The following is a 72,089-nucleotide window of genomic DNA, read 5'->3' on the forward strand; positions in this document are numbered from 1 at the left end:
ACGCGGGAAAGAATCTCGAAGGTTGATTTATATTCATATAGCTATGAAATCAATTTTTATTTTTTACATAAGATAAATTAACAAAAGATAAGCAAGAAATCTAGCAAATATTCAAACGTACTATTAAGTTTATTTAAATTTTTTATTTTTTTTTTTTTGGTTGAGGCTTTGACAACTGAAGTCATTAGCCTGTGGAACTGTGGGAAGGGTACTGTAGGTTTTGAACACGTGAGTGTTTGTTTTGACAGAATTTTTAAATTGGCACCTGTAGGTATCTGCCATACCCGAGTGGGGAATGGCGGCCTCTCTCTCCGGACACCATGACTGCTCGAAGAAAAATGCCGCCTGTAATAATTTTAAATTTTGAACTTAAAATGCTTATAAAAAATTTGGATCTATGAATTTTTAATATTTTTCAACTGTTATAGTAACAATATATCAGGAGTATTATATTACATTTTCACACCTTTTTGACCCAATAAATAACATTTTATTGACAATTACTTATAGGAAAAAAAACGAAAATTTTTTTAATTATTATAATATGTCCGTAAATAGCTAAAAATAAGTCAAATATTTTGAAAATGTTATCAAGTATAGGAATTGATAAAATAAAAATATGGTGTAAATCTCAGGTATTTACAGTTTTTTGTTTTTGAATTACAACAAAATAAGAAAATAGCTACATGAGAAATCGAGTGAATATCCAATGTTGTAAAATTATGAAATTCAAACGCTCATAAAAATTTAAATTGACTTTCTTGTAGACATTTTTTTTTTTTATAAAGGTAGTAAAACTTATAAGGAATCTTGTATTACATTTTCAAATCTTAGATTTAACAAGAAAATTTTTTATTAATTTCTAACTTAAAATAATTTGCACATTTTCTTGATGTTTACGTATTTTGTCAAGATTTGAACCTAAATTCTTATAACCCTCAAAGAGTCACTAGTGGGTGACTTTTTAATCACGTCTACCATGTTATTTTTTTAAGTTTCTTATCACATATACTTATTAACATATACTTATTATGTTAAGTACCTAGTATAGATCGTATATTTCTTATAATAATAAAAAAAAATTCTTATAAAAAAAATTGTGTCTGGATTTTTAATATTTTTCCATTGTGCTGTAACAATATATTAGGAGCATTGTACTAATTTTCCAAGCTTATTTACGACAAAAAATAAAATCGATTTTGTCGAAAACCGATTTTGCGTAAAAATTCCCGTTTTAAGTTTTTCCTTAATTTTTATGTTATTTTTCCCGGCGCTTTTGAAAATTATTTGGAATTTCAACCTCCTGAATGCATCAACTAGATTCATTTTCCCATCGAACAAGATACTGTTGAAGAAAATCGAAGCAGTTTTACTGTCCCGAACGGAGATGATAGACACAAAAAAAAAACACACCTTTGTCAAATTAATAGCTCCACTCAGAATCTAAATAATAATAATAATTAATTGATTACTTTATATTTTTTCTTCACAGTTACTTTGCTTACAAGTTACAGTGGCTTAAATTTTAATACCAAATTAGGTGGCTAATGATATTCGATTGACGATTACTATTACAATAAAATTAGAAATCTGTAATTAACTCAGATTAAAGAACAAGTTTATGTATGTGCCTTGTGCCTAACGCCAATATTGATATAAATTATATTGACTATTCAATTACAACATTTTTAATTATTCTTATACAGCTATGCACGTCGGGTAATTTAGAATTAATTAACTTCCAAATTAAGATGATTCACATGATAAGTTGATAAGTTTAACAATGAGGTAGGTATATATTCATTATTCACAATATAATATACTGCTGTGTATATTGGACCTACCTACCTGTAAAATATATATATCTACTTCGTATAATCGTATATAACTATATTAAGGAAATAATATGTGCATTTTAAAAAACAAGGCAATTTCATAACAGTTGATGTATTACATTAAAGTACCTATTATAATTTATTGCAATAAACATTTTAATATATCTTCGTATACATTTATATTTGTTAATAAATAGTTATGAAATTGAAAAATAAAACAATTTTCAATAGGGAAGTGTATACAATATACATATATTATGTTATATGTATAATATTATGTGTATATAATAATATATTAGTTATTGTACAGCATAAATAATCAAGAAATTTAAATAAAATAATAAAATACAACTGTTCAATGTTCAAAAAAACCCTTTTGTTGTAACTTGTAAGTTGCAACACATTTTAAAGACAAATTAATTTGAGAATAAGACGACAGAGTATCGTAGACAAACAGACAAAATAATAATAAAATAGATCTACTTGATCAAAAACCAATTCAATTTTATAAGCACTTATATTATTAAGTTACTAGTTATTAAAGGTAGGTACTAAAGGTAGGTAGGTACTAAATACTTGTACTTAGGTATTAGATAGCTGTTAATAATAAATTAATAACATTTACCTATAGAAAGCAGATCATAAACATAATTCGTTTACAATTAATTGTATTAATATGTTTTTATTTTGCCAATATTGAATATTATATTCGTACAAATGTACAATATTGCATAAACTATTAAGTAAAACACTTTTAAAATTATTTTATAATTTATGCATTGTTTTTAATACTCAAAATAGTCAAAAGTACAATCATACAATATAATATTTATTTTATAAATATGAATTTTCTACAATAGTATAATTCTTTATTATTAAGTAGGTACCTGTAAATGTTCATTTAGTAAATAAGTTTTTGTTGTTTCAATAACTTGTTAAAATCAAAATATTTAATTAAGTACTTAGTAGGTAAATATATATTATATACTATATTCAATATTTATATATATGTATATTTTTTAACTTTATTAAAGAAACTATATTCTAATTTCTAATATTACGTTTAATATATCAATATAGTTTAAAATGATAATTAAGATTATAATTTCTATACAAAGACACAAAATACAAAATGACATTCATATTTAAACTTTATTATTATTATTATTATTATTATTATTATTATTAAAAAAATTAAATATTACTATCAATAAAAGACACATAAATAATTTAAATAAAGATTAGGCAACACATATATATATATATATAATCCATAAATTATTTGTTAGTTTAAATATATATAAATACAATTTGGCACAAATCATGTAGTATAAAATAAATCCTTTAAGTTATAATTTTGTAAATGTGGGAAACATATAGTTATGATAACCACAGGCCAATGAAATTAAAATTAACTAAGTTTTTTTATTCATTAGATTCTATTATGAAATTATATGAATTTGAGTACCTATAATAAAGGGTGTTAATTCTTGTAACAGTAAACACTTATTATCTTTAAATGTATGAACGTTTTTAAAAAATATTTTTTTTACATAATTTGAAGTCTACATTACAAAATGTCTGAAAGACGGGCCTTTTTTTTTGTAATAATTTTTTTAATTTTAATTTTTTTTAATTTTCTATTCTGAACAAAAATATCTTTCTGAGAATACTAAATTCATGAAAATTGAATTTTAAAGTAGTTAATTAGTTGTCAGTTGGTATTTGAAGTTTTGATTAGTGAAATATGACTTATAAGTAGTGAACCAAAATTTTTTGTAATAACCCTGCAATGCTACCCTACCAGTAACAGATCCTAAAGTCACTCCAGGGAAGGCGGGGAGAGTTTTCAAAAATTAAACTACTTTTTTTAGCCGAATATTATAATAAAGAATACCATTAAAAAGACAGCCCAAGGGGGCAAACGCCCTTTGGCCCTGCCTTTTATCAGCCACTGTACTCCACTGCTTAACTATAAACATTAAATAATAGATACCTATAAGACAATATAAGTTATGAAACTTTAATAACTGGTTAAAAATTAAATTATTAAACAAAGAAAGAATTTCACTCAGAAAAAAAAATGTTTAGGTAGGTATCCTCACCTAACCCATATGTGAATTAAAACAGTATTTAAAATCGTAGCAATTAAATTGTTTAGTAAACCTTTTGTTTAATAGTTATATCAAGTTATGTAAAAAAAATATTTTTGCAAAGTTAATATTTGTTGAGGTAATGAGTAATTTTACTGTTAAAAGCATAATCCTGTATATTTATATTTAAATACCTACGTCGAGTTTTATAATTATTTGTGTGTACTTCAATAACATAATATATTAATTTTATAAATGCTATAAGCTATAAATTGCATTAAATAGAATTAACAAACATGATTATCTAGTATCTTTAAGCTGAAATTGGAACCAAATATTTGAATACCTATTTTATTAGGTACTCATTAGTATTAAATTGTGGGTGACTAAATTATTTTATAGTAAATTTTCAAACTGTGCATGATCAATATAATAGTGTTTAAAAAATTTAGGAGCAGAAAAAAATTGAATTTGAATAAAAATATTATAATAATTTAAAGATACCTAATAAATACCTAATAGGTACAATAATGTATCATGTATATTAAATAATTCAAATAATTAAACATCTCATTGGTTACCTATGGTGATTATTTGAATTTTAATAATTAGATTGGCGTCAATTTAAATAGAACTTTATACGGATCTCAAGTTAATTCATTTTTGTTAAAATGCTTTTATTTTTGAGCATAGGCGTGCGCGGATAGGATTTGAAATGTATATTAAAAATTATATTATGCTCACATTATTGTTAAAGGTAACTTTAGATTATAATTGGTCCTTAATAATAATAATTGTATATATAATAATATGATATTGTTGTTTTCAAGTAAAATTCATTTTAGTAACCATCACAGTCTTTTTATTAGAATAAATCTGATTGTTTAATGTCAATAAGAATTTAATAATAATTATAATTTATAATTAATTAGACGCAATATCCAATCAATAACAAAATGGAAGTTTTTGTTTAAAATAAAACCAAGGTTAAGGCTAATGCGCACGCCTATGAACTTGGAGTTCTCTCGGATCAAGTTTTGTCAGAACCAACTAGATCGCTAGATCCAATGGAGCTAATAGTCGAGCTGGAACCATGATGTGTGCCTGAACTCTGCACCGACATGGTTCTTTCAGCCGTTACGGTGCCAATTGTACTACTGATGCCCATCAGTCCATGATAATTACCCATTCTCAAGGCCCTCTTCAATTTGTCGGGATCGACACAGGAGGGGTCTGCCTAGAACAATAACATCATGAGCACTTATTCATGAACCAATAGAACTTGAGGAGGTACTAAAATAACCAAATTTTAATGAAATTTGTTGCGCACCTGATATGCTAATGATGTCATGATCACTTCGTATGGAACCAGTTTTAAAGGTTCCACTTCATTCATCAGTACATTAGCCGGTATTTTGTGGTATTGAATGGACGACATAAAATTTTCGACAAAAACTTCTTTCCAGTCAACATTTGAATTTGTATCACCATATTTCATTGTCCACATAAGTGCGGCCTTAATAATACAATTATACTGGGGTTATTGATAATCTTGAACAAAAATTACTAATGCTTCTATTATATAAGGTACCTGAAATTTAGTGAATTCGTCTGCCTTTAGTTCATCTCTGCTTAATATCAACCGGACCACGTGTAGTGGTAGTAGAGCGAATGATCCAAGGTTTAACACTTCGTTTCCATGTTCGTCAACAAACTCCAAAACCTATTCAACGTACGTGTTAAAAATTGTGTGAACCAAAAATCGTGAATCATATTTTATAACAGAAAATATAATGAGTATAAGTTACCTTCTGAACGAGACTTTTAGTACATTTGTATTGAATATACCGCTCTGCTGATGACAATAGTGCGCAGACCGTGTCCACATTTATGCAGCACTGAACGAAGCCCGTGCATGCCTTCCGCAGATCTTCCAGGCCATAATAATCCGCTGCATTCAGTACTCCTATAAGCATATAGGATATCATCAAAAATACAATTTATTTTAGTAGTATTTTTAAAATACACTCATATGCTATAGCAGTAATAAAGTCTATACAACAATATAAAACCATAAACATATAAATAAATATATATATGTCAATGTATAAAACGCTCCTGTGAAATATAAAATTGTAAATCTTTAAAATTTAAATGAATGTATATTTTAAATAGATGAAAAATACTTAAAGGTGTTAAAATAGTACCTACGTACATAGGTTATGACTATGCATATTTAACTCAACTCACCCAATAATGTTCTGGGTTGCAAAGTTACACAACCAGTATGTATATATTCAATAAGTTGGCGAAATACGTCTGGTTCGAATTCATCAACTACGACTGTTTGATGTTGATTGGATTGAGTCTAAATAATACATATTATAATAATATAAAAAGAAAACACTAGGTAGTAGGTACCTATACAACATTGCAAAAAAAAGGGTGTAACAGAAATATACCTAATTTAATATTTACTCATTTTTAGTAGGTACCTTACTTTAATGTTAAATCTAACTACAAATTATAATCATACTTGTGTATTGGCATTTTTTACATTGAGAAGCGGTTCACTGCTTCGTTTTAGAAATGTAGGCCGTCTTAGTTTTGTAGTCTCTTTGGGTAAAACTTCTTTTTTTCTTTGAGGGCTCGGTGGCTGATATAACATTTTATGGAATACTCTAAAATTACAATATTTGAAAAACAATATATAATTAAAAAAAAAATGTTTTCAGAAAACTTTTATATTTTATTATATTAAATTATATATAATATCACATGCCACATGGTCTATACAACATATTAATCATTTATAAATTAATAATTATATAGATGTAGGTATATATATTGTATATATTTTATACATCTTTTAGCCACAACGGTGACGGTAGTAGTACATATTAGTCAGTTAAGCTCGCCAATTTAACTAGATTTAACACCCCCGTAGTCCATCTCATACAAAAATTAACTTAACTGCACCTAAGTATGACTTATGTGAGCCCAGACCATTGATTAGATTATATACATAATTATTATAGAATATATTTAATCGATGGCCTGAGTCCTGCAGACATAATATAAAATAGTTTTTTTTTTACTACGATCTTAATTAATTTTAACTCTTAACTAGAAACCCTGAAGTCTAATTATTTACTATATGATAATTATTAATTACATTGCAAATTTAATTTATTTCTCTACTGCGAATTACTTAAATAGTTGAAAAAATTGTGAAACTAAAGGCTTATTTGAACAAATAGAAGATAATATGATTGTATTGCTCAAGCATGTTACCAATCGGCAATCACCATTTTCATCTTTGGGCTTTAGGTCACGTATACAAGTAAAATATAAATATTGTAATATTTTCAGTATTTAAAATATCACACACAAAATACTGAAAAGTAATTATAAGTAGGTAATGATGAACAGTATGATACAATAATATAAATTACAAAATACACATTTATCATCATTTTTTACAGGAAGTTTATTAAATTCGTTTAAAAATCTATGTGTTTTGTTGTACACGTGTTCTTATATTATAGTATAATACCTAGAAAAAAAATGATGTGTTCTTATAATTCTGACCATCACTGTCAAAGACGCCTCTGAGTTATATTATAAACAAGATAATAATAATTCTTAGAATTGTATTATATAATTGTGTTGACATGTCGTAAAATAATTAAAAAACTATTATTAAAGTATTAAACATGGTGTATTTTTTTTCATTTTTATAGTACCACACTACCACGTTGTTGTTTTGATCTCTGTTTTACAGGGTGTAGCACAATAAATGTGTTGAACTTCTAGAGGGGTTTCTACACCTCAAATGGAACAAAAAAGTCCTTATGACTCTTGCCTTAAAAATAATTGTTGTTAGATAAAACTGAAATTTTTTAACATTTTAAAGTTATAAAAAATGTGTGTTATTCTTTTTACCCAAAAAATCAGGTGAGAACCTTGTAAGATATGTTTTCCTAATTCCAATTTTATGAGCTTTTCATCAATGTATTCAAATTAATTGAAGTGCCTACGGCTTAGCAGATATGAACATTATTATGAATCAAACTTGCATTTAACCAAAAAAACACAAACATGGAAATTATCACTCTTATTATTGATAGTTCGATTATGGTCATAAGGACTTTTTTGTTCTATTTGAGGTGTAAAAACACTTCTAGAAGTTTGACACATTTATCGTGCAACACCTAACCCTGTATTGGAATATTTAATTTTAAAATGTATAGTTTCAAAAAGATCATAACTTACTTAAAAATAATAATATCAATAAAAGCCTAAGTGAGGTCCTAGTTGGAATATAGGAAAAAAAGCCACGGGGAAAAAAATCAAATAAAATTTTATTAATAGGTACCTATATAAAAAAAAAAATTAAAGTATTAAATAAATTATTATTTTTAATTTTGAACATGGTTGGTCATAAAATTGACAGAGAAAAAAGCAAAGGGAAAAACCAAGTTAAAGGTATAGGTCAGTAAGTCAACAATAAGAGTTTAAAAAAAATAAGTATAAAATAAAATATAATTAATAATTAATAAAAATGGCTGAAAATTCCAACATATAAAAATAATATACTCGTATTTTGTAAAAAACATTTGATTTCTGATTCTTTTGTTATATCTTAAATTATATTTTTTAGCCTTTGTTCATATTTATTTATTTATTTTTTTGTTACAACAGTACTATAGTTTAGATATTTAACAATTTAATTATTGTTTGTGAATTTGATTCAAGTAGTTCAGTTGATCATTGATCAAAACTTTACATCCTATACTTTATTATATTTATGAAAATATTTGAAAATATTAGACAATAAGCAAAAAATGAATTTCATTTTAAATAATAATATTATAATTTATATTATTAGATAGTAAACTTTGAAAAAAAATTAAGGAAAAATGTCCGCATCAAAAATATATCGGGGGGAGGAATGCCCTACGCCACTACTACACCGAAAACAGTCGGGGGGAGGGAAATGTCCGGGGGAATATGTCCGCTATTTGATAACATAAATCAATTGATTTCAATATAATATGTAGGTAAGTTTATTCACAAAGTAATGGATTTTTGTTTAATTTATGGCATTTGTTGGTATTTTATTGAAGGAAATTCCCTGTCTTTGGTTAAGATAGAACTGTTTTATAAACTTCTTTCAGTCTCACACATTTATCTCACTAGAGTTAATACACTAACTATGTATCATATTTTACATTTTTACAGACAATGGAAATCATTAATTCCAATAAAAATAACCCTGAATTATGTTTTGAGGGTAAATGTACATTCTAAGACATATCGGGAAAAGTTATTTTATATGGCGTTGTAATAAACCAATTTTGCTTAAAAATTCCCGATTTTTAAAAAAAATTTTCGTTTTTCTCTGCGCTTTTGAAAATTACTGGGCATTTTTACCTCCCCAAGCACCAACTACATTCACTTTCCCATCGAACAAGATATTTCGACTACTTATCGTGTACACCCACAACAAAAAAAAAAATTATAAAAAACACATCATTTTAATAAAATCAATACATTCATTGCTCCGCTCAGAATCCAAAATTATAATTGTATAGGTACTTTAATTTTTTTTTCTTTTTATATTCATTAATTTTTATTTGACTTATTAATGTTTAATTAATTAAAGTCTTATAATGTATCTTATTGATTTAAAATTAGATCCACAAATTTGCCATAAAAAGAAAACGAGCTGCACCATCGAATACCATATAATGTTCAATCCAATCATGGACAGACTATTGCAAATTTTACCATCATTACATTATTATTTTTTATATAATTTATTATTGTCAACCGTGACGGTCTTTCGTCAAAACACATACCTATTAAACAAATCTTATATAGGTACATTAAAAACAAAAACGTATCCACCAATGATCATTAACAGTAAATTACTTTGTGGTGAAAGTGTGGATAAAATTGACACTTTACTTGTACGTGTGGATTAGGCCTTAACAGGGATACCACAATAAAAAAACGCGCCATGTGTAATTACTCATAGCTCATGCATTTAAACAGACTTCATTATTCCAATGTTGTAGTTTTTGAGCAAAGGTGGTGTAGAAATTTGAACACAACTACCTGTTAAATAAAGAAATTACGATGTATAATGTTATACCTACCTACGTTTACCTAAATGTCTTTTCTTCGAAGCACTCTTTAAGCATTAAGCTATAATAGGTTTTGTTATGATTATAAATAATTTGAGAACTTATCGTGTATACTTATTGCATGCTCACTCAATTTGAAGAATGCTAATTAAGGATTTTTTGAAATTCTGGTTTTTGGAATTTCTAAGTATATTATATGTATCAAAGACTTTTACTTATCTTTTAGTTATCTTTATTGATAAGAGTACCTATAAGACTATATTACTACTGTGTATTTAACGTGACGTTTAAAAACTATATTGCGGCTATATTAATAGTTATTTTTTTTTAATAATAAAGTATAGGTATAATTATATGTCCACTAATGAAATAAAATAAAAATTTCACTAAGTTTCAGAGTTATTATACTTTATATCTTACTAAGGAAATAAACGTGTACAGGCTTTTGGCGCAGAGGGTGCAACCTAGTGCGTACCCAGAGGGCTAAGGCCGCTAAGGGGCTTTTGCGCCCTTTTTAAATAATTTTTATTACTCTCAAATTCGTCATTATTAATATGAATGTCAGTAGGTAAACAATTAAAATAAAATCATACGCCGAACATATCCATAGATAATAAATCGTAGGTAATTTACACATCTTGTTCTTGTCCTAATTATATAATCATTAATTATTTTTTTAAAACAAATTGAAAAATGTAGAAACATAAGTAGATAATAATAATGGTTATAATAATTACACTAGTCATTATAATTCTTTCTTTCTGCTACCTACTCACTGTCTCACTGTATGGTAACGTTATAATACACACGTCACAATTCATATTGCTACATGAATCAAACTGAAACAATTAAATTGAATTGTCACTGATGTATGACATTTTTTTTGTGTTTCTGTTCATCTACGTGACTCATGTTAAACTTCAAATGCCTCGATGTGTCTGTCCACGAATACAATTTCGTTAATATTTACGTGTTGTACAGTCACGCAAATACGCAATACACCGATAGTAGATAAACTCATCTATTTTTAGAATTCAGTGAATTCGGTATGTCTTCGTCTTGGTTTAAATACAAAATATAGGTACACACAAATATTTGTTGAAAATTATTAAAATACTGATAATGCCAAATTTCCGAAAACTTTGACTAAGTGTCAAATTTGCCGACTAAATATTAAAAAATCATGAGTGGCCCGCGTGCCCCCCTCAAAGGATAGTCCTGTCTATGTGACCATTTATATTGTCTATCGGATGGGTATATTAAAATACCTGCACACAACTGTCAGCTAAATTTCACTTATATTTCTTAAATTTCTTTATTACTTTTATTTATATGACTAAATTGTTTAATTCAAATAATTATATATTTTTAAACTGATGGGGCCATATTAATTAATTTACTGTGTAGTAAAATATGTATTGGCCTTATTTTAATTACTAATAGGTACAAAAATTCCACAAACTTATTACCATTATTATGAGATTTATTATGTATCGAATGTGTTATTCGAAAATAATATACGTAATATTGTATTTATTCGTTTATTATGTCTTGAAGCATATATCCTATAATTATAGGTAGTAGGTACTTTATAATTCCACAAATTTTGCACAGTACAGTGCATACTATAGGAGTAGATAACATATCGTTAATTGTTGTTGGTAAGCGTAAAGCTGGTTAGTATAATGGTTACTATATAACAAGCCCGGGTTAAGGCGGGGGTCTAGGGGGGCCTCAATAGTTAGAATTTGTTTAGGGGCCATAACTTTTAGATTCTGAGTGGAACGATGAATGTATTGATTTTACAATGATGTGTGTTTTTTTATTTTTTTATTTTTTTTTTATTTTTTAATTTTTAATTTTTTTAATTTTTTAATTTTTGTGTCTGTCATCACGGTTTGGGGCAGTAAAACTGCTTCGATTTTCTTCAACAGTATCTTGTTTGATGGGAAAGTGAATCTAGTTGGTGCATTCGGGGGGTCAAAATTTGAAATTTCCAATAGTTTTCAAAAGCGCCGTGAAAAACAAAAGAAAAATTAAGGAAAAACGGGAATTTTTACGCAAAAGCTGTTTTCGAGAAAATTGATTTTGGTTTTTGGTGTAACTTTAAAACGCATGACTGTAGATACATGAAATTTTCACTGGTTGTTTATATTTCCATTTTCTATACATCATAAAATTTTCAAAATATTTTGATTTGTTTTGAGCTGTTTACGGACAATTTCAGTTTCCAATTTAATTAGTTTTTTTTTCTATGAATGTCAATAAAACTTTATTTGTTGGGTAAAAATACTTGAAAATTTAATACAAGGCTCCTACTATATTGTTACAATGACATTTGAAAAATATTAAAAATCCTTAGTCACAGTTTTTTTTTATTAGCATTTAAAGTTCAAAAATTGACAAAATATGGAAAAATCACGAAAATTACCTAATTATTTTGAGTTTATAATTCGTAAAAATTTTTTTTTTTTGTAGAAATTTTGACAAAATTTATCAAATTTAAAATTGAATAATTATTTTGTAGTTAAAAATTTATAAAATGTTCAACTTTTATATCTAAGGATTGAAAATTTAAAACAAGATTTCACGTAAATATTTAATTCTGTTACCAAAAATTCTAAGAAAATACATAAGCACAGTTTATTTTTATAGTAATTTTAAGTTCAAATTTGGGACGAAATTACATATTAAAAAACCTGGAATAACTTTTTTAGTTATTTTGTTGTGATTGTAATGATTGTATAATATTATTTGTGGGTACTTGAAACTTAACTAAAATATACTATTATATATCTATGATAGTACCACGGTTTGTTGTTGATGTATAACGCGTTACCTGATGGATATTGTGATATGATTAATTTGATATTTATTATTAATACCTAGATTTTAGGTCAATTTTTTTTTAATACTATAGATAAATATACCTATAATAGATATGTCTAATACCTAGACTGACATACCGTCTCCGCTCAGAATCGTTTTTCTTATACAGTGATATTATATCATTGAATTCAAATTTAATACTATCCATTAAACAGTGACCCACTTGTAACCTACTGTACAAAAGAGCAACATCCACTTACCCAGCTTTTTTATTATTGGCTATAACACTGCATAATTTTTTAACTATTAATTTTAAATACCTATTTAAATTCCAATATTATATTAAAATAAGTATACACAAACTATATAAAATACATGACAAAGACATTTCTGATTTATCATAGCGGTAATTACTAATTTATACTATTTTTGCTATGCGGTGTAAGTAAAAGAATGACAATAAATTATTATTTTAAGCTGTACGTATATGATTTTATATTTGTCTTTCCTTCAAATATGGCTATCACCACATCATAAATAATTTATGTGAAATAAAAATAGTATTTTAACTATAAGACTATAACATAGGCCCATACAAATATTACACCCACGAAAATTGTACGCCCGCGGGGCACGGATCGATCCCCGTCTTCACCCTCCTAGTTCCGCCTTTGATGACATAAAGACTTGCTAAATAATGTCTCAAAACAATTTAAACATCATTTAAATTTACAAACATTTAAATTTTATTGCAGCCACCAAGAAGTGGATTGTCTGAATGTACGATTATGGATATCATCTGTTTAAAATTATATCATACTTGGTTTTTATTAATTAAATCTAACAAATAGGTATACTTCCATAAAATATTTAATGTATGTAGGTATTGTATAATATGTAAATATAATGAATTTTTAAAATCAATATCATATTATATTCAAAAGCTTATGAAATTAGATTCTCTTAGTTCTGCTTGAACAACCATAGTTTAAATATTACCTATATGGCTATATATTGATATAAATTATAAATATATTTAGATTGAAATAGTAGCTACATGTAATATTTATTTTACATAGGTACTATAGGACAAAAATAATTAAAATTGTAAATATCTTACCGACTCCTTGCAGCTAAGACTGCTTTTACAGCACACACTGGTTCTCTCGTATCGCCGACCAAAAAAGTTACATCACATAATTCGGGCATACTGGCCAGAAACGCCATATCGTCAGCTAGGCCATTTTTGTTTTCGAACACACTCTGGTCAAGCTCGTCATCGGTTGATTCCATGTCTCCTTGTAGTCTCATTATTTACCACATATCTATAAGAAATTAAAAAACCAATTTTTAACCAATTAAGTTAAACAACTTATAATAGCAACAAACTACAATAATTTTGAGCTTGTTTTAACCCACTTTGCCACTTCCCACCCAAATGCATCGAATATCTATAATTATTTATAGTACATTAAGCGATTACAGCTGATTATTATAAATTAATCAGTCGACTTTTTCTGTTTTCGTCACCTTAAAATCAGTATGCATCTACGAATCAATACTTACCCACTATACGATTATACGAATAGTTCCACACTATTCAAAAATTGATGTGGCTCACACTAAATTTAAATAGTAGGTAGGTAACTACATTTTTAACTCCTGTACTTAAGTGTGGAAAAAATAAGTAGGTAGGTCATAGGTTTAGTAGGTACCTTTTACCTATATTATATATACGTGTATAATATAGTAAATAGTTTGTTTTAACTTTTACTATATTTAATTAATGTATAGTATAGGCAGTATAGCTAATATTTCATAAAATGTTCATTCTTTATTAACTAATAACCAATTATGTATTATAGCATGATAATTATTAGAAAAAATAGCAATTATATAGTAAACACATTTTTAACCAATATAAGTATAGGCGCTTAGGTAGGTTATGGTTAAAAAAAATGCATGATAAATGTAAGTTGGTTTTTTTTTTTTAAAGTACCTGCCTTGAGGATTATAAGGCAATCATAATATTTTGGTTTTAGGTGAGTTAATTTTTGTACATTCGTTTTCTCAATTATACATGTATAATAAGTCGTAATTAAAAGTTTTAAAAATAATAAAATATAATATACAAGTTAATAATAGCATTAATTGCTGGTACCCACTACCCAGTACCCACCTATATGTAAAATATTGTAAAAGACCAACGTAAACAAACACAGATATTGTTCTTGCCTGATGTTTGATAATATAGCCTATAGGTCAATTCACTGTTATATAAAAGCTAACAACATGAAATTGAGATTCTATTCTACGAAAATTTAATATGTCGTTATTATTTTTTACAAACAATAAAATATAATACATTGATCATTTCTTTTTTAGGAAAAACTGGAATTTTGACGCTGACGCATATCAGTTTTCGACAAAATCTTTATTATTTAATAAACGAATAACCGTAGATACTTAAAATGTTCATCAATTGTTTGTGGCATAATTTACAAAAAATGTTTTGCTCTATCAAAAAGCCTGATAACTAAATAGGTACCAATAAAGTTTTTTTTCATGAGCATTTTAAGTTTAAATTTTGACAAAATTCATCAAAATCAGGAAAATGCACAAATTATTTTTTATACTTAAAAATATATAAAATGTTAAATACAAGATACCTCATTAGGTACCTACTCATTAGTCACTAGTATATACAGAAACAAAAAAAAATGTATAAAAGCACAATTTTTTTTATAGACATTTAATGTTCAAATTTTGATTAAATTAGATATTTAAACGAAGAATTACGATTTTAGTTAAGTATTTTGTTGTAACTCAAAAATATTATTCATATTATTTGTGGGGACTTGAAACTTTTATAGTGAGTTTTTCGTATACTATTGGAATATCATATTATATTAATATATTAGGCAGTGACATTTATGTTTAGATTAATATTAAGCGTATTTATATTATCGTAAGACACATAAACCGTTCTTTAATACTAATAGTAAAATAAATTAAGTACTACCTATAATAGGATTACCGAATATTAATACCTAGGCATATCATTATAAAATATACTTAGTAATATAAATGCTGACAATCACCAGACCATATTCGCTCAGAGTTGTTTTTCGTAAATTCAACGAATGATAGTTATATTATTAAATTCAAATTTAACAGGTACAAACTATAGTGACTGATCAATGATGTGTTATACACTTACAATCGACACCTACAACTGTACTGCAGTACCTACTACGCAGTGCATAGGCGCAACTTGGGCGATTTGTCCGGGAAGGGCTAAAATTGTATCAGCAGTACAAACTCTGATAATAAAAATCTCAAACTAAAATATGATTAAAAACTGGTTGAGCTACCGATAAAACTGGGGGGCTTATCCCCCCTAATTGTATCTATTCTACAGTAGTAGTTGGAAAAAAATCCACAGTATAAAAGTGATAGGCACGCTAAATTGAATACAAATATAAATAATGTAAAAATGTAAAAAGTAATAAGTATTAAAGGAAAAAATGAGGACGAGTATGTTAAAACCACTATATATATATTAAAATTGAAATGTAAATAGGTAGGGGATATTCAATAGGTCCACAGGAATTTGTCAAGGGGTGGGGTGGGAAATAATTTAATTTTCAATTTTTCTTTCCACAATAAAGCACTCCCTGATTTCCGCCTACGACTTGCTAATTGTTATACTATAATATATGAAATAAAATTAATTAATTGTAGCAGAAAACTTATTATTTATTATTTATATTTTATACGCACATATTTCAAAATTATCATATGGCCAGACTGATTGTTTATAAACAAGTGATAGTATATTTTTATTTACCATAATAAACACCCATTGTGTTTTTTACTTGATAGTTGATAATATTAATTATGAATCATAATAATATGGTCATTGATCAACATTCAACACTGAAAAGTGAACACAATCACAATTTACAACCACGAATAAAAAAAAAACAATCATTATTTAGATATTGATCAGTTCTCGTACCCTAAAGTGGCCAGTCTTTAATCTTTTTCATGATTTTTAGTGTAGTGCTTATATTATAATAAATTGTGTCACTCAATTTTTTTCAGGACTTGGGATGTAAAATATTGCTGCTCAAATATTTTAATACTATGAGGATTTATAGATACCATATTTATATTGGACACTAGTCTAGACAAGATGTAAGTATTGATCTTATAATAATATAATACATAATATATTATATATCAATATCTTTAGTACACCGAAATTTAGGTCAATTAAGTATGGTTAATGTACTTGTAATTTGCAAATTACACATGTTTTTATCGTAGTCGGAATATTTATAAGGTTGGGCTTAAGTAGTTAGTATGTACACATACATTTAAACAATAGCATTTTGAGATTTACCTATTTACCATTAAGTAATCTTCTTAGGTATAACTTGTATTTAAGACTAAATGGAATAACCAATCTATGTCTTGGTAAAGTAATAAATTGCAGTACATGTTTTATTGGTTACTATCTAATTTTTATAATTTTAAGTTTTTGTTTTTTTTTTAACCATGTGCAAGTATTATTTATTTAGTGGGAAATCTTTGTTTAACAATTAATATTTCAAACTAATGGGCTTATATAAAAAATATGTTTAGTACATATGATTCAAACTTAAGTTAAGGTGGGATCAGTGGCGTATCCAGGGGAGGGGCTGAGGGGGCTGCAGCCCCCCCCCCCGAAATGTTAAAAATTATTTTAATGGTCTACGATAGTAGCTCAAAAAGTCTTAAATTGTATTTAAAATATTTAAAAATGTACAATATGTATTAACACTTTTCAGCTATCTATTTGTGCTAGTACGTATTTAATGTGTAAAAGTGTAAAAGTTGATCAGCACCTCCCGAAAAAAAATCCTGGCTACGCCACTGGGTGGGATATATTATTATTATAAAGTTTGACGTTTAATAATTATGTGTAATAAATAAATAGTTATAAGTGACTAAGTGGTTACAAATTACAGTAGCTGGGTTCATATTAGTGGTATACAGGGCTTGTAAGTTAATCAAGACCTTAAAAATTCCTAAACTAGCAGGCACTTATGTACTAACTGGAAAAATATGCCTTAAAAGGTTCAGAAATGTGCATTTATACGCACTAAAAATATACGGATTAAATAATGAATAAATCATAACCAATTTTTGAAATTTCAAGAAATATCCATTCATAATTTTAAGTTTTATTTTAAATCATTTTACAATATGACAATTCCCATACATTTTATACCGTGAAAAAATATAAATTATTGCATTTTTCATAAAAAATGTTGGTTTTGTTATAGTATTTTAGTAAAAAAAAATGTATATAGGAATAATAAGATACTAAGCACAAATTAAAGATATTCCTATGTTTTAATTTGTGATAGTTTATAAAAATATTATAGATTGCATCAGTGGCATGGCGAACTAAAAATTTTCCAGAGACAAGTTACAAATATCCCAAGTCCTAATGCATAATAATGTATTAATATTATATAGCTAATTAAATTTCAAATCGTTATTGACTACCTATTGAGTATATCATATTATATTTATACTAGGGGACCCACCGGCTACCACCCACCCCTATATTTAAGAAAAATCTCAGAAGCAATTGCCTCTGAAATAACCGTTCACCATGCCACTGGATTGTATAGGTATTAATATATTTGGATCAAACAATTTTTGGTAGACATCATATATTGGACAATTACCCCAACTACTTGTTTCCATTTTATTTCATGTTAATTACTAAGTATGACCTACTTGTTTATTACTTTTTTCAAAAATTTCATAAATATTTTTTTTTTTTTAAATATGTGTTGAAAATTTAAAATATATTGTTGGGCTGTTTGAATTATTGTAACAATAATGTTTTTAACAGGGATATTAGGGAGGGAGCAAAATCTTACTTCACAATATGAACCAAAGCCCTAAGAATAATATTAAAAGAAAAATTATTATTTTAATTTTGGGGATGCCAATCTATTTATGACACGCCTTTTTAGAGTATATGAATAAATTTATCACAATTGGATTGCTTAAAAACCAATACAATTCTCTACTCATAACATCAAATTAAGGTAATAACATTTATTTTAAACAGCGTGGTATGTGTGTTTAATTATTTTTATTGTTTTTTAAATTATAAATTGCAAACCTCTTAGTATTTTTCATTGTATTACTTCTGGGATTCCAATTTTGTACTAATAATTTCTATACAGCATTTTAAAATCAGTTTTTAATTTATAACTCAACTTAATTTAGTTTCTTCAAATATTGTTTTAACATAATTCTTTTCTTTTCAGCAGTTATCAAACAAATAAATAAGATGGCCCAATCGACTACAGTTGAAACTATTACTATCACTAGACCTTTAAAAGTAAGCTATTTTATATTATTGTTACGTAATGAATTCTGTGCTGGGTAAATACATATTTTTTTAACAATTATATATCTTTAACAAACTGAGGTCTGAGATTATTAACTAATGTGAATGTAAAAGTTTAGTATTTACTATTAGAAGAGGATATTATTGTAGTTTTTGCAATAGGACTAATTACTTTTATGCACAGAGGATGTGCCTGCCGCCTGGTCACCTTATGATATTTTATAATTAGGGCCCTAAAAGTTAAGCCTCTAAACCATGGCCCCATAGGCCATATTTTACCTATTGTAACTACATAAAATGTAATTTTTCTATTATATGTGATAAATTATTATTATTGTGATTATTATATATTATTATATACAAAATTAAAAATTAATTAAATTATTAATATCAAAACATTAATAATAATATTTACTTGCCTTTTTAGAAGGGAGACCAAAAATATTGCAATTGGCATCACCTGAAATTCAGGTGTGCGCATTCCTATGAATATCTGTATTGCTTGTGTTACTTGATTAAATAGATATGAATATGATTTAAAATGTCAGTCAACAATATGGCATAAAATCTATTAAACGTACCATAAGTCATAAGGCTCATAAACAGATAATTATTTTGTACATAAAAATAACTTCAGATTGCTCATAATTAAAAAAATCTAAAAAAAATGGGCTTATATATTTCTTCTAGACAATTTCAAAAACTAAAAACATTATTGAGTAGGTAAAACTTTTACTTAAAGCAATCAATCGTCCACTTTGAATTACAATCAATGCATACAGTTAAAATATAATGAATATAAGACAATGACCATATTGATATTATGCTGCTATAGTGTAATATGTGATTACTTCATTCAACTGGTATTTGGGCTGATTTACGATTTAGCACATTTTTACAAGTATCAAGTGATTGGTAGAATATGGTGTACCCTTAAATAGATATAATTATAGATTATAATTGAGAGCCGTGGTTTTCGGGACGGCATCATAAATAAAATTACTGTGCATAATATGTATAATTATAATATAATAATATAGATAGATATCTACTACTACTGCTACTACTACTATAAAAAAAATATTTATAATAATAATAATAATAAATTGTATGTATCAATTATAATAGTGATAATACTGACTTTGGACCAATTTATTTCCGTCTATAATATATCGTTGCTGCTGCAGTCGTCGATAATGTACAAATTATCGTAAATAGTTCCGGTTATGATGCTGCAGAAGTCTATAAATAAGTGTATGAATACGCGTTATGCGTCCGTTTTAGTTCGACCCGTCAGTCGTGTATGGATGTTGTGCGACGGGTGTAGCGAATACAATATATATAGATATGGTATGGGCAAGCAAAAAAAAATCACAAATTTACGTTAAACTTTGTGCAGTTGCTATAGATAGGCGTGGGAGGCGTGGTTGAAATGAATATTATTCAGAGACTGGAAGAGATATGCGAGTGAAAATATTATTATGTTTATCTTGGACTTTGCTGATGGAAATATAGGGCACGGTAACGGTGCAACGCGCGTAGGCTGTAAAGTTTTTATAAATATATATAATAATAAAGTACATATAATACGTGTATTACGATCACCTATATAGGTATATATAGATATATATTTAAGGTAATAACCAGTAACCACCCTTAGCGGCCGTGTAGTCAGTCATCGCGGCGGCGCGTTCGGTCGCCCCGTCTCATCGATCGAGCCCATCCGCGTCGGCGTTCGTCGAAATGGCTTCTTATACGCGCGAATCGCCGCTAAATGCAATCTGGGGGTTGCGGGTGGGGTAAACTCTCGAGCTTGCGCGTGCCAATCGCCTAGATCCGCACAGGGTGGGACGATATTATACTGTGTGTTATTGTACGTACGTATGTGTGTGCGCGTCTACGTATATTCTCGCGAGTGTTTTTATTGACGTTCCGGATATAGGTAGAGTCCCATAGAGAAATCGAACGTTCATAGACATTATTATACACGGAAACCGAACGCGAGCTCAAGGAAGTCAATTTTTTCTCGGAATAGCCACAAATACGTATTGTTGCTACGTATTATCCTGCTCGTTGCTTTTGTACACGTGCTCGCGGAATAATATTGACACGCTTATCCTATAATATTATACCTACCTACTATAATAGTTGTAACTCTTTGTCTCTTTGCACCAGAAGTTCGGTATATTATTAAATAATATAATCCTCTCTATCTGAATACGCACGTCATATTAAACACGCTCGCGTGTGTGTACAATACATCTTACAATCGATAAAATCGCTCTGGGCATTTTGCCCAGAAACGCGTATACAAGACGGGCCCGCAATACGGCGGCAAGCTGATCCTGTCACGGACGGCCGTGGATACTACGTGGCAACGGCGCCAGGAACTGTCGCTCCATCCGGCGACGGCGACGGCTGCAGAAACGGAAGACTGGCACGGCAGGTCGATGCAGTCCGACAAGGGTTACAGTGCTCAGGTTAGGACGAAGTATAAAGGGAAGGAAGATCATTTTATATTTACACTTACAATGTTGATTGGTATAAATAAAAGGCATATAACTATTGCAGGGGCCTCTAATTATGTCTGGGACCCAGGCTGCAGGGGGGCGCCTTGAGTTGTGCTCTCATAGGACCAAAAGCGTATGAAAGTTATTGTCTGTAGGACCACAAGTATGATGGTTATTGTTTTTAGGATCAGTTTATGATTTAAAAACCCACACATGAAAAATATAATTTTTGATTCAATTATTTCAATAAGTCATTTGATTTTTCACTTGGTATTTATTCTATTGAAATAGATCCTTACTGTCAGTACTGCTGTGAAATAACATAGTAGTCTTATCATTCTTATTTGATTTTAAAAGGAAACTAAATTTATTAATGAATATAGGTAGGTACATATTTTGTTCCTCATAATAATTGATATTAAATTTGTTTGTTAATTATTTTATGTTTTAAATATATTTTTTTTAATTTAGGTACTTGTTGATTGTAGTTAACAATAACAAATTAAAAACCAAAATAGTAAAGTGTTAAGTGAATAATAGTATATGTAATATGTATTTATCCAAAAAACATGTTTTGACGTTAAAAATAATATTCATTAAATATTGTTATATTTCATTACAGAAACAACTCATGATATTATATTATCTTATTTGTTCAATTTTTAGGGCTTATATAATTAATAATATGTTTTGTTTTCATAGGTGATCGCTTTGATTTGTGGTCTAATTGTAATTGTTCTGATGCTACTAACATTGACGTCCACTGATTGGTTATTGTCAGCCGGTTGGCGTCAAGGTTTGTTTTCTCATTGCATTGCAGTCAATGCTCCGACACCGTTACCATTTAATGTACCTGATAACGGTCCAGATTGTTATCCAACACGTGAAGTTGGTATGTATCAGGTTTAGTTTTGTTCACCTGTTCAATTTTAACTAATTGTTTGTAACAACTTAGGATACATAAGAGTAGCTGCAGCTTTGTGTATAGTTACGTTGGTCACAGACATAGTGGCTACTCTTTTAACGGGGCTTGGGTTGAGAAGCAAAGATCAACGAACCAAATACAAATTCTACAGAGTAGCTGTTTACGTTATGTTACTTGCATGTATGTATACCTCAATAAGCTTTATAATTGTATCTTACAAACCATTGTAATTAACTAATATGTTTTATTTTCAGTATTATCATTATTGATAGCGTTGATTGTGTATCCCGTATGTTTTGCAGCTGAATTAAATTTAGGTAAATTTTCGACTTATAACTACTGTTGATTTAACTTTAATTAATTCAATTTGTGTATTAATAAAACATTTTAGGGAACCGCACTGTGTGGGAGTTTGGATGGGCCTACGGCGTTGGATGGGGTGCTGGAATATTTTTGTTTGGTGCTGTTGTATTGCTGTTATGCAACAAAGAATCCGAAGAAATCTACTATAAAGAACGTAAAGTGACATCGACCGCCTAGTGTGCGGCGCCCCTGCCTGACGTAGTACTTTAGTGACCTTCCGCCGTTGGTCGGACGACGGGCAGGGTGATCTTATTGTTTTTATGATAAGACAGTCATTACCATGATTTACTAACTAACACGTCACACATGTCAAAAATCATCCTACATCATTGGTTTTTGACAGTAAATAACTATTCTGGTGGGGGAATATTTGCTTTACGCACATTATACTAAATAAAATTGTAAAAGATTCTTTCAGTAATCATAATCAAATTAGCATTAGGTTATTTTTTTTATAGATAGTTGAATGATGTATTTTTTTTTCATATTTTAACCATAATAACTTGAGATTTTTGTGTATCAAGTGAAGAGTTAAGATAGAATTTTATATTAACTTAATAATTATTAACATGTGATTATGGTAGTCTGTATTTTATTCAAATTATTAAAATTATTGTTTATGACTTACACTTATGAGTATCACAAATTAAATTTACTTAAAACATTTCTCATTGTTCCAAATTGGAAATGAGTTATAATTTCTATTATTAATTCAAGTTTATAAATTGTATTATAGTTATTACTTATTAGTAAACATACCGATGACACCATGTAAAAATAATACTAATTTTGTGTAACACGAGTTCTTTTATAATGTACTATCTGATCAAGTGTAATAAGTAATAACATGTTCATATCTAATATTATCTATTGTTAAAATATTTAAATTTAGTAGTAACAAAAACAAATGTAAATATTATAATATTTTGTATATCATACTATGTTTCGGCTTGTGTCTTACACAAGCAGTAGCCAAAGAGAGTTGACCCTGCCAAAGACCAAAAAAAAAAAAAAAACTAAAGAAAAACTTCCTGTATTATTGACATTCCTATATACGTATAATTTCTATATTTTGTTGATTGTATATAGTATGTTGTCACCCTAACCTTGTTAAAGACTATCCCGTTATATATTTATCAGTGTTTATTTTCCCGTTGATTTTTTTTATACAAAGCATTTTATTAATATATTATTGTATTCTTGCCTATTATTATAATTTTAATTAAATATAACTTAGTGACACACAATAGATTTTATATTAGTGTATGTATAACAATTATTTCATATTCATGAGAAATGATTATCTCCAACATAACATGCTATTATTTTAAGTTTTTTTTTATATTTTTTAACTATATATATTAAGGACGTTTGTTAAAACTACATATCTTTAAAATGAGCTGTTTTTATAGTGCTCCTAATTTATTTTACCCTTAAGATTTACAGATCAGCCGTCCATCCTAACATAACTCTCCCTTTAAAAATGTATTTTTATGTTATTTGCACATTTTGTTACAATTTATCTGCTACAGTTCTATTATGAATAATTATAGGATAATTTATGTTGGTTTTCATTTACTAAATTAGCTGTGTCAAATAATTTATTAAATAATATTTTTAGCCATTTAGGACATATTATATTCTTTCTTATAATGTACACAATTGCATTTTTCTTCCAAATGATTGTTGTAAGTATTAAAATAAATATAACATTAACTGCAATTTATTTTTTATTTAAAAATGTATATTCATATCTATTATTTAAAGTTAAAATGTCTTAATGCAATTTTGTTAGTAAGTACCTACTTAGTCTTAGTGTATTGTAAAAAGAAATATAAGGGTTATTTGTCACATAGGCATATCACCAGCAATTAGGGTGCACTCGGGGTAGTAGAGGGTATGCTAACCACCCATGACCAACCTGGTTAAATTTGATTAAACCGATCAGGACACAGGCAGGCAGCCGGCCTGCCCTGATAATTGTGTCATTAATAGTTTACTTTTCATCCGGGTAGGACTGGATACCATAAGCCTTACGGGCTTATTGACTTACTAAGGGTTTTAGTGATGGCCATATTATTCACTTAAATAGTACCTAAATACTAAATACTGAAACCCAAAAATCTAATAAATATAAAAGGGCAATTTTTTTTAGACATTGAATTTAAGATGTTGACTAAATTGAATATGTAAGTAAATATTAACGAATTTAGTTCAAAAATATATATAAACATGCTACTTAAAATGTTTTCGTAAATTATTACTATATTTTACTATACACAATGAAATTTTCAAAATATTCAGATTAATTTTAAGGTGTTGCAGTGGCGAATCCAGTATTTTTCTTTTTTTGGGGGGATATGGACTTATTAAGTGTTTACGCCGTGAACTAAGGTAATATTATGGACTGGAAACGATACTAGAATCAGTGGCCCAGTTTGCGGTACGGACACTTCGTATGACGAGAAATTGGGAAACTATATGGTTTCATCTAGGCAACCTGTCCTATCCTGGCGCCTATTCCCATAGTCCTATACATATATTTAATTTTTTATCCATTGTCCTGTATACAAACGTTTATAGATTTATGCAAAATCCAAATCCCTACCTATAATAAAATTATAATATTGTAATAATTCACCACCAGATTCTGGGAGCTCCGTGAATTCCCCTTTCCAAACAAAATCCGTACGAAAACCGGACTGGATCCCCCACACCCGCCAACTACATCGTTTCCAGTACATATTATCTTAGTTCATGGTTTGCACAGAGTTGATGGAACTAGGTCACGGTTCCTGTCAGGCACGGATCCAGAGCAAAGATCTGGGGGGGGGGGGCCCAAAAATTTTTTACAACACATACAATTATAATAAATTAATATCCTTTATTCTTAATAAATAGTAGATATTACGTATAATAATATATTATATTATCAGACATATATTATGTGATTTGAAATATAGTAATATAGTACGTTTTAGGATCTGTAGAATTATAAAAAAATATGTCTGAGGGGGGCTTTTTTTCATAAGCATCAAGTCATCATTACATTCGCTTATTGTTCAATTATCTATATATTATGAACAGATTGTAAAATAAATGTTTGATTAAAACAAAATGGGGAAGTAACTGGTAAACCACTCGGCGGGAGTTATGTGTTTCCGCCAATAAAAGTAAGGAAACCAATGCTTTTAATTTTTAAGCAATATATTTACATATATACTCGTTTGTTGTGGTAATGTGGTGTACTGGTATGTAAAAAATATAGTAATGTAACATGTATAATAGCAATGACATTTGTAAGTAATTGCGAAGACCATAGGTACAACAATATATCATAATAAAGCAATATAGTAGGTACCTAGTACCTACATAATATTATTACATTTAGTATATTATTCTATTTTTTTTTATGTACAATATATTTATATATACAGCGAAAATCCTCGAAAAATTATTGTTAATAATCATCAATGACGGAAGCATATTAAACTGTATAATAGTTTATTTATAATTCGCACATAACAATTATCTGACAAATGTTAAATTCTTGTTATTTTTGTTAGTGACTGAATAAATGATGACATTTCTAATATAATATTTTCCTGCAATACCAATTAAAAAATGTATGGAAATCCGAAATAATTTATGTCAATTACGCATTTTTATATTGTCCTTCATTATTTACCCAATTATTTACAATACATAGGTTAGTTAATGCATATTATATACCATTAGTTTTTTATTTAGTGTTGTACGATTGAAAACGTTTACCTTTTTTGAGTTTTTAGTAACACGATTGAGAATGATTCTTCGGCAGATCAAAGAAACAATATTTTATACACCTCAATTATACCATATATATTTATTTAGACTTTAGAACATAATATAATTATGTAATATAAAATAATATAATTTAATTATAAAATTTGACTTCTAATAAAGATCATTAGATATTAAAAAAATGGAATGAACATACCTAACATTTTATTTTCGGAACTCAAATTACCTATTATCTTTTTTTTCCGAGTACTCAATTTCCGAGATAAGGTCATTTGGGACGCAATTTACCAAACCCGATAATTTCTACTCGAAAAAATATACAGGTAAAAAAATTGATTTGTAAATTCCATAGACATAATATAAATATAATAATATAATTTATATTATGTCCATGGTAAATTCTGTCAGGAAACAATGAATACCTATTTTTAAACCAAGCGTTCTGTGGCTATACGAGTATACGACGCAAAATACAATTAGAAAACAAAAATAATGAAATATCTATGGATGATTAATATTGATTATGTAGAAAACGTGGCTCATTAATTTGGGGATTTTGATAAAAAAAAAATAATATAGAAGTGATTTGATTTGATTGATTTTAAATTTTTATTTTAGATTATTGGATGATTATATTTTGTTTTGTCTTTATCATTATAATCATTACTATTTTTACGATTTTTATTAATTATATATGACTTATAATTATGTGGTAATTGTTGACTTATTATGTGAAATGTACATTTATATTAATTATAGTTATAACTTATTCACAAATTTGTATATTCACAATAAGTAAATACCTAGTAATAAATGTATTCTATAGTATAATTCTACTTAAACCTATTATATTTTATTTGTTACATAATGTCAATATGTTACATTATGACTGTCCGTTCTATCAAATAGGTCTGCGCCCATAATGGGTACAACCGTTTAAATTTACAAATAAATAAATATTAAAAACTACTTCGTAAAAATACACAGTTTTGGTTGAAAAATACAAAAAATCTAACTTTAAACTTTTAAACTTAATTAAGTAATAAGAACTTTTTACTTATAGGTAAGATGTGTTTATTAATTATAATATTTTTTGGGCGGAATTTACATGTATCTTTTTTCACCTGTAGTTTTTTCGGGTGAAATTTGTACTATGTGGGTACCTACCTTATTTTACCTGTAGTTCATTTCGGATGCAATTTACCATTTTCTGGTGGAATTTACATGCGCTAAAATGAATAAGGCGAGACACTTTTCGACCAAAAACGTACCCTTCCCTTTTCGGCCGATTCACTTTTCGACCAAAAAATTATTATTAAATAATAATTATAAGCCTTTATGTAGAAAAAAATTATTTTTGTTAGTTATTTTTAAATATATTAGTAGGCTACAAATAAATAATGATAATAATTTCATATAAGTCTTTATATTATACATATAAAATAATATTAAAAAATATATAAGTTGTATAAAATACGAAAATATATAAATGATCACGTAATAATATTTATAAAAATTATTTTTTGTCAATAAAATATAGAAAACTATGATAATAATTACAATTCCTGTCATAATTAATTTTTTTTTACTCACTTTTGTTAGCACTGTTTAAGTTAGGTTGCTGGTTCACTACTTTTTAAAGTAGTTGTTTGAAACCAACTTAACAAAATCATTGTGTAGTATATTAAACTTCTTTTGGTCGAAAAGTGAATCGGCCGAAAAGGGAAGGGTACGTTTTTGGTCGAAAACGGCCATGCCCAATTAATAATAATAAATACATTCATCACTCAGCTCAGAATCTAGAGACACTATAACGTTACCTAATTTTAAATGTGAAATTTTAATTGATTCTTATTTTTATTAATAGTAATAATTTATTTTTTATTTACTATATGGGCGTATAATTATTTAGTTTACATAATTTTTAATACCTATACAACTTTATAAACTAAATTATTGAACAATATAGGAACTTTTTTGGTGTGTATGTGTATGTTAGTGTAAGAGTTTGGTACTGTAGTAAGACCCTCTCTTAAAATCCTTTGTTCATTACCTACTCTTTTTTTTGTTTGGATTAAATATAATTTATTCCAATTTAGAAAATATCTTATATAATAAAACATCTAAAATCTAAATCATTGTTATGTATGTAATATATCAATAAATAATAATTATTTAATAAATTATTATAATAATATGCAGGTAACGTAACTAATATACAAATCGCGAAGTAAATATATGCACAATAGTCAATAAGTAATAATTTATAATATAATAGCAATTTAATTTTTTCAGTGTTCCTGATTAATATATGACTAGTGAAATTATTATTAATTATAAAAGTACATATTAATTATGTTTAATAATTATTATAAATATTCTCCTATACTATACTAATATACTATTAAAATGCATTAAGGTTTATTAATAAAATGTAAATTATACATGCTACTAGCTAACATGACATTATTTATAAATAGTGTAGGCACCTATGTGTGACTATACTTTTGGAACTAACATGGAATAGCATTTAAAAAAAAAAACTCAATTCTAATCAAAATAATAATTGTGGTCAAAAGCATAAATTAATGATACATTTTTAAGTTTAATATAGTTGTTGATAAAAAAATGAAAAATAATTATAGCTATTTTATTTTCATTACACAATCATTAAACTTTAAAATCTTGTAATTGATTATTAGTTGAAGTTTTTCCGAAATTAGTGGACATTTCAACTGCATCTTTATTTTTGGCATTGGAACTATTTGCAGAGGTGGTGCTATTAGTTGTTCTAGTAGATGCAGTAGATGTCTTAAAAAGTTGAAATTGCGGACAAAGTTTTTTGTTTAATAAATTTAAAAACACGTTTTTTACAAACAAAAATTAAAAAAATCAACACTCCTTGCAATGAGTTCCCGATGTCTGTAACGTACCAATATTTTTCAGAACCATTCGAACCTGATGCCCATGATATAATTTCCGCTAACCAAGTGACACCCATGACGATGAATAATTTCAAATACAGCATAAATCTGAAATACAATATATTTCTAATTTCAAACATAATTTTTAAAATTATATTTGTATCAAATTCATTAAGTAAGTAAATATCATAATTTCTATTGCTATTAATATGACCATAAGTTATTGTATAGATACCTAATGTAACTATCAATAGACAATAGAACAATTTTATCTGTACAACTTTCAGTACTTACCGTTGTTTTTCATGGTCCACATTCCTACGGCTTTCAGATCCATTGAGTACTCTAGCATCCTTCATGTGTTTCACAATCATTATTGCCGTATGTATAAACATCAATAGATTACTAAATAATAGAATACCAATAGGACCATAAAAATATAACAACGTGGCTGTAAATGCTAAAATATAAATTTATAAATAATTAAATAACAACATGCCTAAATGTTTTTTTCAATTAAAATGATAACTCTACCTATATGTATATAATTTAAATATATTCTAGTAATTCAATAAAGGGAATAACTGATTTTATTTTATTTTAATACCTATGTGTTAAAAGTGCGTATGCATCTTTTCAATAAGAATAAATAAAAATATTTTCTATTTAGGCTTATATCGTATTTTGTTTTGAAATCCAAAGAAAAAAATGCTGATAGAATTTATGATAGAATATATTTATAGAAACGTGAGTTTGAAAATGATAAATTTAAAGTCAAAAAATTGAATTAGTCCTTTTTGAGTATACCCATCACAGTCATCATAATATAAGTTACAAACTTGAACCAGTTTTTCTTTTTAGTATCAACCATATTTTATGTACTTTCTAACAGTATAGGCATACCTAATATGGTTAATAATATAATATAATATAATATAATAGCTATTAAAACAACTACCTATAGTTTTTAAAACAATTTATTTGTAATTAATAATAAATATAAGATTTTGATTTTGATTACAAAGCAATTTTTTTAAAAAAAAATATTAATATACATAGCATGTTGTAATAGTGATAAATATATTTCTCAAATGATATTATGACTTCAATTATATTCGTTTGTACAGAACTCAGCATGATTTAAATATAAATAACTGTCATCAAAAGTACTTACATGCAAACCAACAACTCCTAATTCCGAAGTCTGGACGAATTGCACTAGCTGGTAAGTATTCCTCCGTGCCATATGTAATTATTGTTATTAAAGCGGTACCTCCCCAAGCATAAATGGAATAGATTATAAACTTTTTTGCTTCATGTTCTTGTATATTTCCTCTTAATGGTCTAAATCCACTAAAAAATGTAATACATAAAAAATTTAATTATTTAAACATTTTGATGCTTATTTATTTTATTATTTTTAATCCAAACGTAATTTCTTGTATAGTCAATTTAGATGTCTATAGTCTATGCTTCATTAATATTTATTTTAGTACCTACATAATAATTTTTTTTTCAAGTTTGAAGTATTTATCAAATTTTTAAAAAAAAAGTTTAAAACAATAAAATATGCAGTTGTTTCTATTTACCTGAAAATGTAATGCAATATCGAATATAATAAATTCGGTACTTATCGGCTATCGCGACTACCATATAACCACAGAACAATACAGAATAGACACTAGATCCGCTGATCGGGCCTCTATTGGCTCTATATCTCTACAGCCTACGGTATGAAGTATGCGACTCTAAAAATATTATAATGTTGTTATTTGACATTTTTCAAATAGTTTATAATAGGGAAGGACCAAATATTCGGTAGTTATTCGGTATTCGGCCTATTCGGTCAATATTTTGGGATTAATTTATATTCGGCTATTCGGCGTATTTTATTAATATTCGGTCAAGAATACAATTTAAGTACTTGATATTTAAATTTTTAAATTAAATAATAAAATCATTAATCACTAAAACCTTGTATAATATTATGATCTAAGACAAAAGAAACAGATTATTACCCAGAAATGCAGAAAAATTGCTTTTTTTACATAATAATCTTTTGAACACCAACGTAAAATTTAAATTTTGATATAATATATATTGTATAATTCAGTTATAGGTTTATTATTTATTTTGTACCTTTGAACATTTGAAAATTGAAAGTTCATCAATCATATCATTAAGTTCATAAAACGTTAATTTGATTATGAAAAGTTATCATATAATGATTAATAATTCAGTTAGTAATATGAAAGAATCTCATACTATATTATTATCTGGTCATTGTATTTTATAATTAAATTACATATATAGGTTTATTTTGTACTTATTAGTTATTACAATTTACAAGTTTGTACTTTGTAACCAATACATTTTATAAAGTGTTGTTATTTGTTCAACTTTTTTTTTAGATATTGTATTTATAGTTTATAAATGGTTTAAAATTTTTGGAATAGTCCAAAAATACATTTTATAAAATATTATTAAGTGAAATCGATTAAGAAAAGCTCTCATATAGTCATATTATAATTTATAATTAATTAGTAAATACTAAATACTAAATAGTAATATGAAAGGATCTCATACTATCTTGTCAAAAATTAAAATTATAATTTATAATAAATACATTTTATAAGTTGTTATGAAATAAAATTGTTTTTGAAAAGTATATTGTTGTACGTCTTTAATCAGTTTAATCTTTAATCTTTACAGCTTATACGTATGTACTATGTAGTTATGTTACTAGTTACTATGTTTGATATCAATATTCTTTTTAATATTCTGCACCGAATAACGCCGAATATTCTGTGCCGGACCCCGAATAATATTAATTTATATAACATTCGGTATTTTTAGGTGTAGAAAACAAAATATTCGGTTTTCGGTTTTTCCAATATTCCTAGTTCAGCACATCACTAGTTTATAGTTAATATATAATATTAACATGAAATATTTAGTTGATAACGTGTACCCCTGAGACTGTGTTCAAGGCCACAATCACCCAATTTTGCCATAGCCCATAGCACACTGGGCCGGCTTAATTTATGGGACGGGCCACCGTTGGAATAACTGAACATTTGAAGATATTGTCTACTACCATATAAGTAGCCTGTGACGTTAAACGCCTAAAACGAATTTTTATGACAGTGTAATGATTATCTGTGATTATTTATCTTTGGTCTTCTGAAATATTGAATTTTAATTTTTTTAAATATTTTTTTTTATGAATCAAAAATCTCAAAATACAGTTTTGATATTTAAGTATTAAGATTTATACTAGTACTAGCTATACAACCCGATTACACTAAATAAATCTTGGTTTTAGTGTACAAAAGCAAATCGCACGGACGTTGGCGTACTTCGCTTTGTAAAATGTTTTGACATATACGGGCTACCACAAGTTGCTGATTAGATTTAACACTCGGTAGGTATATTTTTATTGTGATTCAAACTAATCTCAAAACGTTTATGATATTATGTGTAAGAACAATATCTGAAATTTTTGTAAAAATCACTCCAGTAGCTTTTTAATATATAAGCTACAAACATACGCATTTGTTAAAAGATATGGTTTCTTTAATCGATGTCATTTAAAAGTGACGATTTGATGCATTATTTTACCTCGTCTGCCTGAGTAACCGATGACAACCATTTTAAACACACACAAATATAAATTTCTTCTAATTTCTTCTATTACTATTACTATTTGTAACCAACGGTAAGCATTAATAAACAAAAGAAAATGTTTGATATCCATCGTGAATCTCAAAATCCTAGAGTGAGCACATTTTCAAAATGAGAAGTTTGGAAATGGAAAATCATTACTTAGTGCACCCTTACATGGTGATACGAAGATGCCTTGAAAATGTCATGTGTCTAACTTAGCTATTATATACATATATTATAAATAGAAAATTAACACGTTCACGTCCGCGTATATTTCAGAGGTTGCGCCTACCCAGCCGCGTAAATATTGATAACATGTTTATCTGCTATACACTATTCATATTGATAATTAACGAATTTATAAGCATAAAAATGCCGGGAAACCGAAACCAGCTGTTTTTTGTTGTTCTAATACTTATACTGAATGGCCGTACTAAATATAATAATCGTTCGCCAACAGCCGACTATTTTATATAACATACCTACAAAAATAATTATTGTGATATGACGACTACGGGTCGTCATTTGCTGGGCGCGCCCGACATCGGATGACCACTATGCGTCGTTATCGGCGTTCAATGAATAATTTTTCTATAATATTGTATATAAATGTATGCAAACATGATCAGTGTGTCAAATCAAAATATTTGTGAACACTGACCAGTGACTATGATTGAAATCGATACAATAATAAATTGAATTGTTTAATGAAATAATATATTTGTAGTTTGTGAGTGAAGCGAGCGGTATTGTGAGGGTGGGGGGTTGAGCTTTGGTTAGAATTGAACCACCTTATTTTACTAAACTCGGTGTAACTGGGTTTAGGCCGTTTAGTTTTGTAGAATACTGGGCCGTTTACGTCCCAGTCCGCCCCTGGGCCTGACATCCTCCTAATAAGAATTGTTTACAATACATTGTGTTAATTAATTCTTTTTTTTTTTAAATTTTTTAGGTGTATAATAATGTAGACATGTAGTTATGTAGTTTAAATATTCAAGGGCGTTGGGGGGACGGGGTATGTTCCATTGTTCCCTGCCGATATTATTTATCATACTACATGGTATGATATGGCGGGAGTTCTAATATACCTACACGTTATATTACCTTGTAATGTCATAATATAATATACTTTCTGTATATTATTTTATTTAACATGTTAACAATTTACAACTTTTGAGTTTTGAGTTTAGATAGCATCTCCAATTACATAGCCAACAATACTAATTATATTAAATACATAATAATAACGAATTCTATATTTCTATAGAATTTATAATGAATAATGTAAGTTAACTACTTACCATATACATCATATCAAACTATACATAAAACTAGAAATAATTGTGAATAATGCATATCAAATTAAAAATGTATTAACTGTTAATAGTTAATTATGTTAATATCATTAATTTATTTCAATACTAAAAATAAAATATTTTAATATTATAGTTACTCCACACACAGTAGTACCTACTGATATTGTAATTTGTCCAAATATTATTGTAGGTATTACTTTAAAACGATTCACTATATAGTATATAGTATATAGTATAACCCCGCACCACTCCACTCCGCTCATCTAAACTTTGAATATTTATAACTCATAAACTACTCGCCCCAAATTCGATTTTCATGTATCAAAATACTAAGAAAAATATTCTGCTTTGGAATATAAAATTAAAACCCTATGTTATCATTCAAAAAAGTAAAAAACTTAAAAAATTATAAGGACGAAAAATATTTATAAATATATAGTTTTTTAAGAAAAACGTTATTTTATAAGTGACTTGAAACTATGTAAAAAAATATTTTCAAAAAAATTTACACTTTTTGAAATAATGAGTGTTCAATGATAAAAAAAATCATCCGGTATATTGTGTGAGACAATATCAGAGTTACCGAGTTCTACGACGTTTGAATCTCTTCGAACCAAACAAAAGTTAAAAGAGGTCACTTTTACGGTACAAAAAAAATATTTATTGATAACAAGACAATATTAGTGATGAACGAGGAACGGATTAAGATATATCCGTGGACAGCCAGTATAGACAGGCCCAATTCACGTTTCCACCAGGTCAAGATAGGTGGCACTATAAAGGCTATATATAAATTCTATATATAAAAGCTCTCTAGGTGACACTTTTTGGTTACTGAGTTACTCTGATACGTTACAAAATACGCATCTATATATTACTACTTAACGGGCTGCATCACTGCGCCATGTCGACTCACGAATTTATATTAATGCTTTTGGTATAGGATGGGCCGGTCTATAAGTAAAAGGTCTACGGTGGATAGAGGCAAAAACTTTTATCATATTCAGTATTTAGGTTACCAGTGTTGTTAACAACCACAAAATTATGATGATAGTCGCATGTCTTATCACAGCATACAGAAGTATTTAAAATTTCAACGGTGGGCTAAAGCTACCTCGATGGCTGATTTACGGTACCTATATTGAAAATTTAAAAATTATAGAAGGTAATTATTATAATATAAATGCAAATTTATAGATAAGGCTATAAAATGTACCCAAGTAGTATATTACATTGTTGTTCCCACCGCCAAGGTTCTATAATTTTGGCCACTTGCCGACATTACATGAATAAAATAATAAATAATGTGTATATAGGTATTCATATAGTTACATTCTTAATTGTTTACGATAAAGAAAGTAAACATTTTACTTCCTTAACAATTAATAAAAATATAGAAATTATTAAACTGAAAATTCTGTATTTCACATTATACACTCAATTATATGAGTTAATTTAAAATAAATAAGGATATTCAACTGGTCTAGAATCCACCCCCCCCTCGCGAAATCTTCCATTTGTAATTTATTTTAATTAATGTATTATTTAGATTTTATTCATGGATAATTAAAAACACGTACGAATGTACATCTGTGCAAATTGTTATTATGGAATACAGAAAACCGCCGACTAAATAAAATGTATCATTGCATATTTTATCATAAATTAAAAACAAATTAATTTACAGTCTTAACGATATGTGTATAATATTACCTTTTATTTCACAGAAATACAATATAAACTATTACCATTTACCTATATCTTAATCTGTTAATCATCATGCCTTGTGGACTGTGGTTGTACATTTTTTAAGATTCATTTTTGTTTAAAATAAGTTACACTAATACTAAGACATTTGTTAACAGTGACAACTACAATAATCGAAGTTAGGTTTTCGATTGTTTCAATTTTTTAGTAAAGTAAAGTATTATAAATTTACCACAATCAAGAGGAGATAAATAGCACCAGAAAATGATAGCAACGTAATTCTTAAATAGATGATAATATATTTAGTAAAAGGGTATTATATAATATAGCCGACTAATTCGTAAATGTATGAGATCTGATTTATTTATCTATCTAACATATATATAGGTACCTACCTATAAAATCTAAATAACGTACAAATACAAACTGAGCGAATCTTTTTTCCCCGGATATTGTCTGCAAGATTCTAGACCAGTCCGACAGAACCTACACCCCTCATTAAACAATATTTTATTACCTGAAAGTCCACCATAAGTCGAAACACATAACATTAAGCCAGAAAAAACTTGCCAAAAAAGAGAATTGAACAGCATACGCTGAAACAAAGAAAACCCACAAAATTATGTCATTAATATTATATACAAAGTTATCATCACTCACATATTATCTATTAATACCTATTGAATTTATTCAAAATCTGACTTTTGAAATTTTTAAATAAAGGTACTTTAAGACCATACCATTTTAAATTCTTGGATTTTTTTGTAAGGACTACTATTAAGGCGTATTGTGGTAATACAACTTCTGTTTTTATATGAGACCCCCCCCCCCCTTAACTGTGTAAATTATTTAGTGGATCATTTTTTTTAAGATTTTGATGTACCTACCTAATTGAAATTTCGAACGAGTTGGTTCTTAGGTATTAAAATGTTTATTGTAAGGATAATTAATAGTCTTTAAAAATATAAAATATGTAAAATTGGATACTTGGACCATTTTTACAATTTATATTTATTGATAGATTAATAACTATAAGTTACTAAAATGTTCAAAATTCAATTCATCATAGCCAATTATCATGGACCTATTGTCCTTAGTTCAAAAAGTTAAATAAATCAAAAACTATTCGTTCTAATTTTGATTTTGATACGTCAACATTTTTCGAAAAATAATCTGCTAAATAGTTTACTGTAGTATAGGGGTTTTCGTTTGACAAATAGAACTCCATAGGACACTACTCCTTTTAAGTACCTAGTACAAACGATATCAAGAATTTGAAATAATGATTATTGATTATAATAATAATGTTTATTTAAAAGTTCAAAAATTAATGATTATTAATTATAATGTTTATTTAAGAGTTCCAAAAATCAGACTCTCAATGCTTTATTGAAGAAAAAAGAGTTGAGCATGGTGGAGAATCATATTAAAATTGTATGTAATTAAATTAAATATTGTTGGTACAACTTAAATAATAATTATTGTTTATTTCATTCATTTCTGAAAATTACCTAATTCTGAATGTTTTTATTTAAAAAAAGTCTATTCTATAGACGTATAATTATTATTATCAATTAAAGCAGCAACGATCACTACTATACGCGTGCTGCGTGTAGGAAGTGTACCAAAACATAGTTGAAAAAATATGTACCGATTAGCGACTCTCCAAACGCCAAAGATTGACTGGGCCCATAGGTCTTATCATTAAATTTGGGTACATTTTTTTATATGCATATCAGTGTAGACTGCGAGGATAAAACAAGATAAACAAACAAAAACATGTATAAATTTAAACCAAAATATTGGTACCTAAATTCAAAAAATATATTTTTTTTTATTGAATAGATTATACAATTTAAATATTGAATTGTGCATTTATCACTTAAATTAGATTTCAGACCGACAACTGCACCGAGGCACTGTGCCAAGATTCGGGAAGTCTTGGTTTTATCCATAAGCGTGCGCACAAGGGGGGCCAGGTTGGCCGTGGCCCACCCTGCGAGACGTACCGAAATTTGTACAAATAGTAGTACATGATCTAAACATTACGATTTTTGATTTTTTAAATCATAAAACATTAAATATAGGTAGGTGAACAATTTATACTCAATGATAATAAATAATAATTAATTAAATGTCTTTAAAAATAAAATTGATATCATATTACCATTGCAGATTGCAATGTATAAGTATGTAATAAGTATTTATTTAAAATTTAAAACTGTGTTGACAATTAAAATATTTCTAATTTAAATTTTAAAAAATATGTTTCTGTTTTTTATCATAATATGAATGATTTGTGCCTTAAATAGTGGGTGATTATGAGTAAGCAAATTAAAGTATGTAATATTTTAATTATTTCTTCCATCAGAGTTCAGGTTTCTTAATTTTTATTGACTTGGCCCACCCTGCCACAAATGTCTGCGCACGCCCATGGTTTTATCACGAAGGTTAATTTAACTGAGGTACGAATTCGATAAGGTAACAACATACTTTGTATAAAACAACTTCGCTTTACAAAAATCACCAGTCATTGACCATTGGTGTCAATACAACTACTATACCCACACCTCGTAGTAAATATTTTGAATAAGCATATGTGTATAACATTGTGTACATGAATTATTTGATTTTAAGAAACTACCCAACAGTAGTATCTACTTATGACGCGAATGATCGTAAATGTTAGATTTAATTCTCAAACACAGTTTTGGCACGATCATTTATTGTTAATAAAAACCATTTGGATTTTTATTTGATTATTTTATTTTATTTCATTGTTTGGATTACTCAGTCCTAAAATAAAATACTAAAAAATGCCTACTTAAATATTTATAAAAACATACATTACACATTATGAGAATATTTTGTTGTCTGTTTTTATCGATATAGGTAATGAACGCATATTTGGCCTATTTTAATTCAAGAACTAAAAAATATATTTAGCTCTATATGCTTTAGTGATTTTGTAATAACTCTATTTAAAACTAAAATTGATAATAGTTATTTTAACAGCTTAAAAAATCCATTTATTATATAATATAATATATTCGTTGAAATAAAATAAAAAAATTATGTGAATTTTTAAAATAAACTGGAAATCATCTAATTGTTGTCAAACAGTTAATTATTATGATGTGTACCGTGAATAAGACCTTGGTGTACATGGAGCTTTAAACTATTGTTTTCACACTAAAAGCTATAATAGCCTTACCATTTTCACACCTTAATAGTTAATTTCCTGGAAAGCTACTATTTTCTGCCTGATTGGTATTAACAAATTAATTTTTGAACTTATTTGTTATTTGTTTTCAATAATATATTTTTCATCAAGATAATGTTAAAATAATGAGTTGTGTTAAAGTTTTATCGATCGATAATTAATATGTTACCTAGACTTAAGATTTAAAGCATTTAAACTGTACAGTTTTTGTGTATATATGTGATAACTGATAATATAGAACTATATAGTAATAGAAGTTAATTTCGTGTACATTATTTTATAGGTATTTATTGTAATTTAATGATTTTTTTAAGGATTCAAATGTTATTAGTTGTTATTTTCACATAATATCCTTTTGAATCATATACCTAGATACATATTATTGAAGTAAATCGTATCTATAATGTTTAAATATATGTATATTAGCTTGGGTAGCTCATTGCTCATAGCTTTGTAGGTACATTCATTTTCTAAAAATAATAATATTAAAAACAAACACAAAGTACCAGTGAATTTTACCTAATTAATACATTTTATAAGTGGATTTTTAGCCATTAAAAACCATCCAGCTCTACGTATGTACATGTTTGTCTGAATATTATTTTATGTCCATATGTAGATAACAGTTATTATTGCGTATTTGCGTGTTACTATTATATTGTATAATGTTATTGTAGTTAGGCATGTATTTACTTGGTTTATGAGGGTTATGTTATTAGATAATAATGATAGTTTATTGTGTTAGCAGATAGTATAATATGCTGCTTAAATAATTTTAATGAATAAATAAATTAATGTGAAATTCAAAATGTGTACATTAATATAAAAATATGTTAGTACAAATAATATTTTTATTGCGTAAACAAAGTTTGTTGGATGAAGATCATAAATTAAAAATAAAATAAAAAGATTTACTTACCTAAAAAAACACACCATTCTTCATTAACAGTATTGGTAACGAATTGAACAGTTATTAGACTGGTGTAGGCCACCATTAGTGTTGCTACATGACACATTAGAGACTTTCCGTGCAAATTCCGCAAGTCTCTAATAAGCGCATAAACGAGGAAAGTTGAAAACAAAAATGGTAGCGATAGAATCATTCCGATCGTATAAAATATATTTCCGCCTGTTGCTTCGTTTTCCAATTCTGGAGAACAAACAACTGGTAACGTTTGAAAATTGTCCGTGGAAAATGATTCCAAACAAAATTTATCCGGTGGAGCAATAATGGCTCCAGATTCATTCAGTAACCACCCCGTTTTGGTTATTTGGAAACTATCAGTTTTATTCAATGATGGAGTCAATAGGTATTTGTCACCACACGTCAGTTTTCCATAGACTAGATGGAACAGGCCCGTCTCATATGCACTGACCGTCCCGTTTTCATTTACAAGCCTTGGAACCTAAAATATAAACTAAATTAATTCTTCAATCTGGAAAAGATATAGTTTCTTAAATTTAATTTCAAATTTGTATATAAGTATAAAATATAAAAAAACAATTTTTTAATAATGTATAGTTAGGCGTCAACGAGTACGTACATGTGGAGAACCAATGATGACCTATTGACCTCAATAGGTTAAATATTCAACCGGGAAGACAATAATAATGAGGATAAGGATTGGATGAGCACGACTAGAGATGTAAGCTTGAAAATTTTTTTTTCATTGAAAATTTCTGAAAATTTTCAACCTCCTTTGAAAACTTGAAAATCTTGAAAAATTTTTTTTTGTACTTTTCTTAAATTAATTAATTTTTAAGTTTAAATATATTTAAATACTTTATAAAATTACTGTTTCATTTTTATTTACATTGTAACAAGAATAACGTCAGAGTCAAACAAACCACTTATAATAAAAAAATATATAATTTGGGTAAAATTGAGAAAGTGACTCAAACAATAAATTACCTCCGTTACAAATTGAAAAATCAATAATTGTAACAAAACGATAATACACTCATAATTTATACTGAAGTAAAAATACAAAATTTTTAATAAAAGATAAAAATGCACATTTATTTCCAAGTTAAATATTATATATTGATATAGGTATATATCATATGTATTTTTAATTTACTATATTATGTTCATTAAAATAATACCAACATTATATTAAAATGGGTAAATGGTAATAAAATTATATATTTTAAAATATAATTATGAAGGTTAAATATACTACCACTATATAATATCAAAAGATTTATTTGATAAGAAATTAATATGATAAATTATAAAATTTTCAAGATTTTGAAAATTTTCATGAAAATGTACATCACTATGCACGACATATCTCTATATCAGGCGTGCCGCAGAAGAAAAAATGACTAAAAATAACTTATTTGTATAAGCCAGATAATCGATAATCAATACAGAAAGAAACCCTTGATACGATCAAGCAAAGGTTATCTTGTACATCAAGACCAGCTGAGTTAAATAGGAGTATGGTCAGAGTAGAAAACTCGGAATATACGATGTCTGATAATATATACCCAGAGAAGTGGAGATTAATGGGAAAACGTGGAAGTTGCCTAAATTAAAACAAAATAATATTTTTTTAAAAACCGGCAGGCATACCTAGATGTTTTTAAGTTATTGTTATGCATTGCATTATATTATATTATAAGTACCTAGGTAGGTATATCCTTAAGTCCTTACACACAGTACACTGCATATATATTATAATAATTATATCCCTATATAGTTATATATATCCCTATAATATACTATATTATGTCTATATAGTAAATATTATAATCTTAAATAATATTATAATAATATATTTATTGCACTTCAATTAAAGACTTTATTAGTTTTTATATATTTAACTAAAATTCATTTTATGGATTCTTTGAAGGTAATAATTAATTGTTTTTGTCCCCTATATTATTTAATTATCATACTTATAACTATTTTTTAGTGAGCAATAATTATTTATCCCTACAGTTTTAAATACATCAAATAATTAGTTTGATGAATATGTTAATCAGTGTTGACGTTTTGAATATGATAAGTGATTACCTAATACTCAATAATCTTAAAAAAAAAATCAATATTATGAATGAACATAATATAAAGATATAAATAAAGATATTATGTAATTACTAACAATTAGATAATGTGCAATTAATTTAGCAAACTATTTTTACATATGGATTGGCTGATCTTTATTTTCATTTAAATTTGCTAGATTATTAAATATTATTCATAGGCTCAGCACGTTCATTCTCTATTTTTACTACGTTAAACTATTTCCCATAAATAATTAAAAAATGAATATTTGTAAATCTCATGCAACACATTTTGCTTATCGCCCATATATAGTTAGTCATAACTAATAAAAAACGAAATTTGCATATATTATATTGTTACTTCAGACTATACTTATGAATTATGAGTTGTAACAATTGTGTATAATTATATAATAATGTTTGGGTGTAGGTCATAGGTATAAATGTATCATAAACAAAACTCTTCAGTATTTGAATCTATGGTTCAAAGTTAAATTTAAATTAATTTTACGCATTGAAGAATTCTACCCACCCAACTTGGGGCGATGAACCTCCAAAATCTGTTTACTATTATAATACACATACAATCAAGAATATCTTGGTAAAAAATTAATTTGAAAACTAATGGCCTAAGTTAATGTTTTTATAAAGCTTAGCTTCTAATTAGTAATCATATATCATTAATCATTTTTATTAATTGAATACACGTATGCAATAGAATATTTGTACCTAACTAGTAACTAGGTATTTTAGTATTTTGTATAATATTATGTTTTCTAGAAAATAAAAATAAACCAAGGACAAAATGATACGCAATTATTGAGTATTTAGTTTTAATATTTATTTATTGTTCGTAGTTTTTAAAATTGGATTTGGCACACAATTGTTATGTAATATAGGTAATTTTAATCAGCTATGTCAATTGTCAATCAGTAGGTATTCGGGTGCATTTCTACGCTAAAACGATGTTGTTTATTATAAATATCAATGTATTGACGTGTAAAATATTATAAAGATAGATATGGAAAACACATTTTAATGTGGGACAATGGCGTAACGATCCTTCCATACAGTACACAAGTATGCTGAATGCCTATCAGTGGTTAAAAATGTTTTGAAATTGTATAATGCATTTACACCATTTACTAGTAAACATGTAGCTTTTAGTTTTCACAAATTACATAATTTCGAGTCTTCATAATATAAATCGTGGGACTATGATATTATTATGGTATCACACCTACGTAAAATCTTCAACAAAAATTTTAGAACAGATTATTACACATACTTCTGACGATATTGTTATTATTCCTATTATTGCTTATGGTTGCACGAAAATGCGATAACCATAATAATATCTCCACGCCATAATGGTCGCCAATAAAATGGTTTAATCCAGTTTTTATCGCACGAACGAAGTGCAACGATTTTGACCAGCCGGATTTTAATAATATTATTTATTTATATTAGTCGCAGTGTACATACGTTTGTATTGCTATTTTGGTGGAGATTCCCGCATTTACAAAACTAATGGATTTTCCCCATTATAGTTGTACGCTCAGCGGAACACGTGTAGCTGCGGTAGTTTAAAATTGGAGTGAATCGACTTCTTAAATTTAAAGGCAATCTCATCGGTTTTTTATTGTATTTTAATTTTAAAGCGAGTAATGAGTATTTTTAGATGTACAAAGCTGTCTGCACGTCTGCTGAGCCCCGAGCGTACAATTTGCTATGTTACTCACTTGTAAGACGGAGACAACAATTAATGTCGGTGTAACGTACTAATATTATATAATGCGTATATTAAATAATAATATTATATTCACGATTTAATATGTCTGGAAAAATACACTGATAATCTGAATGCGCAAAACGTAGGACGCCGAGACAAAACAGGTTTCCTTGACATTCGAGTGGCCGCGTAATGCGGTGTAATACATATTTAATACCATAATATTTAATATTATTTTGATACAAAAAAGAAAAAAAAATATTATTATAGTCACAGCGGTGCATTACAGTTATTCTTCAACAACAAAACCGGATTTGGAAGTGGGTAGCGTGAAGGCCCACTTGTTATACAGCCCTTCGACTTTCCGTTGAAAGTTTCTACACGGTTTTACCGGGGACCTTTCGATCATTCGGACTTACCGGGAAGTAGGTAATCAATTTCGGTCTGGAAAATTTTGTATTTCCAAGTCACTTGGAAATAGAAAGTCGTCAATATTATATTATTATATAGCAATACAGGTGCACTCTGAAGACTTCAGCGGACGGTCATCGAGCATGTATTAGTCCTGTCTGCGGCGAAGACATTGGATAGATGGACTACCTATTCAGTACTGGTTCGGCACTGATACGGATGGTCCAATTCGGTTTACATAATACGTTGTTTTTGGGACTAACTATTTTCTTTTTAGTCTCCGAAGATATACGCTATTATATAGAGCCTATCTCAGGGATGGATTTACCCATAGGTCACCAAGGCACTGGCCTAGGGCGCAATATTTTTGGGGGCGTAATTTTTTAGTTAATTTCTACTTTTTGATTTTTTATAATTTCATAATTCTATTTACCTAAATTTATATTTTATATTAATTTTTTTTCGCATACAACTTGTATGAAACTGGAGAATGGCTTATGTAGTCACGTCACAGTAACGTTTTAATTTATAAGCTATAATAACCTTGCCGTTTGAGTTTAATCCTGCGACCAGCGCGCGCCGCCACCGCTAGAAGTTCGACATCGACCCTCGACGAGGCAGTTGCCGGCGTTGCCTATGTTAATGCATGGGAGATGGTAACGGGTGTGCGGCGTAAACACGTACAATATTGTGAATGGCGCATGCGCAAAACGCCAACCAAGGCGGTCAAATATACTGCCTCGGGCCGCCGAGTACATTACTACATAGTACATTGTATATTATAGCCGCTCTACTAGCTAGGTGGGAGACAGCTCGCACAGTGCTTAGTGGAATGACCCGCCTCACCCCGCACCCGGCACCACAATTAGAATTCTGGAAATCAGGTGTCTTGATAAAGTAATTAATAATAATAAATATTGCGACGACGCGCGACGCTGGCACTGTCGCCCGTCACCAGCTGTATAGTGCATACTGCACACTAGAGAGCCTAGATAATATTATCTAAGCTCTCTACTGCACACTGCTCCGAAATTTGCTAATCAATTACGATTATAGAGACTAGAGTACTCAGATAAATGGCGCAAAATGATTTAATTATTGTACAAGTGCACAAATGTACCTATGCAAAATTGTATTAATATGTATTTGTTTAGTTGGTATGTATAAATATAAAAATACCTAAATACAATTTTTATAGTTTTGTTTTAGTTCATGGAACATTACTCCCCCCCCTCCCCCCGTGTGAGCACGCCAATATACGGGGCGCTAGTGTTGTAATGCCTAGGGGCGGAAAAATGGTAAGTCCGCCTCTGGCCTATCTATATTGGCTTCGGGGTCAACAAACATAATATTATAGACTATGAAGTCATAGCGGTTTCAGGTGACGTCACCGTCGCGTTTACTGCTTAGGATATACTGAAAGGACGACGACAGACGTTTTATCGTAACTATTGAAAACCAAATAACAAGTACATCAACAACAAACGAAAAAATTCCGGATGGATCCATATTACATGTACGCTTAAAAAATAAGAAATCTCATACGGTCGTCTCGCATAATAATCAAGACCTTAACCGGTTACTGCATCCCTACCTCAAACTTGACGCCGAGCGATGCGTTGAGCTCCGAGCATTTCCCTCCATCTACGTACGCCCAGTTCTCCGGGCAGCACTTGCGGATGCACGCTCCCGTTTCGCACGTGCACAGGACGAAACCGCCGCCCTGGACCGGACGGTACGCGGCCGGCGTATACGATTTATTCGGCTCCCCGACCCACAGCACGTCGTTCACCTGGTAAGCGTTTTCGGGCGCCGGTCTGGAAACGTTCATCGGGCACTGCTCGTTGGCAAAGGCCGCGGCCAGCAGCAGCGGAAGCAGCCACGGGAGCGGACGGCGGCCCATCTCGCATGTGCCTCGGTGTGACGGGACGAATAACAATCACGCGAAGAAGAAGTCGTCGTCGGTAAACGACGAAAACGAATACGACGAATAATAATACGAGTTAGTACGATGGAATAATAACGTTTTGCCGCAACACGTGTCGATCGGTCGTGACGGGCGCGATGCGACTGTTTAGTGTTTGGTGTGCCTGTTGAGTGCTCGCTTGTTCGCTGTGCGGATTGCGGCCCGCGCCGAGGAAGGAAACCGTCGGCCGCGCGTATTTGCGTGATACTCGCCGCCGCTACGATAGCTACACAAAGAACGATGCGATTATAGTTGTACATTTTATAATAATAATATTATATTATAGCGGAGTAACAATGATTGCGTAATATTTATTTACAATGTCACTATATCAGATATTATCTACATTCGTGCATAGTAGAGGCCTCATTCCGTACTGATGACTGTGATCTATCCGTAGCCTTTATTTAGCTTATCCCTTGTCTGGCCGTATGACAGTGGCGTATTTAGCAGGGACGGCGGGGGGTACCAAATTCTGAGACCATCAAAGGGGCGCCGTCGCTAGAGGTTAAATTATTTTCAAAATGAAGTTATAACTAGCCATATATACACATATCATAATTGTATAATTGTTTTTTTTTTATTTTATTGGATTTATTGAGAAATTATATTAGTGTTAACTGATAAGTGATAACCTGTATCTTTTTTCATAATATCTTTTACATTTCTATACATATTTCTATATTTCTATATGAATAATGTATTTTATTATACTGTCATAATATAGAAAAAAAGGCTAGAATCTACAACTATAATTTGTTTTATTTAATTATAAAGGTTGACTTTTTTATCAGGAATAAATGGAGTGGTAAATGGTAAAGGTAAGATAAAAATGTTCTCTAAACTAGTGAAAGAATTAGTGCAATAAGGGGAAATATGTACATTTTGGGGGTATTATTTTTAACGGCGAGAAAATGTAAATTTTCTAATTAGTGGGGGTTTAAAAGTTTTTTGTGACAATGAGTAAAAGGAAACTGAGAAAAAATGTGACGCCAACATTTGTATACCTAGGGCGCCAAAATCGTAAATACGCTTCTGCTGTGTGTGGCTGTGTGTCCATCGCGACCGGCGCCACCAAGTCGTGACAACGTCACGTTATCTCCTTCCCTCCTCCACTTGTTATTCGGTGAGATTATGTTTTTGTACAATAATCATTACTAAGTATTAATACAATACAGTGGACAGTGATGTAGAATGTAGATACAATAAAATCTTGTACAAAGGGGAGGGGATTTTAATGATATGCGCAGAAATAAACATATGTTTTTTGGAAGTTAGGAGATCTCAACCACTACAACTTAGTACAACCTTCACATAATCATATTTTTAGTTGTATAATATTTAAAAAAAAAACTACATAAGAATAAAAAATCATTGGCAAACATTACTACAGTAATCTCCAAATGTCTGTTTTATTTAATAATTCAATAAGAAATGTTCCTGGTTTATTACCAATGTGAATTTGATTTAAGAATTATGGATAGTATATTATGGTAAAACCAATAGGTCAGTTGCAAATATTAAAATTTCATTGAACTTTTATTAAAAATATTGTATCAATATCGTCGTATCGAATTATAGTGTTCACAGTAGTATAAAATGTTAGTATATAATCATTAATCACTGCATAGTGCATAGGTATAAACGAAACTGTCCCGAGTGACTGATTCATAACAACGTAGAACCGAACCTATTAAAGCTATTGATTTGAAATTTATTTAGAGTAGATTAATATTATAATTTCACCCTAAACTAAGAAAGGATTTTGTAAAATTTTGATTTTAAAGGGTTAAAATCAGCAAAAATTAAAATTTTACGTGTAAATTGAATACCTATATACAATACGAACTTTATTATTGTAAGTATTATTATTATTAATACCTATTATTTCCATGATTACCATTATTATTATTTATTTTCATTATTAAACATAGTCGGTATATTATTATTACAATTGATTTGAAATTGGAATAACTTTATTACTATACCTATGTCTTACAATTCAAATCCTCACAACTTCTCCATTGCTGAGGATTATGTGCGTGAAATGATAGATCCTACTGTCTACGGTGGTTATTGCAAATTGGTTGAAGCTGGCAATACTTTCCCATTTTTATTTGAAATTTATTATTGTAATAATTTTTAAGCTAAATTAGGTGCAGATACATTCCTAGTAACTGGAAATATTATTGTTCATTTTGATGTTTATTTATCTATTTCTAATAATCTTATGTTACAGAAAATTGAAATGCTACTTCAGAGGGAGATTTTCTTATTTCTAATAATGTTAGTATCTCAGAAAGTGAAATCTGTATATATTATATACAATATACGAGACTGTTTTGACTTCTGAGTGACTCATAATCAACGCAGAGCCGAAAGCTATTATAGCTATCAATTTGAAATTTTGAGGGTAGAAATTAGTATTTATATTTATTACTAGCTGATCCCGTGCACTTCGTTTCCCGGCAACCAATTTTTATTATTATAATAGCTTCAAAACCTATGGCAACCATTTATAAGCAACAATTTCCATATGAAATATCAAAATCCCTGTTTGAGCACCTCCCGGGGTTGGTCCTCTCCCTTTTTAAATTAGTCTATCCTCTGCTCAGAGGTATAATATATCTATGTACATAAACATATCTGATCCCGTTCACTTCGTTGCCCATTAAAATTGCCAACTCTATATGAATAATATGTTTTACAGATCACCATGGCAACCATTTATATACAAAACATTTTATCGGAAATTTCAAAATAATATAAAATTGGTTGCCATGGTAATACGGAGACACACACGGACGGAAATCTCAAAATAATATATAAATGGTTGTCATGGTAACATGGACACACACACTGACACACATACATTTATTTTTATATATTTACTAGCTGATCCCGTGCACTTCGTTTCCCGGCAACCAATAATTATTATTATAATAGCTTCAAAACCCATAGCAACCATTTAAAAACAAAAATTTCTATCGGAAATCTCAAAATTCCTGTTTGAGCACCTCCCGGGGTTGGTTCTCTCCCTTTTTAAATTAGCCTATCTTCTGCTCAGAGGTATAATCTATCTATCTATATATATATAAATATCTGATCCCGTTCACTTCGTTGCCCATTAAAATTGCCAACTCTATATGAATAATAATTCTACATATCACTATGGCAACCATTTATATACAAAACATTTTATCGGAAATTTCAAAATAATATATAATTGGTTGCCATGGTAATACGGAGACACACATGGACGGAAATCTCTAAATAATATATAAATGGTTGCCATGGTAACATGGACACACACACTGACACACATACATTCATTTTTATATATATAGATTATTGGTTGTCATTGATTATTCGGGTACAACCTTGCATCAAATCGAATTTTCGAACATTACCTACCAAGGTGGATGAGTTACCCGACGTAGTAGATGGCTGAGTTGCACTTAGTGCACCAAGTTACAGCCAAAAAGAGTTGAACAATCATAATTTTTTTAAGAGTTTCCTATTTTTACGGGCAAAAAAGAATAATCAGCTAGTATAATATATCATAATAATATAGTGATTATACACTGTTATAAGTTATAAATACCTTAAATTCAAATACGTTTGAACACATGTGACTGATGCATAGGTACAGAGGTACCATTCATTTCTTTTTATCAAACTACTATATCAATACATATTTTGGTTTTCCTTGCCAAAGTTTAAATTCATTTTTAAATATTTCATCAACAGTTTTGTAAAATAAAACAATACTGTTTTGTACAATGTACATCGATACGATCTTCATCATAACTGTTTTTCTTGAGTAATGGGTATAGATAATGAATTATTTACAACGTAATTTTCTTGCCAAAGTCTAAATTATTTTTTTAAGTATTTCATCAGCAATTTTTTTAAAACAAACAATAGGACGTACTGTCTTGTAACTTTTAAACATTGATACGATCTTCATCATAACCGTTTTCCTAGAGTATATAGAATGAACGCTTTACAACGTTTCTTGTTATAGGTGACTTCTGAATCTGTTTCCAATCTATAAATAGTAACGGAATAAATATCGATTCTCAGTGGCAATATATTTCCGTGTTATGAAATTAAATATTGGCTGCTACTTGAAACTATAATGTAATACATTTGTATAGAGAATTTATACCAATCTGTCTATAGCCTATTATATTTTCAGCTGAACATCCGGCGCAGAATCGTTACTCATAACTCATAAGTCATAACGTTGTAGCAAACTTGCGTTTTTCGATGAGTATCTTGGTTGGCCAATGGCCCACTGCAAGTTATATTATAATTTATACTTTATATTATGAGATTAAGATGGTGTGAAATCACTGAAATGACTGTGTCCTATGAAATGGCGTATTCACGGGAATTGTGCTTTCTCCTCCCCTCTTGCGAAACCTAATCCTCATTACAAATTTAAAATATAGATCATAGATAATGATTGGTGAGGTTAATTTTGACGAATTCTGTATTTTTTAAATATTTTGTTAATTTAATTCATACTAATTTCCGCAGTTATCTATATTAATTAATCTGTATTATTAATTAGGCTACCATCCCGAACTGGCCATACTATTAATAAAATAAAAATTTGTATTAATAGAGGGCAATGTTTGTGTGTGTGTAAGTGATCCACAAGTCACAACCAAGTATATCGCACTTACGGTTCTAAAATTTGGTACATAGCTAATCACTAGATCGTGGATTTATATGCATTTGCATTTTGTATATTTGTTCTGGTTGATTGTATGACGGCTAATTGAGCACAAAATTTGTTTCATGGCATACCGATTTAAAAAATTAATTTTCTTTAATGCATATTTTTGCATGTTTTGACATTTACCCATTTTTTTCTATTTTAAGGGCTATTTCTATTTTATACATTTATTGCATATATCATCTTTTAGTAGGTACAAATTTCGATGTTTTGTTTATTATTTTATTTTTTCATTAATTAACCCGAAACAACTTAGCCAATGGGTGGTAGGTATTTAACCGTAGGGGAGGGTACTGTAGGTCTTAAACACGTGTGTTTTTAGTTTAGCAGAATTTTCAAGTGGGCACTCGTAGATATCTGCCATGCCCGGGTGGGCGATGGCGGTCTTTCTCTCCAGACACCATGACTGCCCGTGCCGCCTGTGGCCGGGGTTCGAACTGGCGACGGTCCGCTCGCCCCGATGCGTATAATATAGTATGCACTATAAAAATGTCATCAAATACGGGCGCTCTTACATATTTTTCGTATTTGATGACATTTTTTTTTTCCGATATAATATTCGATAATATACCAAATTACCAAGGTACCTACCAACTATATTATGATGGAAGAAATACCTATTCAATTTTAGTTTAATATGAATTCTTCTTCTTTCTTCTCAATTTTGTAGGTGGGGCACGTGCCCGTGTGCCCCATAGCACGAGTCGCCACTGCCTACTTAGATCAATAATCGGTAAAATAAAAAACGTATACTAAGATAAGAAAATATCGATTAAGACCATAATTGACCATTGACATTATTACAGAAAAAAATGAAGAAAAGTATATTATATAGTAGTGTTTTATAATTTTAAATATATTGTTTTAATTAAATGCATATATGCATAAAAAATTATCAAAAAAATTGTATTTTTTGAACATTTAATTAAAACAATATATTTAAAATTATAATATATTTAAAATTTTTCATGCAAATTTAAAAATGTTTAGCGCCTATTTGATTGGTTTTTAATGCAATAATTCCGTACTCTAGTAATCACTAATCTCATACCCGAGGATATACACCTCAAATCCAATATTTAAAATTTTACATTTTATAGAAGAGTGAACCAGGATTTATTATTGCAAGATCACAAAAAACGAATATTTGTTTGTTTATATAAGGTTTCTATTGCCCCTATTGGTTGCAGAAAATAAAATAGTTATTATAATAAATTGTATATCATTTTAAACACGTATTTTATAATTTTCATTTGATGAACACAACCCAAATAACTGTGTTGAAAATCTGTGCAGTTTACATTTAACGGAGTTTAAGAACTAAGAAGAGGAATTTCCACGGGCATTTAATTTGTCACTGCAGGCAACGCCGTGCAGGATTAGCTAGTAAATCATAAAATATGTAAAATAATATGGGTAATATTATACTATAGTGGTGTTTATAACGTAGATATAATACACTTCGCTTAATAATAATAATTTAAAAAAAAAATCTAATGAAAAGATGAGTGAATTTCCTAGCGATTTATATGGTGAGCTTGCGTTGCCGACATATAATTTTCTATAATTATATATATTTCACTAGTATGTGTCGTAATTACATTAACAAATTTTGTTACGCTATAATCATGGCATTTATACATTTAATTTAATAGATTATACGTCTTGTCGTGTTTACGAACAACTTTGTTGAAGTTATTGATCATTATTTTTGCTTTGAATAATGTGCTACACGTGTATTTGAATATTGTTACTTGATTTAATTTTTTTTATCTATAGGTATTAATTATCGCAAGGTATAATATTATATTATACGATTTTAAACTCGATTCGACATGCAGTGTCCGAGATATTGGCAAAATAAAAGTACCTATACCCGTAGTACATGGTTCTTTATTTGTGTAAAAAACAGATTACATATTTTTTATCCATTGTAATTCATTGGGGGTCATACGTCACACACGTCTAACGAGTTTTTGAAATGATTTTAATATATACGAAATGATTATTATTAAATGAAAAACAAATATATCGTACTTACATAGTACTCTATTACTATTATTATAATTATTATTTATGTATTATAACTCCTAATTATAGGTTTTTAATTTCACCATTTGTTTTTCGTTGTTAGTTGCTACATAACTTATATTTATATATATATATCCGGATATTCCTAATCACGCATCTACTGCTTCATTACTGTTTAGTATAATACTATCATAATATTAAATTACTTACCTTTGCGTCTCCTTTATCCAATAGGATTAAGATAGATACTATAGATTTAAATTCGCATTATTACTTTGGAGTTCTTTCGTCGAATATCTATCACGTTCTACGTCGCTCGGTAAATAGTTCCATCTCTAGCTGAGATTGTACGCATAGGCGTGCGCACGGGGCGAGCCGGTGGAGCCGGGGCTCGACCGGAATCTTTTTGGGGGCATAGTAAAATGTTTGTCTATACTTATTATAAATTATAATAATATGTCTGAACATTTTATTTGTAGTGAAAGTGAAATAAAATAACAACTATTTGTGTGTACCTCTACATTAATTTTATTCATCTAACAAAAAAATTGTGTACAAAATAAGTACTTTGATTAAATACATTAATAAGTTGATTATAATCTATAAATAGTATACATATACATGGTGTTTATTTAATATTAAAATAAACCGAGTGCGGAAGACCGTAGATGTATTGCTCCACGGAAAAACCTATACTTGTATAATTCGTCGCTTTCAAATAGAAGACCGTAAACACGACCGTAGTCTGTTTAGACTGACCTCTCATTTCTTAATAATCTATTCACTATTCAGTATGTTAAGTTGTTAACTGTTTATTGTTGTCACTCAATCACTACACACTGGTCTGTTAGTGTTTAATGTTTAATAATATTTATATTAAAGTTCGGTGAATTAATATGATGAGACATTATTATAATTAATTTTATTCTTGCCAATATCGGTCGTATTTATTATTTATATCGTTTTAATTTTAACATTAAAAATATATGTTTAGAAATTAGCACATATTATATGTTGTGTGCATATTTAACTTGATTATATTTTTACATATAAATATTACACTTTTTATATTACACAAAATTAAAATTTTACAATAAAAATGTATGTTAATGTGTAAAATAAATAAATAGGGGCACTGTCAAAGTATTGGGGCACCAATTCTACCAGGCTCGACCGGAAATTGAAGTCTGCGCACGCCTATGATTGTACGGCGCGTGGAGCGTAACCTAACCTAACCTACCGCGCACACACATTGAAATCGACGCGCCGTTTTAGATTGGATAACACTGCAAAATATACAAGTTAGATAACTATTCGATGAACATAGTGTTTACCATTATTTGCCATTGCTAATTGCCCAGACAAAAAAAAAATGACAAGTATTATCTATACTTTTTACACTCAAAGATGATGTAGCGTTTAGTAATATTTTAGTGACGTGTATTCGTTTTTTCGATCAACTGTATATAATACGCAATCTCTTTACTATTCGCCGAGTATAAACTATAAACATAGTAGACCAGGGATGGCGAACCTATGTCACGCGTGACGCGTGTCACGGAGTGACACACTTGTATTATTTCAATGACACGCCAATTTCAAACATAATTCATAATTTTTACTTCACTTTCCAAAAAAATAATTGATAATTTCCTAAGCTCCTAAACGATTAGATTAGATTATCAATAAATTCGTTTTTCGCGTTTACGTACAAACGTAGGTACAACAGAACAGTCAACAGATAACAGATAGTTTCGGATGCCTAAAAAAAAAAAAGGTCTGCAAAGTTTCTGACACGCGAGGGCAAATAAAATCAAACCAAACATTTTGATTTGACACGCAGTTATCAAAAGGGTCGCCATCCCTGTAGTAGACAGTCACGGGCGGATATGCAAACTTTGGATTACCGGGAAATATTTGTTAGGGCCTCATACTATAAATAATGAAAATTATATACAACCTTTTGTATCATTATTTTAAATATATTAATTATTTTTAGGAAACAATTCTTTCTTACCTCCGTATTGAATATAAATTTCAATTAAATGTATTAAAATATTATAATACAGAATTTAAAATGTACAAAAGCTTAAGCATGTATATAAAATATATGCATTTGAATTTAGATCCTTTTGCAAGTAAATTTTGAATATGTTCTAAAAATAGAACAATAGTCAATAAGAAGTCATCTTATCGAATTTGTCCAAGTTATAGTATTCATAACTATATGCACGGGAGATATTAAAATTAAAATGTAAGCTGAAGTTTGTACAATTTAGGTAGTATGATGTGGCTGAAGTCAGGGGGGCCTCAACATAAAACATAGACGAGGGCCTATCGAGAAAATCACGATTGGGTCTATCCGCCCGTGGACTAGATACAGTGTGTTAAGTGTGTGTATTTTAGGTATCTGTAGCTGGTATATAGCACGACTAGACCTGTTTTTTACATTGTAGTCTGTAACTTATATAGGTAGGTATATTATATAAAGTGTATACTCATTAACAGATAGACATTCTAGTTTGAAAGAGGGGGAGTATGGGGGGGAAATTAATTTTTATTTTTATTAATTTTAACCCTTATAATTGGCCCGTCCTAACGTGCTCGTGCATCCACGCGCTCACTAAGATTTATCTAACAATGTTTTTCTTAATATTACGTAAGCTTTTACTAATTTATATCGATCTTATTTACTCATAGGTAACCTGGTAGATACTTATAAATTACAATACAAATATGTTAGATTGTATAATGTGCAGTAGTAAAATACAGAACAATAAAAACATTTGACTAATATTAAAGGATAACTTAACATAATATTATTTAATCAACTTTTACTCTATGAATATATATTATGATTTATGATAAAGTATTTTCATTAAATCCAGTTAGTTGCATCAACCATTTATTAATAATTTATTGAAGGCTATAGGTGTCTTAAAATGGGAGTTTCCCAAGTCCGTCCCAAAATGACCATTATTTCGAGTGCGTTCCATTAAAAAAAAGGTCATTCTTTCGACGTAGCACAGCCGTGTCCGTTCCAAGAAAAAACGTCATGTATTTTTGACGTAGCCCGATTGCGTCCAAAATCATTTAGAGTTACTTCCATAAATGTATATAAATATATCTTCGGTTAAAAGCATATTTGCTGTAAGCGACATTAGCTATAAAAAAAAAATATATAGTGTTATAGACAACCCTCTACCGAATCTATAAACAGTTTCCATTTAGAGATACAATTATTATATAACATGTTATAATTTTATCAATGATCAAAATATGTTGTTAAGCACCACAATATTTTTTATATTGAAGTAAAAAGTTTACTAATAATAATTATTGAGCATAAATGAGTAAGTTGTAGTCGCGCTTGATTATTATTATCGAAGTTAAAATAAAATGCAGTTTCCCACCCTAGTCAATTTGCCACAGTCATAATTATACAAATTTCGTATCAAGTATTACAGTAGTACATTTGAACCGTGATATCGAACATTCGATAGTTAGATCTTAAACGTTTTTAATCTATTAGTTAGTTACTAGTTTATCTTAAATAGGTCACATAGCTGTGGATCGAAGACGCACTCGGGCTACCCAATATAATACATTTGTCAATGTGATAATTTTAAAGGGATGGGTGCCGGATGGGTGAGTACTGGATTTAATGAGAAATTGTAGTACAAGACAAACTTCATTTGAATATGATATTTATTAAGAATAATAACTTCAATAAATAATAATAAGTATTATATTAACACGTTTGCTGCGTATTATATTATTGTGTATATAGTTTGTCGTGACGCTGAAAAAATTTGAGTTTTAAAAAAAAAATGTCCTAAAAATTGAAAAATTAAAATGAAAGTGTACGGGTTTGCACTTGTTTATAAAATAATGCTTATAGGAAACGTTGACGAAAAACAAAAAGTTTAATCGTAACGCTGACTAAATTGTATAGTGCATTTAATAACAATTTAATAACATTATGACGCCATTTGACATTTTCAGCATATATGCAAACTATGTAAATGACGCCATTCGGCGTCATCCTCAGTAAACGTGGAAGTTAAGTAGTCAATGGGTGGTAGGTCATTCAAAAAATTAATTGCCACATAAAATATTTCACTTCGACACGCCACTGCCATATTAATGCAATATATTATGATGATTTTGCTATTCAATCCACTCTTCTTACCTATACTTAAATCCTCTATAAAATCCTATGCATGGCCATATGGGTGATGGGTATGTGACTGCCATTAAACTATCTATAAAATCATTATTCTAATTGGGTGTGAGGTCCAATCCCCAGGATAAAATTTCAGTATTATATATTAAATATTTAAATGCATAATATATCGTTTTTGTATATAAAGTTTTTTTATAAGACAAAAATAACCTTTTGTTCTTTTATACCTATATTTTATTATTTAAATCACTGATTTGTTGTATATACTATAACTGTCTATAAGTATAAAGTATATTGTAATATGATACATATATTATAATATTCACTTAACTATAGGCATAGGCGTAACTTGAGTCATTTTTTTTTTTGGGGGGGGGGTTACAGCCCACCTAAAAAACTATTAGTTTAAAATAATATATATATGCAGCTTATGTCTACATCAATAAGGAAATTCCCCCACCCCCCCCCCCATGGTTGTACCACTGATTATTGGTACCCATACTAATACGAAAATCTAATACTTGGGACTATTAAAAAATAAATCAAAATATTAAAGATTAAAAAATTAATATTACATTCAGCCCCTTAGCTATTTAGCTCCTTGTATAATACTGGATACTTATTACTTACTCATCGTAATAAATAATAATTGCTGATGACATTTATTTGTGCAGTAAGTGTTAATAAAACGATACAAATAAGCAAAACCAGCATAATCGTAAATCAAACTGTCGAAAAATATCTACGGTGCAGTGGTAAAAAAAAGCCTATCCGCGGTACATCAGCTATAATACGGGTGTCCGTGATTAGCAGCTTGGAGGCCGAGATGATCCGCGTTTCAGACTATACACGCGAATAACGGTTGTCAAAGTCTTCAACGTGTTCCGGTTGTGTAGTTAAACGCGTCGAAAACGAACACGCCCTGGATCAGCGGGTGTGACGTTTCTGCAGCCGGTGACCGCGTCGACCAGCGCAAACGCCCACGAACACCCACGGTTCTATTTTCTGTTGTCGATGATGACCGTCTTGACCATCCGCCGCCGCTGGAAACGAAGAACGACGCGTAATAATTGTCAACGATCGCTGTGCTGAGTGGAAGCGTGTGAGATGTATATAAGCTGCGTGTGAGTTCCGGACCTGTATATAAACGTATACACGGTTGGGAGCCCAATATATGTATAACATATACACAATTGTATCTTGTATCATACTATCATGATATATAACTTTGAAGTATCAAGTATCGTGATACATTTTAATGTTTTGTACTATTATCATGTATCTTTTTTAGCCAAAAGATACAAGATACTTTTATTATAAACAAACGTTAAGTTATACGGTATAAGTGTATAACTCATTACCTACATTACTAGTCATATCAGCACAGTTGCGCTTAATAAAACCAATAAATAAAGTTTGCACAAATAGCTTCCATGTGGCGTTTGACGATAAAGTTCTACCGAGATCTCTAAACGTGAATGAGGTTTTATACAACATAGATTTTAGAGTGAACTAGTGAACTATAGAGTCTAGAATAATATAATCGAATAGTGATGGCGAGCGTTTGTGATGATGGAAGGAATAAGGATATTTGCTAAATTTATCTGTAGACTGTATTTATATAGATGTAATTCATTATCCGAACACCATGATGAGAATCGATATATTGTTATGTTGCAAGAAACATGACTCAATAGTCAATAGCGAGTCACGAATAATATTATAAGGTTTTTATTTTGTGTCACATATCATAATAATATTATGATGCGAGTTGTCGATATCGGGAAATATACCTACTGAAAATCGAATGTGAATGTTATAGCACTCGTACTTTTTTTTCTCATAATCCATAATTTGTATGTTATTGGTGATATAATAAACATGAGCGCTAAATGAATAATTTAGGACATGTACAATTTTATGAAGGAACCATCCGGCGACAGCACTTAATTTATTAATATGTGGCAGTCTAAATAAATATTAAGCAAAAGGCCATGGCACTGTGGTCTGTGACAAATAACAATCGATCTGCTATATATAGTATATTTTATATATACATCAAATAATCTACTGGTTGTTTACAGGTTAACTATAAACTATAAACTTCAAGAGTATCTATAGGTATCTTTTAATAATTTTATGAAAAATAAAATATTTTTTAGGCATCAATTCTTTATAACATAACACAGTATAGTGGATTTATAAATCAGGATATATTAGTATATGTACAGATAATATTTCGTATATTTATTTATTCTAAAAATATTATAATTGTTCTACATCATATTATATTCCATTAATTATATTCTAAATTAGAGAAAGTAAACAGTAATTATCCATAATTATAATTGTGAATATTATTTGTTCTTATATTACTGTTTCTACTAGCTCAACGTGTATAGACTGTCGTTTAAACTTTATAATAATTGTGTATCGTTATTTATTAGTGATTTATCTATAGTCAATAATGTTATACGCGTATTAAGGTCACTTTTAATATCGCAGTAAAATTGTACAAAATAGTAAATACTGAATAGTGAATATTATTTAAGCTGATGTAGGATTGTCGTCTGCTGAAACGAAATTACGTCAATATTAAGTAACGATTTGATCATGGATGTATGTGAAGGATAATGGATATACCATTATATTACATTTATTTATAATATATACATTTACCGACATAGATAAAAAAAGGAAAAAAAAAGGAATGTAAAACAACCTACAGAGTTTCGGAATAATCATATTTTATACAAATCACAAATCATAATAACAATTTTGTAATAACTATATAGAATTATAGTGAGCAGTAAGTAAAGTACCTAACTAATGGTCAATGGATCAATACTATTATGATGAATAATCTGTATATACATAAATTAATGTCTGTGTATGTGTCCTTTATGCATTCCTAAACTGTTCATCCGATTGCGATGAAATTTGGTACAGAGATATAAACTAGACCTCTGGGAAGAATATACGCTAATATAAAAAGGGTAAATTAGAGGTTCTACCCTGGGAGAACTCAGACAGGGATTTTGAGATTTACGATGGAAATTACGAATTTATTTAAATACTTATAATGATTAATCTATGTTATGACTCATATTATTATTATTAATATGACACCAGACACATTCACAAATTTGTATATTAACAGTAAGTATAATAATGTATAATAGGTAATTAATAAATGTATTATATTTGTTACATATGTACCATTAATTTATATGTACCTTTCTTCACCAGTAGTTTTTTCTGGTGGAATTTACATGGGCCCAAAATATAATATTATCATTTACATTTAAAAAGACATTGCGTCCATAGGCCATAGCATGTTACACCGAAAATGAGTCGAACAATCAGAATTTTTTCCGGACTATTATTCAGCTAATAATAGTAAAATAATAATAATAATAATAATAACAATAATAATGATAATAATAATAATAATAAAAACAAAACAAAATAATCAACAACGCGCTATGTAAACATAAAACATTGTCATTTTTTTTATATACTCTAAATTATTACTAGGGTAAAATGTATTTAATTTAATAATTTGTGATGATTTTTAATGTGGAAGCAGTCTGTATTATTATCAGGGCTGTGAATTTAATGCATTTGCATGTTTTTTTGCTACCCTGTATAATAAAATGGATTCGGCTAAAATTTTTTTTTTTTTTTTTAAATTTGTTTTGACTTATTTATAGTTCAAATACCAAATCTTATTTTGCATATTTCATGGGTTATATTTCGTGGGTTACCTCCATCAAAATTATTAGATTAATAAAAACGGCAAATTATTTTTTGTATACCTACCTACCTAATACCTATATACATTTATTTAACAACACATATTCACTATTAACTTTTATACAGTTATTCCTTTTAATAAATATAGATAACTATCGTGCAGATAGTGCTGTATTCTCTATCATATTATGTAATAATTCTATTAACAGAAGAAGGGAGGGGTCGTCCGGTACGGAACTTTTGTAGGGTCATATTAGCGTTCGTTACTACTTTTAATTATACATATTATCATTATCATTATTGAACATAAACGTTATTTTAACCTTTTACATAACATTTAAAAAATAAATATAAACGTACTTATGCATTAGCTCAGAATTAACAATTAATATAACTTATAGATAAGTAGGTAAATTATTATTTAGAAATTTTAAATTTTAACGAGAAATTATTTATTATACTATGTGATCAGTGTTCATAAAATTCCATTAAAAACAAATAATCAATGTTATTTAATTTTACGAAGTAGGTATAGCATAACAATTTGTTTCAAACTGCTTTTTATAATAAACAAAAACATAATAATTACTTACCGAGTAATGAATATTAAATAGTATAACAATCATATAAATGACGTAATGCCTACTATTCTATTGCCCATTTTAATTTAATATTATTGTATAAAAAAGAAAAAATCGAATTTTTGCACCGAACGTTTAGTTTTCGATGACGGTTGCAGCGTTGGAAAGCGATCTTTTTCTGTTCTACGGGCGGTAAAATAAAAAACCCCAAATTTGCCAGGCAGTAAACTGGAAATCTCCAAAAGTGATGTTCGTATCCCCTGCACAGCCAGACACTGATCGATGAACGCAGAGTGTGGCAAAAAAAATGTGTGTAGGTATATATTATTATCTAATATATTAGTATAATATTACATAAGCTGTATTATATTCACTAAGACGAAGATATTTTATTCATAATCTTATATTAATATTTTGGCGTAGGAGTATACAAATATGGAAAAACAGTAGTAACCGCCAGTAGTAACACCAGTCGTCCGGATATGCGTAAATACCTAACTTTTTTCTTTCTGTGATAAAAAATTAAATTACATCTCGTGTAGTTGTGTTCAGATAGGACTATAGGAGTTGACTCCATTCTTACCCTGACTGGGATCATATGGAAAATGGCACTGACTATCAGTTGTTTTCGTTAATAGAATTAATAAATTATGTAAGTTCGAGTAATATCCATGAAGGATGTGGTGTCGTGACGGGTGGGTCGTCGCCATGTATATTGGATTCAGTCGATGCGTTTGGATAACGATAACGGTAGTGCCATCTACAGATGTCGTTTTAAACTTGTTGAGCAATGTGGTCATTGATGTATATAAAACAGTGTAGTCACTCAGCGACGATAAGTGAGTTGTAATTTGATTATGGAATTAAGTTCAGTACGTTGTCCACCTGGAGCACTAAAAAGGCATATTAGCAGTTAATTTTGTATAGTTATAATCACTATGTAGAGGAGATCTTTTCATGAGAATCTTCTCTCGCCGTGGCCAATGGTCATAATATTATATTATTATGTATACCTATTGTACACTTTAAGCTGAAATTTCAAATTTGTACTTGGTAATATCGATATTTTTGTGTGCTTAGATTATTCTTTTTCCTAGTAAATGTTGACATTTTAGAAATTTAACTTAGCGTTCTCGTACGCTTTCTAGCCCAGATATGAAGTTCGGTCGACAATCCTTCCACTGCAGTGCATAAACCAAAAATAAGTACCTAAATTACATATCCAAATGGCAATAATCAACTGATCTCGTCAGCCCCTTGATCGAAAAAAAATTAAATTGTTCGATATTTTTTATGTCAACATCTAAGTCGACATTCACATGATTTTCAAGCCCAATTTGGAAATTTTCATAATACTTCTTTCCCCTCAAATTCAAAATTATATATAACCAGTCTGAAACACGACTTTTCTCGCCTAACCTAGAAAATATTGTCATTTTGGAAAACTTTATTTTGCAAAAATGTAACTACCGTTTCCATTAACTTTCTACCCTAGATATGAAGATCGGTCGACAATCCTTCCACCGCAAAAATCAAAAATAAGTAAATTACATATCCTAATTCTTTGTAGTTATTACAGTCAATTATTTTTACTTTATGGTCGTTAAGGTCTACTTTTAAAGGCCTAAATGTAAAATGTAAACGCAACACCGTCGATTAGTCAACTGAAGCCGGTTAATTAAGGTTATTGATTTATATAAATATTAATTCGTCTGTCACTAGAACTTACGTCAGCCATGTTGCATTTAGTTTTATATTTTAGATTCAGATTTCCAACTCTCAGCCAAACGATGAGATTGTGACGTTCTCTTTTATTTTTTAACATGATTTTTTCTCAAGGTTATATCAATTACTATAAATATTACTGTCGTTTAATAATTTTTATTGTAGAATAGAGATAGCTAACTCATAAGTGATATGAACCTCAAAAGTCAAAAGTTTCAGACAGCTATTCTATAGGTATTATTAGATTGTACTTCATTACCTACTTTAATAGGTAAGTCAATTAAATTTTAATTATACAAATTGTAAAAATTAATGTACTTACCTCATACGCATGTGATTTGCTTTAAATTTTAATAAATTAATAACATTCAATATGTTTAATGTATGTATATACATATAAGACAGAACACAACTGCTCTATTCAATAGAGCAGTTGTATAATATATAATTATATAATATTATATAAAATTAGGTATTATATTTATAATTAGCATACCTATTTACGTGTTAAAAATACTCAATGGAAATAATTCAATATTGATATCATAACATCCCAATAAATGCATATTATTATGTATTTAATAGCCAATATTTACGTACTAAGTACCTCCTACATATTTCCTATTAATAACATTGTTAATAGATTGTAGGTATATACCTTAATGCCTACCTATTAAATTACAATTATATCATATTATCATGCGTTTAACTGATTTCCTGTTTTTACATAGGTATAAATGAACAAGAAACTGCTACATGTATGATAAAAAAATAGTAAGTACAGAACAAACATAAGAATTTGGAGAAATAAATTAATTGCAATACAATTACAAATTAAATATTAATAATAGTTAAGTGAGTAGGTAGGTAGTAGGTACATATCTAGTGATAATAATTTAATAAACATAATATACAACTATTATAACTAAAATATTATTAACAATAAGTAATTCATTTTTATTTTGATTTAATTTAATATTTTTAATTTAAATTAATAATAATAAATAAAACGGTATTAGTAGAGGTAACCACTAAATACTGATTGTACAGTTTAATTTACGGAGATATTGAGACATATGTCAGGTGCGTAGGTATTTGGGGTTTAATCACCTACCTACTAACCTATTTATATAGTTGTAATTTAATCGTAATAACTATTTACTGATAATTTGGTTAATTATAAGCTGTACCTACTATAAATATGAGTGAGGTACAATCACTTTAATATACATAGACAATGACATCAGACTACTAGACTAGTAATGAACGTGCAGAGTAGATTTTAGAATTTAAACCGATTAAATTAAAAATATTCTATAATATTTTTATTTATTGATATCCGAATAAATGTGTTATGTGATGCGTATATTTGATAAGCGGTGACTAGAAATATAATAGACAAATAACTAATAATATTATAGTTAAGGCCCCTGCAAATGTGTCATTTTTAAGGAGTTGTGCTTAGGCAATTATTTCGTTTCTGCGATTACTGATCGTCTTAGTGTAGTAAATGATCATTAGTGTGTGTATACTCCCCTACCATCACCCACGGACCGCATCAATTTCATAGATAATATAAGAATTATATTATCTATGATCAATTTACAATACATTGTTATTTCTTATCTGGTTTGTGGTCGCACGCACGAACATGCACAAGTCATATAATGTAATATAATAAAATATTAAAATAATATAATGAAATATTCAAAACCAATTTGAGGACGTGAAATAGCCGTCGCACTGACAAAAATTAAGGTACTTCTAGTGGTTTGATTTAAAAAATGTAAAGATGTTTGTATTGGTAAACAAGTTTAATTTGCATCGGTTGGAGTACTTTTTCAATTTTAGCAAATTTTTGACGAGAATAAATATTTTAAATTTTATAAATTTATAAATTTTTAGTATTGAATATATTCAAAAAAATAAAAAAATAAAAAATATGCTCCGACCGATGCAAAGTAGACTTGTTGACCAATTAAAACATCTTTACATTTTTTTAAATCGAACCACTAGAAGTACTTTAATTTTTGTCAGTCGCTAAGGTCGTTTTGATGAAAAAATAATAGGGTTTGCAGGGGCCTTAATATATTATAATACTTATACTAAAATTAATATAAACTTTAAATTATAATGGTCAGCACTATATATTGTGTAGATACCTAATACACATTATGGTTAGGTATTGGTTGAGACTGTTCAGAGTTCGGACATGTTAGTATTTTGTACTTTGTTGTGGACACCAGGTGAGCTACTCAATTAATTCTTACATAGTAACATCAAACTATACAATTATGTTAATTGTTATAGTTTAGCTTAGAATATTATACTATTATGGATACCTATTGTCATATTGATTCATAATTAACATTCGGTTTGGTAAAATAAAATAACAATTATTGAACCTGATGAGTTAAAAATCAGCAAAAAACATTTTCCTATAGGCATAATAAAGTTTATATATTATATTGAAAGAGTAATAAGGTCTTTTTGCATTTGATTGAAATCCAAAACCATCAGGAACTTTACCTATACATATATACCTAATATAAATACATATATTTTAACAATTTATTATTACATTAGGATTACCGATTTACACATCAAATAAAAATACACAATAACAAATGGTTTAAAAACTAATTAAAAAAATCAAAGACTCTGCATGGCTTTAATGTGGTTGGACACATTCGATTCAAATTGTCGCAACCTGTCCCAGAACACCATGCTTAGAACAACGTGGGGTCCGAGTCGGAGGTAGCACGGAACGACGCCTTTGTAAAGCCCGTAGATTCCTTCTTGTCTGAAAGTCTTGGTCAAACATTCCATGTACGATGAATATAGAAGACCACGGCCTCTGGCGTCGACAGCTGCAGTTAAAAATCGAATACAATATAACATTACATGCGTATAAGTGTTGTACGATTTATATAGGTACTCAGGTAAAGATATTAAATATACACCTACACTCTACAGGGAAATTAACTAAGCATCCTCACCGCTATTTATTTTTTTAATAATTAATTTATTAAAATTCTGACTGTTGGAATTTTCAAGTAGATATATTTCAGGACCATATTTTCAATTATTTAGATTTTTTATGTCATATGTCCTGTACCCGTGGTGATACAATCTTCTGTTTTCAGATGTGAACAAACCTTTTTTTTTTACTTTAAATTGTGTAAATTTGTATAATGTTCAAACCATTGCATAGCTCTCTTCATCATATCTATTATTTATTTATATTTATTTATCTTATTAACTTTTTATTTTTTTCAGCATCTGAGGTTTGACCTGAGACCACGTTAGTGACTAAGGCCAACCACCGAGAAACACCAGGCCTCTTATTAACTATTATATTAATTTTGTTTTATATTATCTTCCAAACGATCAAACCTATTATCATTAGTATCTACTACCTACAAAAAGTTAAATAACTCAAAAGCTACTCATTCGAATATCAATTTAGATACACCAACCAAATGTACATCAAATTAAATTTTAAGAAATCATTAAATTAACAATTAACGGGAAAAAGAAGGATTCTCATTTTAAAATAATAAATTAGTATCACTACAGGACACTTTTTAAGGGTTAAATTGTATAAAAATATAATTTTTTGGAACTATATGGTCCTTATGGTACCTATACTTAGAAACTTCCACAGATTATAATTTTAATAAATATATTCTGTGACTGAATCACTCCCAAGGCCGTATTCAGACATTTTTTTTGGGGGAGGGTCCAGAACACGTGTATTGTAATTTTATTGAATTTAGGTTTTGATATTTGGTTAAAAATAAGACATATTGAAGAAAGTTCAGGGGCCCCCTGGACCCCCCTTAGATATGGCCTTGATCACTCAGTATAATATATTCAGTATCGTCAAAATATACAAATATATCGAATATGGTCTATACCAGAAGTCCGTGATATGTATAGTAATAATGATGGTAGGTACTTGGGCACTCAGCCACCTCTCATTTGGTATAAACAATATTGGACATAGGTAAATTACGAGAATGACCACACTCGTTATATACCTTGGTTATAGAGCCTGGTGGATACTAGATCAAATGGTGCCATCACTATTGACATCAATACTCCACCCAGCATGCTGCATATGAGAGTGCTCAGGAATTTCTGATCCTTGGTCAATACCCCATGATCGATGAGCGCTTCGTTGAGTAAGCTTATCGTACTCAATTGCGTAGCCGACGCAACACCAATACGTACCATGGCCCCAGTGGCCCCACGCCACAGCCCGTGGACCACGCCGTACTTACGGTACAACGTCAGTAGACCGTTTATTGTGCTTGTGGTGTTGTGCTGATGACCTACCGCGATTGATTGGGCAGAAAACGACTGAAGATGAATTTTTAACTAAACAATCCGAAAAACATATATTTTTAATTTTTTTAATACATATTTGTTCAACAATAATAAGTAAAAAATTTAAAAATCTATCTAAACTAATGCGCATTATCGCGAATAATATAAACAAGCTTTAATGATTATTTATTAGGGGCAGTATAGCCTTATTGGGCGGAGTGTAGCGTAGCCCTTCTGTCCCCAAGTTCAACGCAAATTTTTATTGGTATCTCCTTCAAAAAAATCTTCATGAATTTTTAAATATGTATTCATTAATACCTGAATGGTACATAGATTAAGTTTGGCGTTTCTAGATGCTGTCGTAAAGTAATAATGTTTAATTTGATTGACTATAGGCTATAGTTAGCTATCGATCCGATTGACTTTCGTTCACAGACATACCTACAGTTGTGTAATTAATCATAATTACTTAATGCCAGCATCGAGAAACACCAATCTTAATATATGCAACCTTCGGGCATTAATGAATAATATACAGTAATCACCGATTATTGGAGTCAAATGGTCTGGTTCAAAGTTTTAGGTGAGTATAATACCTAACACACAGAAAAAAAATTGTATATTAGACTTCCATTACACATGTTAATGGGGTAGTTAGAAAATTAGTCAAATTTACAGGACCATTATTTTTTACTCATTCGGTTAATGGACTCAAATGATCCGGTCCCAAAGTGAGTTCAATAAGCGGGGATTACTGTATATTTTAGTTTCATGAAGAATGGTCCAGTAGTTTTTGAGGATAAAACAATAACAAATACAGTCAAAACTTTGATGGCTAAAGAGTAAAGGCCATACATTTTCATGGTACCTTCGGACCACAATGTACGGGTTACAAGTGAACTAAATACTAATAAATGATTTTTAAAAATTCAAATTTTAAAGATGGCTCACACAGGGATTTTTTTGTTAAATTTGAACCTATTATTTTATCCAACTACTCGTCTAAAATAAAATTATTTTCTTTCCACGAACTTTTTAATATTTCATTTAATAGGGTGCAGAATATTTTTCTAAATAATTTTGTATAATACACAAATACACAGTAGGTACATCATATATTGAATGAATTTTTTTTTATTAATAAGAATACCTATACGTGTATAAGATTAAGACAAGCCTGTGACCAGTAAACTTTGCAACTTTACTCGGTATTAAAGGAAATCCCTCCTAATGTTTATTGGCGATCTGGAGAGTAGCTATTGCCGCCATTCGCTATCACTCGGGACCCAAATTATGACATTAAAATATTATTTTTATGATTTTTAATAAAATGATTTTATTTTTAATTTATAAATTAATTACTTTAATAGAAGGTATTAGAGTAAAGTTATAAATTCCATCCCTCTCACTAAATGACGATTCTAAGACACGCCCATTTTTACGTATATAAATGTATATAAGAATTGTTAATTGTACTCACCATGCCCAGCGGACTGCCTAAAAAACCACCCAACATGCCAGCTCCGGCTCCGACGAGCGCGGACTTAATCAGCGAAACAGTGCCATCACTTTTAAGTATCCAGTTTTTTTTTTGCGCCAAATCGAAAATGCCTAATCTTGTACCATTCAAGAACACTTGGTGTCCCATGGACGGTAATAGGCCCTTTTGCAGAGCCAACGGCCCTTCGTTTTTTGCCACAACGTAAATAGCGTGAGCAAAGTTTCTATAGTGGACTTTATAGTTGCCCACTTTTTTCAGCTCTCCTTGTAGCTGAAACCGGGTTTTTATTACTTCCAATGGATTGGTGAAGCACACAGCGCCACTGGCACCCAAAGCTCCCAATATAAATTCCATTTTAGGCCATTCCTAAAATATATATAAAAGGTAAAGTGATATACTGTATTATAAAAATAAATATTTAATTTACAGATAATAATACGTACGAATCTGAATGCCTAAATTAATACTCATATAATAGATAGATAGATGTCCTATAGAAATGTAACTGTCAATTGTGTACGGTATAATTGTATAAAATCATAAAATTACAATTATTATTTTCATATTATACGCAATTATATTATTATACATTGCAATCAAAATATTTTAATGATTTGATTAAAAAAAATGTATAATATATATATATTATTATTTTCTCTATAGAGAATTAATAGGAGGAAAACTACGGTTACTGGGAATTAATATTCATTTAGGTTCGCAGTGCCAGTGTTCGCACCAGATATTATGTAAATATCAGTATTGTGGATCATGCTTTCAATAGGCTTAGTCGTTTATAATTATGTTAATATTATGATATCATATAAATGAATCAAAAGGTCGACCATACGTCCATACATAAGGTATTTAATAACACGTGTTAATATAATAATAATGTTAGTATGTAGTATATAGTTACCATCATTAAAATAAAACGATAAAGTATTATCTCTTAGCGTAAATTATTTATTTTTTCTCTAGACGGGATCATAATTGTAATTTATGTCATAAAACTATAAAAGTTTATTGCTTCAAAATTTTATTTCAAATTTTAAGCTATGTGTTAGATTGAATAATCGAAGAATCATAATAATATAATATACTATATATATATATAATAATTTATAACTAATAACTATAGTTACCTACCGCCTATACTATATAGTAAAAACCTATAGCATTAGTAAGCCTAGGCAATTAGATCAGTGAATATAATTTGTTATCTATATATGATATAATGTTTATTTAACATTTTTAAGTTTTCTTAGGTCAGGATGCATGAACAATCACTAAACAATAGTAGGCTAATGGTCCCTTAAACATGATTTAGTCCTAATTGGTCCATTACATTTTAGCAAACCATGAAATTAATCAATTGCTTATGAAACTCTACATTATGATACAGTTAAACCTATATGATTTAAAATAAAACTTGAACAGAATAATTGTTAAGACATTGTTCAACAAATTGCCTTTAAAATAATTTGAATGTTAATATTACTACTGTCTTACACTCCTACTATATTGTCACAAGTTATCAAAAATCATTTATATTATGACTGTCATAAAATTTGACGATTTTTCCTACATATTATACCTACTGAACTATAGTTGTGAATAGTAGGTAGATAATATAAGCATACCTAACTACTTACTAAGATTTAAAAGCAAAAACCAGTTTATTCTTATAAAATAATATAATTTAAGTACAAATTAATAGGTGGAACGCTAATTACAAAAAGTTAAAATATATGCTTCAATTATAGGTATATTATTATAATTGGTTGTACACTACAATTTAACGATTTTCAATATTAATATTGAATCATAGATATTAGATATACCTACCTAGCGATATTGTTACGCCGTAAATATGAAACTTAATACGAAATTGGTTGAAGAAAAAGATGATCGATAGGTTGTAAATTTATTAAAAAACTTTAAATGGATATTTGGATTATTGCATGAAAATGTATATTTTTATAATATTATTGTCAACATTTTTTCAAGTGGTATATTATATCGTAATATTAGTTTAAATGATTTTCAACAAGATATGGATTTCGATACCGTATCCACGTGTGTAGTTTAGCATAGAGTTGGATTACTGTAGTCAACTGCAAGTGTTAGGTATGTGGTAACATTTAAGGGGATTCGATACCGTTATTTTCTGTTTTCGTCTAACATACGCGTGACATAGCATTTTAGACGTGTTTTTTGCCAAACATACCAATTGATCTAATGAAGCGATAAGAATTCTGAAAACAGATTTGAATTTGTCATCAAGTCTACTTGAAATCGACTTTCCCACATTTTTGATATTACCTCCCTAATTCCAGAAAAGTCATATAAAAAAAGAGTATTT

General features: G+C 28.9%; 4 protein-coding genes across 8 annotated transcripts in view; 1 reads left to right on the forward strand and 3 right to left on the reverse strand.

The window, feature by feature from the left end:
* Window positions 1-4,436: 4,436 nt before the first annotated feature.
* Window positions 4,437-20,927, reverse strand: LOC100575288 (serine-enriched protein). Of its 2 annotated transcripts, none has more exons than XM_003246114.4 (8): window positions 20,472-20,927; window positions 14,030-14,234; window positions 6,465-6,609; window positions 6,179-6,296; window positions 5,737-5,894; window positions 5,520-5,651; window positions 5,259-5,444; window positions 4,437-5,165 (listed from the first exon to the last, which is right to left on the reverse strand). In XM_003246114.4, the coding sequence occupies exons 2-8, from the start codon at window positions 14,218-14,220 to the stop codon at window positions 4,959-4,961; spliced, it is 1,137 nt and encodes a 378-aa protein (XP_003246162.1). In that variant the 5' UTR covers window positions 14,221-14,234; window positions 20,472-20,927; the 3' UTR covers window positions 4,437-4,958. The 2 variants fall into 2 exon arrangements, with proteins under 2 accessions (XP_003246162.1, XP_008185481.1); XM_008187259.3 differs by having other exon boundaries at window positions 4,985-5,161; window positions 20,472-20,925.
* On the forward strand, window positions 16,791-24,169 carry LOC100161395 (transmembrane protein 47). 3 transcript variants are annotated; one of them, XM_001952662.5, is made up of 6 exons: window positions 16,791-17,109; window positions 19,251-19,321; window positions 22,543-22,732; window positions 22,796-22,945; window positions 23,020-23,082; window positions 23,157-24,169. In XM_001952662.5, the coding sequence occupies exons 2-6, from the start codon at window positions 19,271-19,273 to the stop codon at window positions 23,303-23,305; spliced, it is 603 nt and encodes a 200-aa protein (XP_001952697.1). In that variant the 5' UTR covers window positions 16,791-17,109; window positions 19,251-19,270; the 3' UTR covers window positions 23,306-24,169. The 3 variants fall into 3 exon arrangements, with proteins under 3 accessions (XP_001952697.1, XP_008185482.1, XP_008185483.1); XM_008187260.3 differs by having other exon boundaries at window positions 16,802-17,109; window positions 19,248-19,321; XM_008187261.3 differs by lacking the exons at window positions 16,791-17,109; window positions 19,251-19,321 and adding an exon at window positions 20,976-21,810.
* A 4,877-nt stretch (window positions 24,170-29,046) lies between these two features.
* LOC100159349 (G-protein coupled receptor Mth2) lies at window positions 29,047-47,100 on the reverse strand. Its single transcript, XM_001951593.5, has 6 exons — window positions 46,497-47,100; window positions 40,667-41,153; window positions 37,042-37,120; window positions 31,010-31,188; window positions 30,130-30,295; window positions 29,047-29,943 (listed from the first exon to the last, which is right to left on the reverse strand). The coding sequence occupies exons 1-6, from the start codon at window positions 46,803-46,805 to the stop codon at window positions 29,724-29,726; spliced, it is 1,440 nt and encodes a 479-aa protein (XP_001951628.2). The 5' UTR covers window positions 46,806-47,100; the 3' UTR covers window positions 29,047-29,723.
* Window positions 47,101-66,327: 19,227 nt separating this feature from the next.
* LOC100167176 (solute carrier family 25 member 35-like) overlaps window positions 66,328-72,089 on the reverse strand; it is a 6,913-nt gene continuing 1,151 nt past the window's right edge. The window contains exons 2-4 of one of the 2 annotated variants that reach the window (XM_029491038.1): window positions 69,707-70,093; window positions 67,938-68,277; window positions 66,328-66,764 (exon numbers count right to left, since the gene is read on the reverse strand). In XM_029491038.1, coding sequence (XP_029346898.1) covers window positions 66,547-66,764; window positions 67,938-68,277; window positions 69,707-70,081 — 933 coding nt within the window. In that variant the 5' untranslated portion in view covers window positions 70,082-70,093 and the 3' untranslated portion in view covers window positions 66,328-66,546. The remainder of the gene's footprint in view (window positions 66,765-67,937; window positions 68,278-69,706; window positions 70,094-72,089) is intronic. The other variant, NM_001162262.2, reaches the window with a different exon arrangement.

The sequence above is a fragment of the Acyrthosiphon pisum genome, chromosome A3 (genome assembly GCF_005508785.2).
Source record: "Acyrthosiphon pisum isolate AL4f chromosome A3, pea_aphid_22Mar2018_4r6ur, whole genome shotgun sequence".
NCBI classification, from domain to species: Eukaryota; Metazoa; Arthropoda; class Insecta; order Hemiptera; family Aphididae; genus Acyrthosiphon; species Acyrthosiphon pisum.

Coding starts and splice junctions, on each gene's coding strand:
- LOC100575288 (XM_003246114.4), bottom strand. CDS start 14,220: ATGAGACTACAAGGAGACATGGAATCAACCGATGACGAGCTTGACCAG. Junction 5,652..5,736: donor CTAAAAGTCTCGTTCAGAAG/GTAACTTATACT, acceptor TACGTTGAATAG/GTTTTGGAGTTTGTTGACGA. Junction 5,166..5,258: donor TGACATCATTAGCATATCAG/GTGCGCAACAAA, acceptor TTATTGTTCTAG/GCAGACCCCTCCTGTGTCGA.
- LOC100161395 (XM_001952662.5), top strand. CDS start 19,271: ATGGCCCAATCGACTACAGTTGAAACTATTACTATCACTAGACCTTTA. Junction 19,322..22,542: donor CTATCACTAGACCTTTAAAA/GTAAGCTATTTT, acceptor TTGTTTTCATAG/GTGATCGCTTTGATTTGTGG. Junction 22,733..22,795: donor TTATCCAACACGTGAAGTTG/GTATGTATCAGG, acceptor GTAACAACTTAG/GATACATAAGAGTAGCTGCA.
- LOC100159349 (XM_001951593.5), bottom strand. CDS start 46,805: ATGGGCCGCCGTCCGCTCCCGTGGCTGCTTCCGCTGCTGCTGGCCGCG. Junction 37,121..40,666: donor AGAATGGTGTGTTTTTTTAG/GTAAGTAAATCT, acceptor TCTTTGTTTCAG/CGTATGCTGTTCAATTCTCT. Junction 30,296..31,009: donor TAGGAGTTGTTGGTTTGCAT/GTAAGTACTTTT, acceptor TTTATATTTTAG/CATTTACAGCCACGTTGTTA.